The 61139-nt window shown below is 25.8% G+C and overlaps 8 protein-coding genes across 11 annotated transcripts in view; 5 read left to right on the top strand and 3 right to left on the bottom strand.

Moving 5' to 3' along the window:
• Positions 1–5956, top strand: part of crc (bZIP transcription factor crc) — a 12947-nt gene extending 6991 nt beyond the window's left edge. Inside the window, exon 3 of the mRNA XM_089219381.1 lies at positions 4321–5956. Within this exon, the coding sequence (XP_089075507.1) occupies positions 4321–4982 (662 nt within the window). The 3' untranslated portion in view covers positions 4983–5956. The remainder of the gene's footprint in view (positions 1–4320) is intronic.
• A 5594-nt stretch (positions 5957–11550) lies between these two features.
• EMC10 (ER membrane protein complex subunit 10) lies at positions 11551–13351 on the top strand. Its single transcript, XM_015508409.2, has 6 exons — positions 11551–11800; positions 12008–12087; positions 12151–12309; positions 12369–12637; positions 12732–12828; positions 13095–13351. The coding sequence occupies exons 2-6, from the start codon at positions 12028–12030 to the stop codon at positions 13164–13166; spliced, it is 657 nt and encodes a 218-aa protein (XP_015363895.1). The 5' UTR covers positions 11551–11800; positions 12008–12027; the 3' UTR covers positions 13167–13351.
• Positions 13178–16643, bottom strand: LOC107161806 (N-acetylglucosamine-6-phosphate deacetylase). Its single transcript, XM_089219981.1, has 6 exons — positions 16372–16643; positions 14882–15012; positions 14002–14349; positions 13630–13948; positions 13342–13563; positions 13178–13255 (listed from the first exon to the last, which is right to left on the bottom strand). Exons 1-5 carry the CDS (start codon positions 16565–16567, stop codon positions 13352–13354), a joined length of 1206 nt encoding a protein of 401 aa, XP_089076107.1. The 5' UTR covers positions 16568–16643; the 3' UTR covers positions 13178–13255; positions 13342–13351.
• A 1059-nt stretch (positions 16644–17702) lies between these two features.
• On the bottom strand, positions 17703–27878 carry mei-P26 (E3 ubiquitin-protein ligase meiotic P26). The gene is made up of 14 exons (XM_089219978.1): positions 27520–27878; positions 24531–24707; positions 23755–23890; positions 23483–23665; positions 23254–23400; positions 22692–22925; positions 22531–22631; positions 22249–22453; positions 21851–22181; positions 21674–21784; positions 21388–21605; positions 20969–21332; positions 20668–20900; positions 17703–18181 (listed from the first exon to the last, which is right to left on the bottom strand). Exons 2-14 carry the CDS (start codon positions 24614–24616, stop codon positions 18083–18085), a joined length of 2448 nt encoding a protein of 815 aa, XP_089076104.1. The 5' UTR covers positions 24617–24707; positions 27520–27878; the 3' UTR covers positions 17703–18082.
• Positions 27879–28104: 226 nt separating this feature from the next.
• mio (GATOR complex protein mio) lies at positions 28105–38696 on the top strand. Its single transcript, XM_089219976.1, has 17 exons — positions 28105–28432; positions 28539–28678; positions 28758–28958; positions 29021–29296; positions 29814–30006; positions 30171–30361; positions 30431–30615; positions 30682–30815; positions 31647–31742; positions 32086–32309; positions 33078–33208; positions 33272–33410; positions 35242–35383; positions 35890–36112; positions 36550–36782; positions 36859–36951; positions 38458–38696. Exons 1-16 carry the CDS (start codon positions 28419–28421, stop codon positions 36938–36940), a joined length of 2604 nt encoding a protein of 867 aa, XP_089076102.1. The 5' UTR covers positions 28105–28418; the 3' UTR covers positions 36941–36951; positions 38458–38696.
• Positions 37012–46162, bottom strand: LOC107171994 (E3 ubiquitin-protein ligase HECW2-like). Of its 3 annotated transcripts, XM_089219975.1 has the most exons (14): positions 45742–46162; positions 45624–45665; positions 42169–42282; positions 41454–42101; positions 41253–41388; positions 40995–41163; positions 40749–40934; positions 40320–40675; positions 39396–39590; positions 38964–39332; positions 38706–38901; positions 38429–38627; positions 37700–37898; positions 37012–37506 (listed from the first exon to the last, which is right to left on the bottom strand). In XM_089219975.1, the coding sequence occupies exons 3-14, from the start codon at positions 42266–42268 to the stop codon at positions 37395–37397; spliced, it is 2865 nt and encodes a 954-aa protein (XP_089076101.1). In that variant the 5' UTR covers positions 42269–42282; positions 45624–45665; positions 45742–46162; the 3' UTR covers positions 37012–37394. The 3 variants fall into 3 exon arrangements, with proteins under 3 accessions (XP_089076101.1, XP_089076099.1, XP_089076100.1); XM_089219973.1 differs by having other exon boundaries at positions 45624–46162; XM_089219974.1 differs by lacking the exons at positions 45624–45665; positions 45742–46162 and adding an exon at positions 44939–45158.
• Positions 46163–47020: 858 nt separating this feature from the next.
• LOC107171993 (putative methyltransferase-like protein 25) lies at positions 47021–50504 on the top strand. 2 transcript variants are annotated; one of them, XM_089219979.1, is made up of 5 exons: positions 47021–47728; positions 47790–48311; positions 48368–48541; positions 48621–48767; positions 50390–50504. In XM_089219979.1, exons 1-5 carry the CDS (start codon positions 47168–47170, stop codon positions 50474–50476), a joined length of 1491 nt encoding a protein of 496 aa, XP_089076105.1. In that variant the 5' UTR covers positions 47021–47167; the 3' UTR covers positions 50477–50504. The 2 variants fall into 2 exon arrangements, with proteins under 2 accessions (XP_089076105.1, XP_089076106.1); XM_089219980.1 differs by lacking the exon at positions 50390–50504 and adding an exon at positions 49436–49897.
• A 4133-nt stretch (positions 50505–54637) lies between these two features.
• Positions 54638–60585, top strand: LOC107161809 (DNA replication factor Cdt1-like). The gene is made up of 9 exons (XM_089218436.1): positions 54638–54825; positions 56453–56605; positions 58565–59055; positions 59366–59487; positions 59559–59659; positions 59726–59888; positions 59947–60116; positions 60172–60373; positions 60431–60585. Exons 1-9 carry the CDS (start codon positions 54655–54657, stop codon positions 60583–60585), a joined length of 1728 nt encoding a protein of 575 aa, XP_089074562.1. The 5' UTR covers positions 54638–54654.
• The last annotated feature ends 554 nt before the right edge of the window (positions 60586–61139 follow it).

Genomic DNA, 61139 nt, shown 5'->3' with positions numbered 1-61139 from the left:
ATTTAAAAATTCTTTTGAATTCTTCTTTGTACACTATAAGTTACACAACTAGATAAAATTTATCAGTGAAAATCACCCTCAATATAGAAGAGGAAACTGCTTTTTCTGCTTCTAAATTTAATGGCTAACACAAAAACGCAGCATTATTATGGAACGTTGTGTCGTCGGTCGATCGAATGAAACGAGAACAATAATTTTAACCATTTTTACCTCTGAAAGTGGATGTGCACACCCCCTCCCCCATATTTTTTTTGCTCAGGTGACCCTGAATACTACTATTTCTACCATACTATTGCTATCGCGAGTTTTACTATACCTCATTTCAATTTTTCCTTCAATGATACTAGGTACTAAACTGGTACTTACTGGACTCCTACTATTTTTGTTACCTACCACTACTACTACTAGTACTATATTTTGATATTCGCGGTTACCAACTAGTAAGAATTTATCCAGCTTTAGATTAACATACATAATAATAGCGGTTTACCTTGTTATACTTGCGCGTGTGAATATATGCGTATAATTATTAATATATTATATACCATATTAAACATAATATTATACTCAAATTATGTGTTATCTGTACAAAAAATGAAGAAAAACTTGTGAATAAATTGTCAGGCGCACGCATATTGAGGTACGCGTAAACATGTTGTAAGGAGTGAAGGAACAATAATAATAACAACAATGTTAATGATACTAATTGAAAATGTAGGAGGAAAAGGTGGGAGATTTTTTGTCGGGAGTCTTTGTGCGAGATAGAGGAATCAGAGCGGTGGCATGTCTGTCCGTCCCGCAGTGTTCAGCCAACTTCTCGCGCAGCACAACCAGTTGTTCGTTAAAAGTTTATACACTTTGTATAATAGATGTATTTTCGTTCACATGGTAGGTCGCGACATATCACATAGTTGTGTGATTATGAAGTTCATCTATCATTACACCTGGAGCAGGCAAATTATTTTCAACTCGCAAAAATTGGTAAAAAGAAGGTGAACGGTAAAAAGCAAAATATTGCACGACTTACAAGAGAAACCAAATATCGAAATTTACCATTATTATTTTCTTTTAATTGCCATTACCTAAGTTCCATTTAAAATTTAGATAGCTATACATGATATAAGTCTTCAATTGTTTAATTTTTGTTTCGATTATTTTTTGAACTATATTATATAAACATATTGTATTAGTATTTTACCACAGAACTACTTTGTATATTATATTATATTCTGCTGTCTAGTATTTACACAAATTTCGCAATAGCTAGATATTTGGTTTCGTGTCAAAACACGCCAAGGCTGATGATAACACAGCACATGGCTGCCGGAATGATTTCATCTCATTGGTGCTCCTCTGGTACGTTGATACATCAAAATTTTTTTTTCAACAATTATTTCATTTTCATAGGGTACATATGTAATTTGGTATTCCATGCGGCCATGCCGACTAAAACGTATTTTAATTCACGGATATCAAAATTTGCTCGATATTACATAGTTCATATATTTTATATTAACTATGTGCTCAGAATTAACGAATTAAGATAATAATATATACAGTATTATTTAATTTTTCTAATATTATTATGTTACAAATGTTCAGTTAAGTTAATTGATACAAAATTTTAAGAATCAATACAAGTGTATTTAAATGTAAGATATGCAGGGCATGAATGTGTATAAAAATATGATTGAGTCTTGAAATGTGTTTATGACTTGTTGAAAATGTAACTAGATAAAGTACAACTTTTTTTGCCGGTTAAATTGGCGAAATTCCCGTTCAATCGAATTTCGTATTTTTTAAACATTTTGTATAAGTACCTGTTTTATATATTTATTTCATTATCTTACAAAACAAAATTGTCACGTATTTCTAAATTCGATTACATATTTATTGAAGATGTATATCGTCATATAATATAATTAATTTAACATTTTATTAGGTATGGATTTAATATTTTTTTTTATTTAATTGTTTCCTTATTTTCGAGAAATTCCACTATCGAACATTCATAGAAATACTTATATTTATTTAACCTTGTCTTTAATTCAATTATTATATAATTATTATTATTTTTATATACGACGATTTTTTTTAAAAATTTAGTCTAAAATCTTCTGTTTCGAAAAATAATTCATTTAACATACTTAACTAGCCTTGAAACAATAAGAAATCTGCCTTAGCTTTAAATTATCTTACTCTACACAATGTTTCGTTTTGATAAAATTATTAATGTACAATATTATTCCTATTTCTTATCATATGTTTTTTGTTATCTATTTAAAAAACATTTAGAGTATACCTAGGTCATAGGGTGTTATTGCAAAATGTATATATTAATATTATCCAAATTGTAGAAAATGCAGGCCTATAGTGTATTGGGAATTGTATGATTTCTAAAACAAGTGTGGGAAAGTCAACTCAAAAAATAGAAAATTATTATCTTGTTGAATAAAAATTAAAAAACTTTTTACTTAATAATAAAAACAATTTTGTTCTTACAAGATTTAGATGATTTATGTCTTGTCTGTTACAATAATACTTGTGTGTATTCTTTTGATTTTAAATTTAGTATATTTCAATTTATTATAACTAATATTTATCTTAGTTATGCCTACTGCCTATGATTTCCATACTAAAAACATATGATAATTATAGTTTTTATCAAATTAACTAATTGCTAATGCTTATAATAACATTAACATTTAGCAACAGTCATCATTTATATTAAATAATTAAAAATTAAAACTTAACTTTAAAAATAAATATCCAATAATAATATTTAGACAATTTCTTATTCTATTAAATTATTGTGTGTAACATTTTAAGTCCAAGTTTCAGTATTTTGAGTGGTCATAACTTTTTTTGTATTTTTTTTTTTTTTGCATCTAAAAATCAATTTTATGTAATAAATCAATATTATTTTTCTCATTCATTTATATACAAATAAATACAAACACTTATATTAAGAAAATAAATATGGTATTTTAGACTTTAGAGTTGTATAACATAAGAAGCTATATATAATTATATATAAATATGGTAATAATTAGTAGAATAAATCATACAATTGGATATGTATTTTTGTCTTTTACTTGAAAATTTCCTTGACTTATTGACTGTGTCTAGCGATATGAATAATGAAAATATAATAATCAAATTATAATATGATGATAAAGTATACTGTCCTTTGTTACTTTTAAAATTCGTTGTATTTTTACTGTAAGCAAATACATTAATAATGTATAAATAATATTCTACTACTCAAGGGACTTATAAAATAATTAAAATAATTACAGTTTATCGCATGACTCTTTTCAGTTAATGTTTGATTGACATCCAAAGATATTTTTTCTGATATTACTATACACAAATATTTAATTACGGCTATTATAAGTTGAGTTGACTATTTAGATAAGCAGACGAGCAGTAGTTTTCTTAATGTCCTATGCGTCTATTTGGGTCACTTCATCAAAGGTCAATACTTATCATAGGATAAATATGCTGGTACACTTTTATATTGTGTATTGTCAGTGATGGTTTTGATCAATCTATTTTTTAACATATAGTTTTGTGATTTACCCAGAATTATATCAAAACTAATCATAATTGTTAATATAAATCATGTATACATGTAGAAAAATAATATTTTATCAAATCAAATCATTAGTATTAGTATTAATTTTCAACGGTTTAATGTATTTAAAAGGATGAAATATTTTAATTTGTATTCTTATATAAGAATATGCACTATAGCATTATCAATAGTTATGTTGTAACTTGATTAATTATTAGAGATGATCCCAATTTATAGATGAAAACATAATATTACTTTTACTGCTTAGTATAAATCTCCGTTGTAGTTTTTTTTTTTTTTTTATATATTCATATTTTAACAAGTATTTTAAGAAAAGTTAAATAAAATTGGTTAAGTTTTGTGTGTGTTTTTCAACAATTAAAATAAGTACCATTTTTAAAATTAAAATACTAAAATAAACCACCCAGATATTTTAGGTAAAATTTACTCTAATAGTTATATTATGGTAAGTCAATAACGCCTGTGACAAATTTATAAAAACAAATACTATTTGACAATTCTAATTTTTAAATCATCTTAAGCTTAAATAATTTAAATTATTGTATTAGATAATAAAGTTATATGCGATTATGCAAGCATGAAATAAACTATTATTTCTTAAAGACTATGTTTAAGTAAAACTGATCTGTAGTTTATGCTATACTCGCATGATTAATTCAACTAAATGTGAGCAAAGATTTAAAAATACAAATTGTTAACAAATTTTATTTTTTTATTTTCAGAATCTGAAACTATCACAGATTGGTTAAATGAAGAAAAATTCATTGACCTTCCAATATTTGATGATTTCATGACGAATACTTCTCCAAACAACATTGAAATGAAACCAATGGAATATCAAAAATTTGTCCCTTCCAACAAAGCTATCCAGTACCAACCCTATCCAACCCAACAATATGCACCACCTATGTACTGCCATGAAACGTCCATTCAGCCAAAATTCAACTATGTTCCACCAGCTTCATTGACACCGCCAGAAAGTCCTAAAGATACCGATGTCCTAATGTCTATGCTAGATGATATGCAACCAGAAGAACTCAATCAATTGGTTGTTGACGAAGACACATTGTCAGACTTTATGTCATCAGACGCTAGTAGCCACACCGATTCATACAGTGATATAACAACTAAACGAGGCAAACCATATTCTCCAAAGGCACCCAATGAAGAAAAGCGATTACGTAAAAAAGAACAAAACAAAAATGCAGCAACAAGGTACAGGATGAAGAAAAAAGCTGAAATCAAGGAATCTGTAGTAGAAGAAAAACAACTTTTGCAAAGAAATGATACACTCAAAGACGAAGCCAAAGAACTAGCTAGAGAAATTAAGTATTTGAAATCGTTGTTGAGAGATGTTTACAAAGCCAAGGGACTATTGAATTGAAATACATTTAAAATTCTTGATCTGATTATTTAACTTTTATGGCATATGTTTGATTAATATAAAATAGAATTTTTTTAAATTGTCATGTAGGTTTTGTTGGTGGGTTTTCTCGCATATGCAGTTTTTTGTATCCTTAAGTATAATTACAGTATTAGAATATTTGGAAATCTACTTATAACACCAGTGCAGCCATTATCTCCTTGTAAATATATTCTTATTCTTTTTTTACTAGTGTTGTTTTTAAATATTTTGTATTCATTATTGGCTTGTTAGAACTAACCAAGGAAACTTGTATAATTTTCAAACATACAACTGATCTTTGTAATATATTAAAAATATACCATTACTTTTGATGTGTTTGTAACACTTTAACTGTTAACTAAACAATTATACAATTGTCTTGATATTTGGTGAAGCATTTTTAATTACTTATTAATTTGGTTTTGTATAATATATGAAATCTCCCAAGTTATGTATGCTTGATTGTTATATTAAATTCCTTGGCTTAGTTTAAGATAAATAATTTATTTAGCATTCTTATTATTAGATTATGAAAAAAAATAATACATAAAATAGCCTAACCTATTATACATTTTTTTAATTCAAAACCTTATATTATTTTTAAAAATTACATTATTGTAGTGCTTATAATTTAAATTTTGAATTCAATTACAATCTTTAGTTTTATAGTTTTACTTATAATTGACATGTGTGTTTCTTAATAAGGTTGTTATGATATTTGTCTGAATGATATTGTTGTTTCAACTTGGTGATAAAGTAAAGTTCATTTATTTTTCATAAAACATGAACTAACTGTTTTACAAGTGAAACAATTAGGTGTTGGATGATTTTTATCTCAATTTTTATTTTTAACGGGATAAAAACTGTATTTTAATTTTATTTTATTTTAAAATATATATTAAGATGACTGTTTTATTTTTTAATAATTAATAAAAATAATTCTAAAAACAAAATGTACCAAAAATTGGTTGTATTTGATTTTATTAACTTTTTAAGCTGTTTTAAAGAGAACGTTGGGCAATGTTTGTTTTATATCTGATCTATTGACAACATAATAAAACACATTAACTCAAAATAGTTTTTTTGTGATTTTTAAATTTTCTTATGGTAATATTGCTTATTTTGACAATTATAGGCAATTATATATTTGAAGGTTTGACATATTATTTTCTCTGAATAATATCTCAAAAAAATTATATTTAAAAAAATATACATTTAAATTTACAAAACAAAACCAGAATGTAACCCTTATAAGTAGGGCTCAGATTTATATTAATATGAATAGTTATTTTTTATATGATTTAAAAAAAAAATTGTGTACCTATATTATATATTAATAATTATAATATTAGCTATTATTAAAGTGTACACTATTAATGGCGTATTATAGAACGGTGATGAAATGTGAATAGATTCATGGTATACATAGCTTGAAATTAATCTAAGCAGTTTGAATAAAAAAAATATAGTCATAAAAGTAGGTTAAATTGCAAACAAATAATATTTTTTTAAGTAGAACATTATAACTTGATATCCAATAAATTTAACTTGAACTCGAAATTAAATTATTAATTTTTTGATTTATTTGTGTAGGTATGCACCAGAAGGAACAATTAAAAATATTGTGTTTCCAAATGTACTTAAATAAATATTAAATAGCATTCAATTGAAACTCGAATATTTATACTTTTCTCAATAAAAACGAAAACAAATACAAATACTTAATATGGTCCAAAATAAATTGAAAATTATTGAAACGATATTAGGACAATTTTATCGTTATTTCGGATGATTTACACTTATAAAAGGCTTAGCTTCTACAACGAATAACATCCAAAAGGAGTTGAATACTCACAATCTGCTTATAGAGAAACGTGTAAAATAAAGCATATTACCTAGGTATCTATTTAGTGGGCAACGAAGTGCACGGGACCAATTAATAATATATACCTTAAAAAAAATCAGACAAGTCTATGACTTCAAATAAAACATTCACTTATAGTTAATTTAGTTTTTTGTTTTTTGAAATGCATTTACCTGTAGAAACCCACAATTCCTATACCGGCATACCGCTATACCTTCTTAGTTCTTTAAGTAATTTGGAATCTAATAATATATAATAGACTTTATATAGGGTTAAATTATCAAAAATATAGGAAAATATATAATTGTTAAGTATGTTATACGTTTCATCTAGATTTAATATAGACTACGTTAAAAATCGTCTTTAATATGATAATATTAAATATATAAATAAATTGTTTTATGTAGGTAATTAGTACAAACATACAATGCCAATTGTTATCAGGCGTATTTTATAGGTAAAATAGCCACATTAAACGCATAACATGCGTAAATAATTACATTTTAACTCATTGAAAGTATATAAGCACAATAAGAATAATCACAATCGTGACAAATTATAGCCATCTTATTTATATATTTAAGTTAAATTTACAATGTATACAACGGAACTTTTTAAAATATTATATTTAATTTAATGAGATAGGTAACTGGTTAAAGTTTAAATCGATACAGTATATAAAAGTTAACTATAATTTAATAAATTAAAAAATGGTGATCCCTTCCATTTTTTTAATCGCATGGCAATCGTTTTCAAATGCGTTTGAAAAAATAAATAACAAATAGATTAATGAACAAACTTAGCAACGATTGCATAGTTTAAAAAAAAAAATGGGAAGAGCAGAACCTAGGGGTACCTACAAATAAATCAATTTTAAGAAGCAAAAACAGTCACATAAAAATGATATAGGAAGTAAAATATGCTGGAAACTGCACGACCGTGGCTGATATCAAATTCCAATAACAATTATATTATTGTATTATTTCAAAAATGAATAATTATTCAAACATCTAAGGACCTGAGATGGCCGACCAAAGTTTAAATAACGATACAAAAATTCAACTCATACATAGTTCAGATAAAATTTAATGTCATATGTAAAAACGATGAAATTTCCAGTCTACACTCTACATCAGGGGTCACCAACTGCAGCCGACGGCGAACACTTTTTTAGTTTTAGTGTTTCGTATAAAATTTATATTATAATAGAATAATTTAAGTTATGGGAAATAATCTGTATTAATATATTCATAATTGGAGATGACAATGTCGGGATGTTAAAATTGTAAATTAGATAATGTGTCTTAAAAGTCAATAAAACTGTCAAGGACCACGGCCAGTTTGATAAGTTTCAAAATGGACCTCCATAGAAATTGGTTAGTGACCCCAGGGGTGGATTTAGGTATTTGGCGACCCCTTGGTAGAATGCATTATAGTTGCCCCTTACACATAAATAAGAAAATATATTTTTTTACTTGATAAATAACATTTATTATCATAATTATTAGTATACTACTATAGTAGTAACAATTTAACTACTTATTTAATTATAAATAATTATGAATACAATCAAATCAAGTATAAGTAATATTAGATGTAAGTAATTAAACAAAAAAAATAATAATATCAGGTAATTAAAATTAAATGCCTGGAACTTTTTTTAATTTCATTTGTACAAACTTATTAATAACGTTTCGAAAATCAACACCGATTACGGATGGCATAAAAACCTATCTTATCTAGATTCTTAAACACCATTCATTGTAAACAAATGCGAATACATCTATTATTATTTATTATAGTTAGTAAAATTAAATTTTTTATATGTCCAAATAATGTTCAATATTATTTAATTACATATGTGTAAATATAAGTATTTAATATATAAATAAAATATTTTTTCTGTATCCTAATTTAAATATCATAACATTGGTGGGGCCCTGAATTTGTGGTGGCCCCTGGGCTGCAGCCTACTCAGCTCCTAAATCCGGCCCTGAGTGACCCTACATCCTCCTAATTTTGAAATTCAAAATGTAATCGACTGTAATAAGTTAGGGTTTACCAGATGGCCAAAGTTCAATAAATACTACAATATAATAAAATAATCGTATTTAATTTCTTCCAATTTTTAACGGTTATTCGTATTTTAAATACAAACAAAAATAAAGATAAATCGTTCCATAATAAATTATTTGATTATGAGTAAACAATACCCAACAACGTCGAAAAAAGTTGAACATTAAATGCTTATGAAAAATTAATTCATCTTTTAAGCAAACCTTTGTTTCGTTTAAAGTAGAAAAACTTACAAATGAAGAATCGAGTATTAAATTTTAAAAACATAGATCTAAAAACAACAAACATTTTAAAAATTTTCGTGATTTTAACAAATTTTGTCAAAATTTTAACTTCGGAAGCTCATAAATTTCTCATTTCAATACACGACATTCGTATTTTGTTAATTATAAATAAACATTGCTGGTAGGCAGAGGTTAATGTGGGAAAAAATTCCAGAAGGGACTAATGTTTCCAAAAAGTTTTAAGCGTTCCATATATAATTTTATGTATAATGTCTAATGTATAAAATCCTAATTTGTTAAAGGGGACGCTTTTTAACCGCCGTCAGAGGTAAGGGGACTGAGTCCTCCTGCGCCCCCCCCACTTTAACCCCTGCTGGTAGGTAGAGATGTTACGAACTGTTCGATTTTCGAACCGAACTGGAAATTCCAAATAATCGAACCGAACCAAATATCTAATAGTTCCGTTCGATAATCGAACCAGATAAATAAAAATAAAAGTCGATAAAGTAACGGCTAAAATTATAAATTATTATTAAATAATTAATAATTAATATTTATTATTTATAAGTTATTACTATTGACTATTGTTATTGTTAATTGCGTGTTTCAACCGGCCGCCGCACACCTTTCCTACCATCCATAGCCAATGACCATTCAGCGCATTATCCGAGCCTGTCAAGATAGTAGATACTCTGTGCGGTGGGGAAGGGGGACTTCGTTATGAAAACCCTCGATACAAAAATAGATTGTTATTAGTTGTTTAATGTTTGCTGATATTGATGTTTTCGCTTTTTCTTATCAGTTATCATCATATTAATAATTAAAAATTAAAAATCTCATGCATAATTTTTAACTATTAAAATATTTAAAGTATTTAAGTAAATAGTAGTAAAATCTTTATTCAATAATTCTGAGGTATGGTGGCTAAATGATAAATAAATAAATATTAAATATTAAATAAAATAATACCCAATTTAACTTTTAATGTTCGGTTCGAGTTCGATAAAATATTTGAAGAGTTCGGTTCGGTTCGGGTTCGATTAAAAGTGTGTAGGTTCGGATCTGTTCGAGTTCGTTAATTTAAAGAAAAGTTCGGTTCGACCTTAAATATTATGGTTCGTAACATCTCTACTGGTACAAATAGTATCAGGGGCGCCGAAGTGTTTAAAATATACTATGACATCGTACATCAAGGGGGGCCCATCATACCTCCTATTTTTATAATTTCACCATCAGTCATCTGATGTAAATCAAATCGTCTATAAATAAGAAGTGTAACTTTAACCGTATATTTTTATGTTTAAACAATTAAACGTATATTATGTAATCTGTATGCAGTACACGGCAGTTTCTCGTCGTGACCCCCCCCCCATCAGAAAAATCTACTATGACATATGTCATATATAAATTGGGTGATTTGCGTTACTGAATAGTACAATTTACAATAATAGGTACACAAAATTACAAAATACTGTGATATTTATTATTTACATAAATACGTAATATACTCCATAGGCGTGTAAATTTATAGAATAGACCGGATGTATTCAAACTGTGCGTCGCGGCTCCCATGGACGTCGCGAGAGTTTGCCAAGGGAGCCACGCGTCAAAGCACCGAAAACCAATATCATACCTATAGGTCTTGTATAATTATTATAAATATTATTTGCAATCGTTATGGAAATTAAAACGACACACCTTGCGATTCGACCATTTGAAGTCTTATTTCTAGTCACTGTTATTATTACCCATATAGCATATTTCCCATATTGTATCCGTGTTTTGTTTTAATTTTTTCATAATAATTTGGGAGCCGTAAAAATATTGTGAACACCCAAAGGAGCCGCGTGCTGAAAAAGTTTGAATACCTCTGGAATAGACTATTCTATAATCAATACTATCACAGAACATTAAATAGATTAATAGTAAAAAAAATAAATAATAAATAAAATAAATATATATTATTATTAAATAATAAATAATTTGTGACGCTACTAAGCAGTAAGCACTAAGCGTTTAAGCACGACTGGACGACTGACTGTGTACACGAGATTACTTGACACTTGTCCATGGCACAATATACCTATTATATTTCAAATATTGTACACGAAAAATATAGACCAATAAAAATAGTCCCCTACAACCATAGACCTTATACTCAGTATAAGGACAGGTCTATGCCTCACGATTTAAGATAGTACTATCTTAAATCGTGCTATGCCTACAACTTTACTCTCTGATAAGCCTAGAAATTATTGATAACTGATAAAATAGTCATAGCGCATGCGTGATAAGCATTTCAGTCCGCTATCGTACCATATCAACGTATCATAGTACCTATCATAAACACACAAAACACAATATCCTCTATAATATAATTCTGTGGTTTGAGATAATATTAACATTATTAACTAATAACTATTAAGATTTTTAATTAAAAATTAAATTAATTACACATTTAGACATAATTAATTAAGATTGAAAATTGGAAACCTAGACCCTACTACAATATTAAAAATTAAACAGTAACTATTAGAATATGTTTATGATGGAAACTAAAGTTACACATTAGATCTTATAGATCCACCTTGAGTAATAGTATTGTATAGTGATAACTGACTATATAGTGACTAGTGAGTAATCTACTTATTGTTATAAATTATTTTATCCATTATGAATATGAGTTTTTTAAATTGTAGTCTGTTAACATATTGTTAAATACAATACTTTCTATGTCAACTACATAATTTAGTTTATATTATAGTATTTGTTACTGGTGCAAAGCAAATGTTTTTTTTTTTAAATTTTAATCTCTTATGTATTATTTTTTTATTTTAAAGGATAAAGGAAAAACGTCAACATGATGCATTATAAACTAATCTTCTTATTTTATTCAGTGTTTAGTGGTATTTACTGTTCTGTAAGTAAAGAGTATTGAAAATAAACTGTGTCAAATAATTATAATTTGTCAATTTATTTTCAGGATTCAAGTTATGATTCAATAACTGACATTTATTTAGAACATGAATTGATTCCCAATGCTGGTTTCACAAAACGCAGTTCTATTCTTGTGAATTTGGAGTCTAGGAATGATGTTGTATCTACTACATCTATTAATGATTCAGACATACAGTTATTAAAAGTAATAATTTAATAAATATTCAATTAACTATTTTTGTATTTAAATTCATTTATTTATAGCAATTAGCATCTAAAAATGAATTATACAGATTAAAAGTGACTGTCAAAACATTGTCTGGCAAAGAAATACATTTTCTCACTTTTACTAGAGCATGTCTTATCGTTGGATCTAAATTAAATGATATACTGACCCTACATTTGGATCATTTAGACTCTCCGTTTGCAGTTAACTTAGCTACTACATCTAACAACTGCAACAGTTTTAATGAATTGAACACTAGTGACTATACAACTACAGTATTTTTCAGAAGACCAGAAAGCAGTCCAGTGTTTGTATTTTGATTTTGTTACATTAAAATGTTGTATTATTTATATAGATTAGGTTAACATATATATTTATTTAACTTTTTTGGTTATTTATAGACCTGATACTGCAACTTATATTCAGAAAATGGAACGTGAACGTGACGCTAGGGAAAAAGGAAAATCAAGCAATAATAAATCAATGCTTGGAAAATATGTAAGTAAAAATATATTTAAAATTAATAAATACATTGAAAAAGTACAAAAAAACAAATCAGGTTAACATAACACACTATATTATTTTCTTTTAAGATGTCCATTTAATAAAATATATTTATTTTTATATATATTATATACTTATTTTACAATTTGTGTAAATTACATTAATAATCTATTTACAATTAATAAACCAATCAAAAGTATGGCTTGTTCAATTATAAATTATATGAAATAGTTAGGTCACTAATAAACATATTATTTCAGTGGATGTATATATTACCATTAGTCATATTTATGATGATTGCTGGGGCATCAAATCCAGAAGCAAGACAGTAAATTGAAAAACGTACTTCTAAGTTGTATTTATTTTATTACATTCTTTAATCAATTAATGGGACTATCCCATTAGTGTCTTTATATTCAATCTAAGTTTCATAATATGTACATTAAGTGATATTATTGATTAAATTATAATATTGGTTCAAAAATTAATAAATTGTGAAGTAATTACTAAAAAATAATTATGTAGTTTTTTTCACGATATAACCAGGTCCACTATTATGTTCAAACACACATTGTCCATTGATCCAAGTCGATTGAACATTCAATTCACGCCCCAAAAAAACAAAATCAGCATCAGCTCCATAGTTAAGTGTGCCTTTAAATTGTTGAATACCTAAAACTTGAGCTGGATGTAAGGTTATTGTCTCAATTGCTTCAGCAACACTACAATCTTTAAATATATTTTTTATTCATAAACAATTATATCAATTATTAAACTCACAAGTTATAAACTTACTTGTTGATTTAATAAAATATCTCATACATTCATCTAAAGAAGTCACACTACCACATAATGTATTTGTATTTGCTATGTATGCTTTTGAATTCTTTACTTCAATCTGCTTATCACCCAAGTGATGAATTCCATCTGGCAGTCCAATGGCTGACAATGCATCTGTTACTAATACAAGTCCTTTTGGGTTGACTTTATGGACTATTTTTAATGTTGCTGGATGTGTATGAGTACCATCAGCTATAATACCAAAAAATAATGGCTTCTCAACATTAGGTGGACATGCTATTAGTCCAATCAATCCTGGATCTCTATGATGAAACTATAAACACAATTTGTTCAAACAATTGTTGTTATGTAATAAAGTATACCTACAGAAAGCATTGCATTAAATAAATGTGTAATAAATGTAGCTCCATTTTTTACTGCTTGTATACTAGTTTCCATATCTGATGATGTATGTCCTAATGATACTACAATCCCGTTGTTAGATAATAGTTTTATTATCTCCATTGAACCATTAAGTTCAGGAGCTAGAGTAACTATTACTATATTATCTAAGCTACCATAAGTATCTGTTAAATTAGAATTTTCAAAGGTTTTTATATTAGAAATACTATGTGCCCCATGTTTTAGACTATTAATGAATGGACCTTCAACATGTGCCCCTAAAACGGCAGCTCCTTGTTCATTACCATGACAACGTTTGAACTTTGGTAATATCTGAAAATAAAATATAAATGAAAATTATGGTATACCTAACTAAATTATAAAATCTAATAATAACTATGAAAATAATTTATATAAATAATTAATTTCTTAATAACATTTTTTGTATGTTTTCATTATAATAATAATATATGGTATACAGTTACAGTTAGTAACAGAAAGAGATGACAGAATGTCATATCTCTTATATGTTTCATTTGCCATATCTTTCTGTTACACCCTATATATACTAGTGATGTAGTTTTAATTTTCATAACTCAAGAATTAGTTTATCAACAATTACACACAACCAGTGGCGTAGCCAGGGGGCTGCAGCCCCCCCCCCCGAAATGTTAATAAAATTTAAAAATTATTGTAATGATCTACTAATATTCAATCAAAAAGTCTTAAATTGTATTTTACAAATTTTAAAAATTGATCAGCCCCCCCCCCCCCACGAAAAAAAATCCTGGCTACGCCGCTGCACACAACCAAAACTAATAGTAAGTACCAAAATAATTTAAAAGTATTTTAATATTATACTTGCTTCATGGTAATTTGAACTGGTTGTTGAGACAATAGTAGGACAAAATCCAGTTACACCGTATTGTAATAATCCTTTTCTAACTCTATCAAGCCCATCTCCACTATGGTGAGTAAAATCCACTCCAAAAGCTCCTATAGGTACATACGTTACATTTTTTTACTTAAATGCTGGATTGCTTAAACAATCATTTAACATTTAATAAATTAATGGTGAGTAAATGGTATTTTAAATGATTAAGTTGATAGGTCTATTTAATTTTAGTAAACTAAATTAATACATTTTTTATGAGCCTGATGTAAAGCCTTTTCTTATACTTAATTTACTTGTTTTGATCGTTTAAGAATAGTTAAATATTTATTTTTTATTTTTAAATTGGAGTTACAGTGACATTAGCAATTTACGTCAATAGGCAAATAGCTTACTGGTGACGGTAATCAATAGATGTATTCTAAAAATATATACATTTAAAAAACATAATTATTGTTTTTGAATTAATTACAAAAGATTTTTCTCGGTTATTTAGTCATTTAGAAAATCATCAAATATTAAATCCTATTTTGGATAAAACATTTTTGTTTTGCAATATGTGATAAAAATTCAATGTGCTCGAATGGTCGATTAATGAGTCAATAAAATTTTCTCTATGATTTATAAATTTATCAAAGTTTATTCAAATTTATATAAGCTTTTCATTTATTAATATACAAATAGTGATCTCTAGTTTTATATCTCTCAATCACTCATAATTATGGGTATAAGGGTTTTTTATCTCATTTTTTTTTTACTAACTCTTTGTGTTGCCAATTTAATATGTCAATAACCTTAATTGTTTTACAGTAGGTTCAAACACATAACGATTAACACAAGTGCACTACAAATTGTAGATGGTAAAAAATTAGACACCGTTATCAAATATTGAATGAATAACAATGGTTTCATTTGTTGTTAAAATATAAAATTAACCTAATATTGAATAAGTTATATACATAAATAGAAAATAAGGCATTTATCTTGGCAATACTTGTTTTAAAATTGTATAAAGGTATAATATAAAATAAATATGTAATGAAACAATAAGGTATTTAATAAGATTCTATATAAACATTGTAATCCTAGTCTTATCTGTTTTTATTTTTTAAATAGATAAATAATTATACATTGATCTTACACAGCCTGCTTATATGATGTTATGTCAATTTATAGTTGAATAGTATGATATTATGGTAACAGCATGTAATCTATAATAACAACTTACAAGGTCATAAAGATAATGTAATATAATTTACATTTTATTTTATTTTTTAAATGGGGAACCTTTATTATTAAAGTATTGTATTTAAACAAATATTGAATATAATCACTACATTTTCTGGAATTTTAAGAGCATCTATAACAATTGTCAAATTAGGGAATAAGAATGACTTGAACATAGTTAGTTATTCAAGCTTATGATAGGAGTAAAATAAAATATCGTACAACTATATACTGACCGTTAATTTGCAAATCTATAAATCCAGGTGTTATTAAAGATCCTAGGCAATCAACTTCAATATCTGGTATTTTTTTATTATCGTAAAATATAGTTTCTGGATTTGCTATTTGACCATCCACAACCCACAGGTCGTGTGCAAGAATTTTTCCATCTTTTAAAATATTGCAGTTAAAAAACTTGGTGACAATATTCATATCTGTTGGATCTAGATAGAAAGAACTAAAACTGCAGCTAATTGAAAGATAACTGAACAGTAAGTATTTGTTATTTAATTTACCACACGTGCCATATGACTTATTAGGAATCAACAAGGTCATATATATATATTCATTACATATTATTTTGTTGCATGTAATTTTTATCATTGTTTTCATATATAATTATCAGTTTATGTAGAGTAAACAATTTGTTTTATTGCAACTTAAAATAGAACGTAATAATAACATAGAATAGATATAAATAATTCGGTAAATAAAACAATTTCCTTAGTTCTTAAAAATAAAAGAAAAAAAATAACAAAAATATCACTTAATATTTTTAGCGATTCAGTCTTCTTAAATATTTACAACAAAATCAAATATTTAAAATATAATTATGATAAATATGTTTTGACAAGGAAGAATTTTAACATTTTTATATTTACAAAATAAATAAATAAGTTTGTTAAAAACAAGAGCAGATATCTTATCATGTACGATTAGTGAAAAATATTTAGTTCTTGGTCCTAATAATAATAATTATTTCAAATAAAATTAATTTTTAATTCAGTATTTATAACATGAAGTTTATTTTATTAATGCTTCATGCCTTATGGCCGATATAAAAAAAAAATGGCTTTAGTTTTAGATGACTAGATTTTATATTAATTCCATGATGTGACATAAATATAGAACCAAGAAAGTAATAATTAATAAATGTATCGTAATATTTATTTTAAATTAGCTTAACATGTGTTTAATAATTACGGAACGTTTAAGTTTGAGCGAATAAGAAACACTTGATTTTAAATCAAAGTAAAAAAAAAAAATAGTAATAACAAATAACATTATAATTGGTACTAATTAGTAACCAGAATAACAACAAAAATAATATCTTAATATTGCAATTAGGTATGAGAACACCAACAACAAGTTAACTAACAATTAAACAACATGCATTTTATAAAATAATGATAATAATGTGTGTGTATATATATGTAAAATATAATTAAAATTCCAAAAAAAATCTATCTAGATTAATTTGACTAAAAAGTTCACTAGATTGTTTAAACGAGGTAAACGTCCATTATTTACAAAAAAAAAAAAAAAATAATAATAATATAATAATATATATACGACGTATATAATAAATGACTTACAATATATATCTTAATACAAGAAATTAATAAAATGAGACTTTAAAATAAAAACAAAAACAGCTCATACATTTTTTACCTTTTAATAAATAGGAACTAAAATTACTTTTCTTGTTGAGGAAATAAATTAATTTAATAATAATAATAATAATAATGATATAAAAGAAAAGAAAGTCAGTAAAATGTCAGTGTTCTTAAAAATAAATTTGCTAAATCTAAAAAAAACAAAAAAAATGCACTTCGAGCAGTCTCAAAAATTAATTAACTATTTATATAATAAAAATTGAAGAATAACAGGAAAAAAAAGTTAACAAATACATTTTTAGGGGTTTTTCTGATTTTTTTTTTGAATAACTTACATAGTTGCATTCAAGACAAGAACATGGTGATTATTTTTTGCTAAAGTAACAATATGACCACCACTAGTGATTTTCAACCCGCAACAACGAGACACCTAAAACAAATTTTATTATTTTAATTAAAATATAAAAATTAATGAATAGGTTACTCCTTTTCTCTGATGGATTTGAATGCAAATTGCATTAATTTTATAAATGTTTATTCAATTATTTTCCAAGCACAAAGTTAACTTGATACATCAAGCAATTAAAAAATGTAATTTGTATTTACATTTTTAAGATTTTAAGTTATTTTAATATAATAATGCATACAATTTGATAACAATTTAGTGAGAATTCATTCTAAAAGAATAAAATAAATAATATTTATTTTATTTTTAATGTTTTTGATAAAATTTTTAGAGTAAAAAGAATAATAAAACTATACAAATAATTAATAAGAATAAAAATGTATGACAAAAAAAACCAATCTTTTCAATTTCAAAAATAATATAAGGAGAATTTTTTTAAGATCTGATAAGTGAATTAAATCATATTTTTCAAAGGCATTTTTCTTGTTTTTAGAGCATTTAAACCAGTTCCCTAGTTGCTACTAAGTTTTTATAGAAATATTGTACGATAACTCAGAAGAATGTAAAGCTTAAAATAGTTTAGTTTTTATATCTTCGATTCAGTAAGCTGAATTCTACAGTTATTTATTTTACCTATATTATACATTAGAATTTCATTTCATAAATTTATCTAAAGATATCTAAAATTTTAAGGACTCTTTCAATTATAACATAAGGTTTTCCGACTTTAGTTTATGATATGAGATATTTGTTATATTTATATTTTCAATCCAAAAACTTATACAAATAAAATTAAAATAATTCTGTATAGTTAATTAATGAGTTATGAGTTATAACAATAATATGATGAAATGGATGAATGGGACAATTGTTAAACCTTTTTAAGAAAAAAATTGATTTTATCGATTTTATATCATAAATAGTATTACATCAATTTACAAGTATAAATATTTTAACTCTTAGATTTGGAAGAAGTAGATTTTTATGTTGGTCATCAATATATAACAGGGGTGGCCAAACCGCGGTTCGCGTCATAGACTTTTGCCGCTCGCATCTTATCGTAACATTAAAAAAAAAAATTTTTTACAATAATACAATATCATATATATGAATATATATATAACAATTATATAATAATATGATCTTTTTTTTTTTTTACATTTTGGCTCTTCCATATTTATTAATATATTTGGTGGCTCGCAAGTCTTTTCTCGCTGGTCACCCCTGATATATAATAACTGTACTTGGATATTTATTTTACTTCAACATTAAGGGTAGTTTCTGATATCATATTTGACACTGTTAGTAATATTGGGAAGCAGGGGGGGGGGGTCTTAAGTAGAAAAACCAGAAATTATATACAACAAAAATGTATTTGTCTTGATTCATGAAACATTTTAAACACATGATATGATTTTCAAAACAATTAGACATTATTAAACACAACTAATTGTTGTTGCTTGTCAGTAGTTCTTTCAGCAGAATATCTAAGGTTTGAAAATCATACATAAACAATAATATACAGTTATTATGGTATGATTGAAACTTTAAAAGTTAGTTTTTATTATTCTGTTTAATAAGCATTTGAAGTTAACACTTAAACATAATTTTTAAGTACACCTAAACCATTTAAACCTTCAAATAATTTACGAGGAAAATAAAAATGCATAGAAATTACTATTTAATAATAGAACAAATTGAAAAATTATTGTAGTTGAGATCACTACTAAAAATAATATTTCTAATATCTTCAGTAATATCATCTCTGCATAAAATTGTTTTTTTTTTTTTTTTGTATACAGTATTAAATAGTTTATTTTATAATGAAAAATAAAATAAAAAGAATACTTTAATTCTAAATTGAGTTTTTTTTTTTAGCATCTACAAAAGTGTATGAATGCATAATTCAATTAAAATATAATATTTAAAAAAAAAAAATGAACATAATCTATTAAAATTTGTTAGATAGTATTTCCTTGCCAAAAGTTTGTGATAAAGATATTCAGGTCAAGAGGTAGTCAGAGAAAAAAAATCCAGGAGTACTAAAACGAAACAACTTGTGATGGTGATTCAAAAAATTTGAATGAAATATTTTGAAAAATATATAATTTACAATGTATTTTAAATAGGTGAAAGATATTGCATTCAATACGTAAAAAAAAAAGTTTTACGTATTAAGTTTTCATTTTTTAGAATATTGATCAAACATTTAATTTACGGAATATAATATATTGTATGAGTACCAATAACCAATATCCATAGACTTCTTAATAATTCTTTAAAGAGCAGTTTTCAAAACTTTTTGTGTTATATAGTACTATAATCTTAAATTCTTAACACATTACTATAAATTATATTCACATTTTTAAGTTTACCTTTAAAAACATAATTTTAAAATAATTATAATAATACTAGTCAGGTATTGCTTTATTTTTAAGGTTGTATTTCTAGTATATCATAAAACTTAAATTTTGTTTTAGGTTAATATAAATCAGTATTATAATACTTACTTTAATATAAGGACACTCTAAATCTGTTAAATGAGTGCCATCATGAGAAAAAACTGCAACATGGAAGCGATTGCCATGAGAATCTCCAACTAATATTTCCCCATTTTCTGATATATCTATGCCATTTGGAAAACTAGTTATGTATTCACCACCAATACGTCTTAAACATACACCTTCATCATTAAAAACTACAATTGAGTGTCCTTTGAAATCACAAACATAATAATCGTCATCTAAAATTTAAAAATTTAAAAAAATGAATCAATTTATATAACATAATTACATTTTATTCTAAGATTACCTCTGACAATAATATCTGATGGTTCTTCCATATATGAATCACAATCAAACCACTTCATTATGCCGTTATCTTCATTTACATTTAAAACAAATACTGTTGGGTGTACACTATCAACCAGTGCAAGATGTCCATTGGCAGTAACAGCCACTCCAGCCACGATTTCAATAAACTGAACCTGAATCTTTTTTATAAATTTTCCAGTAGGATATTCAAATATTTGTACTCTGGATCGATCAGAACCACGATCACAAACAACTATTTGATTATGGTTTAAGAAAACAACTTTTCTAGGATAGAATAAATATCCATCCTCTTTCCCTTCTCTGCCAAATTCAGTCTTATAAGTACCATCTTTTTCAAATACCTTAAAAACATTAACTTTTAACTAAATATAAATAATTAAGTTTACAGTAAGTTACCTGAATACGGTGATTGTGCGTATCAGCAACAACAATATCTTCTGTAGGACTAAGACAAAAACCATGAGGAGAATGGAATTGTCCAATACCACTACCCATTTGACCAAATTTTGCTACTATATCCATACTAGGCCTACTAGAATGACGTTTTGGTCGAGTTGGCGGAGCTCTTCTTTCTTTGCTGTACCAAGTAGAATTAGTAGCTACTCCATAAATATCTAAAATATATTTGTAGTTCATATTTTCATTATCAAAAATGTAATCAATGTTTCAGTATAAAACGTACCAGGAGATAAAGTAGTTGTAGGAGAACTCATAGATGATACACTACCTACAGAAAATGGGTCTAAGCCAGATGGATTCAAAGCTAATGGACTCATCAGGCTTTGAAGCATACCTAAATATCCAACAAAAATTACAAAATTATTATTTATTTTTAAAATTTAAAACAAAAATATCTTACTATTATTGTTATTGTTGATATTCAAATTATCTAGTTTTGCAAGTGCCTGTAAATTATTTAAAGCAAAACTACCATCCATACTAGTTGAAGTATTTAATAAATCACCTAATGAATCAGGAGATGACATTGAAGATAAAATAGGATTATCATCAACATTTAATGAACATAAGCGAGCCAAGTTTAAATCAAATATCTGTGATTCAACCATTGGAGACAACATAGGCGGAGGAAACACACGGTCAGTTAAAAAGTTGGTTCTTGGAGTAGGTGGAGAGATAGGTGCAACCGCAACATTTATCCCTAGTTCTGTTTCAATTTTCCCAAAATATTTCTGTAAATGTAAATTAGGAAAAGATTGTAATGTATCATTGAATTAAAATTAGAAATGATTGACTTACTCGGCAATGACTTTCAAAACCACTAACATCAGGAGAATACAAAAGTTTAGTATCTACATCAACATCCGGTATTTGACCAAATAATTGAAGCATCTGAGTAAAAATTAATTTTTTTAAAGCCATAATTTCTGATTCACTTCCATTTTCTAATAAACGTGTGGCAAATTGTTGTACTCCACTAATGTTGTCAGTGATTTTCTTTACCCTTAAAAGCAAAAATTAAACATCTAATAAATATCTAACTATAAAATTAACATAATAATATAATACTAATAATATTACTCTTCAAATTTGTCCATAATCTTTAACTCTTGTTGTTTTTGGGAGGATTTAAGCTGTACCAATACCTCGTTTTTACAAGTCTCTAAAATAGCTTTAAAACTCTGAAAAAAAAATTAAGCTAAACAAAATGTATCATTAAATTATAATAATATAATTATTACATGAAAAGTTTCTTCTACATTTGATTTTACATGATCATGAGAAGTTTGTAAATTGTCCAATGCTTTTTCTAATGTAGCTGGCAAAGTTGAAACATTTTTCATGACATTCTTACTTTCGCGCACTAGATATTCTAACTCAGTTCCATATTTTTTGTAAGCATTCGAAAGACTATCATAACTATGTTGACATGTTCTCGGAGAAGGTATATTAAGACACTTAGTACAAGCCAACTCCTGCAAATAAAGTGTTAAGTTAAATATAAAATTACAAAAAATATAAGTTAATTCATATTACACTAATTTAAATTAATTAAAAAACAAAAATTATTCTTAAAATCAGTGATTACACTAACATAATTAAATAATGATTTCTATAATATACAACTTGATTCTAATTTATTCAATTTAGTACTACTCTTCCACACTTAATACAAAATTTGGTTTTACTATACTCTTAAATTAAAATTTAGAAAACAAATTCATCAGATTACATAAAATAATATGACATTAACAAATATAGACATAGATCTTATATTTTATAATTATAACTGTTATAACTTACATTACAAGTGTTGCAATAGTACACCATTTGTTCATTATTGTGTTTTTCACATAAAACCATTTTATGTAGAGCAGTTTTATCCTGAGCACTTTGAATCATTTCATCGATGGATACCATATAGTGATACTGTCCTGGGGTTACAAGCATCTAATAAAAAAATACTTATCAGTATTTAAAAAAATTATATTTTTAAGCACAAATAACTAAAATCCATCAATTGAAACAATACCTTGTGCATACTTTCACAACTTGAACACAAAAAATTGCAGCATGTAATACACTTATGAGTCGCTTCTTTGTTATCTCTACAAGATTTGCAAACTAGTCTATTAGCTTTCAACATTTCAACTTCCAGAATATCCCTTGTCACATAATCTTGGGGTAATGTCAAAGTGCCACGATTCAATTGAGTCTGTATATAAATTGTAAAATACAATACAGATAAATATCTGTATTTAAATACACAATGGTTAGTTAAAATAATACAAGTTAAATACATACAGTTGTTGGTTGACTGCATGTAGGACAAATTATATTAAGAACACTAAACATTGAGTTAACATTAACAAGTTGTAAGATGCATTTTTCACAAAATACATGCAAACAGTTGAGAACCCTTGGACACATATACTCATTTCTGTAACAACACAATTGCATTAACATATAAACATATTTAAAGTATAAAATGATTAGTTGGTAATTTGGACCCCAAATGGCCATATCTCGGTGAACTGAGTTCCAGAAAAAAAAAAGATAATAGGAAAAATTCAATTCTAGAAAAAAAATGTTGGAACATTCATCCCATTTTATGGTTCTTAATTTTACATGCAACTCTGACTGTACTCATTATACTGTTAATAGTTTGTCAACAAAATCAAAAATATTAGGATGAGGGCAGTAAAAAGAGTTAATGTAATCAAGAATGATATGATTCTCAACAAATTTGTTGTACGCATTGTGGTAGTTGCAAATTCAGACCAAATATTTGAGGGAAATATAGAATCTGGTGAGATATAAGTTTCTATTAGATAAATAATTACAAAATAACTATATTTGATTGTCATTAGGTTGTTTGGTCATTAGATGTTCTACAAAACATTTGGAAACTTCTTTGGGTCATGGAAACCGTTATATGCTTCCGACTGGAGCAGGCAGGTGCGCCTGTAGCCTAGACCTAACTTACCAACTATCTTTTTATACCTGGAATTTAACTTGTCACTTTTAAAATATAACCAAATTATCGGGGACCCAATTTACCTAACTCCAAAACAACTTACTTGCAAATGTTACAAGTGTTAACCTTCGAATTAGTTTCATCTTCAATCAAAAAGTCATTACTTGAATCTAAAGATGAAGTATCCATATTTAAGAATTTTTAATTCTATAACAGCTGACACTTGTATACTCTAGTATCAATTTTGTTATTATTGGAGTACTATTTTAAAATTATAACTCTAAAAGCAAATAAAAAAAATAACAGTTATAATTGAATGTTATTAATAGCTGCAATAAATAAGTGTCAAGAATTAATACAAAAAGATTCACTAACATTTTTTTAACATATTCCATACATTAATAGAAAAACATTTTGTCTCGTCCAAATTATTATCTATTTACTTTTGTTTTTCATAATATTTTTATCAATAATATAACTTAATATGGAAAATATATTTTTAAATTTTTTTAAATATTATACATAATTTAATTAATACAATTTCTAATGGGCGAACAAAAAAACATCAAAGATTTTATTATAGCAGTGTAATACAAAGAAATGCATCAGTAGAGTAATCGGCCAATTGGGAAAGTAAGCATTTAAAAACTAATGATTTTTTTTCATGTAAAAATAAACAATTACTTTCACTTTTACTTAATAACCATTAGTATAAACATGATAGATTGAATTTATGATGTATTAGATGGAGAAAAAAACAAATATACTTAATAATAAAAATCACTTCCAAAATAAATGTAACATTCTATAATTTTGACAATAATATAATTTTAGACACCAAACCATGGTTATTAAGCTTGTTCAAAAACCATAGATAATATAGGAAGGATAGACCTGTACCAACTATAGTCATATTAATATTTCATTATAGGTCTATGCTAGTGATTATCGACCTTTTATTGAGATAACTGATGGCTTAAGCCCCTCTTCTAACAAAACATATCATACCTTTATGTATCATTTTTAAATTGAAATAAAAACACTTAATGTTTAATAAATGCATGTTTTATTAATTGACTCTAATTTAAACTTTTCTATACAAAAATGAAGGCATAATACGATAATGTGAATTACTTGACACTGGTGTTTTTTATTTTTTCCATTATTCCGCATTTGAAAGCCCCTCTAACAAATCAAAATAACCACTAGGGGAGTTAACGCCCATGTTAAAAAAAAAAAAAAACACTGGTCTTTTAGCACAACTTTTTCACGCTATCTCCAAACTATAATATTTACATTCAAATTGGAGACAGGCTTACGTCATAAATCATGGGATAAAATTATTTTTTTATGTTATTTTACAAGATATCAATGAAATGCATATCACAGCATACAAGTAGTATATTTTGACAACAAACCATGTTATTCAGCTATGAGTATATCTAACCAACCATAGTCAAGCGCAGGGGCCCCACAAAGAGGGGGGGGGTGAAGCAGGCAGCGGGACCCATGGTATTGGGACTCGGACTTTCGAGGGGCTCGCCGTTCATGCACATAATTACTTCATTATAGACTAGCAAAATGTTCAAGGCCCAGATTTAGTTCTGTACCAGAGCCAAATAATGATAGGGTGAGGGGGACAGGTTCAAGCATTTTGACAACTCATAAAGTGAAATTTTAGTGGTAGATTCAAAATTGATATTATACAAAATGGAGAAGAAAAAAATCACTCATGGTTGAAAATAAAATTTAAACAAATTGTTTTGAATCAACTTAAATCCTTAAAAACCAATGTTATAAAGATTTTCATATTATAAGCAGCTAACCATTTGTATTAACGTTAATTATGGTACTTTGTCCAGCAAGGGAACACAGCAATTCTGCAAAGAACAGGTTTTTATCAGGTTGCTGCATGTTTAACTTGCTGAACAGGCTATAGATATTTATTTTATTATAAATTTAACAGTTTTTACCAAAATATATATATATTCTTATTTAGTAAGCCTTGCTTTAGTTTAAATCAATGTACAAAACTTATTATTTGTGTGTAACATTACATAATTATAGTACTTAGAACTATAGATATTAACGCAAATAAAAAATCATAAGTTACCATTTTGTTTTAATTATTAAGTACATTGATTGAATTTGACCAGAAATAAGTATTTTAAATAAATCATGAAAAAATAATTATCAATAGATGATCTTATACACGAAATCAAGTATGATCAGGAGTTAAAAGCTTGAAAATCTATTAGTGTACAAAGAACAACATTAAGATCATAGATACATTTTTTTTTTGATTTTGAGCTAAGCATAAGACATTTAATTAATTAATTATATTATAAAAGATATACGTGAAAAAATAATATAATATACCCTATGCTAAAACAACACAATGATAATTTTGGAGTCTTTACAACTTATTTATGAGTTCATGACATTATTAACAGATGACTGTTATGCAGTACTGTCAGTCAAATAATAATCCATAGCTGTAATAATAAATAGGTTCAATAGAAACTGACAACTTTATAGAGAAACTAATAAACACATACAATACAATCACCACAGAATACAGATAATATAACTCATTCAAAATGAGTGAAGTGTGAATAATACTGTAACCCAGATATTCCATAATAATTAGTATAATAAAGACTATTTACTTTTGGATTTTTAACAATCAGTATTAAATAATAACTTAACTAAAGCATCAGCTGAATAATAAATCTATGCTATATTAAAATTATCAAAATAAGTGTATTATTAAAGTACCTATAATATTCTATTAATAAGTAAATAATTGTTTGGTTGCATTTACCTATATTAAATTGTATTAAATTAAATGTATAGATTGATTATTAATTTAAAAATTATAAACATTGATCATTAAAGTTGAAATGAAAGAATTGTGAAGATGATTAAAATATTAAAGAGAAATTAAAATGTAAAACCTTATCACATTTCTACAATGTACACCATAAGGATAAAAATTTTGAACACTTTCCTCTAAAGGGCGATATGAACTTAGTAATTTTTACTACCTTATCGTATAATTAACACAATTTTATTTGAAATAATAATCTTACCAGTACACGTTGAATAAATATAATGTATCATGCGAAAATGCTGGTTTTGAAACAACGCAGCTGAGTCGCTGAGAAAAGTGACTAGACGAAAAACGGATTGCAACATGCAAATAACGGGTGATAGGGAAAGGGGTCGGGTCGGGTCGACGGCCATTCATGGTACACCAACGACATTCACTACAACCACGGTAACTAGTTATTCAGTTATTGTCTAGGAGTAACAATTATTTGAAAATTGGAATATTAATAGCCAATAGGTACATCGAAAAGTCACTACACTTTTATATTAATCTTTTGATGTTATTCCACATTTCCACACGATGTATACAATCATAATAATATACTTTTATAATAGATAATAGACAATAATTATTGTACTAATTTTTAAAAATTTAAATATTGTGAGAAAAATTATTAAAATTTTTGATTTGTGCATAGTCTTGGTCATAATACCTTAATACTACATAAATTAAAACGAGTTTTTCTTGGTGGGGAAATCACATTTATTATCTTTTTCTTTATCATTGATGCATGATACCATGATGAATTATCAATAAGACATAAATATTAAATATTTTGTTTTTACCCATTTGGCATTTGGCCATTTCTACTTAACCACAATAACCAGTATCACTCTGCAGTCAGCGTATTTTTCAATTTAGTATTTTAGTATTTAGTGTATTTACAGTTTTCAGTTTTCATATTGACAAATGGGAATTATTTGATGAATACACTATTAAATTTTAAATCAGATTATTAATACATTATTAATACAGAGACTAATTTTTTTTTGAAACATCGAAGGTCCTGTATAGTCTACTATTAATTTATATTATTAAATATAAGCGTTTTACTTGTAATTTGATGATAAGCATACATCGAACTGAAATCTTGTCATTATGTTTGTCTCTCGGTAATAGTGTATAATTTAAATTTGCTCAACTATATAAATACATATTTACACTATTTGTATAGTTCTTGTTTATGTGTTTTATTAAATTATCATTTTTTATGTCTAGGGGAGATATACCAAAACTGGAAGTTCAGTGGTCTCCAGTACATAAAAATAAATTTATTACTTGGGGTCCTGACATTCGAATGTACGAAGTAATAAACACCACCATTTCTGAAGGTTCTAAAAGTAGTGACACTCCAAAAGGTTTTATTAATAATGATTATACAAAATTGTTTATATTTTATATTTAAGTATACAATCTATAGTATTAAAACTTTTATAGGTTTAGTTTTGTCTTCTAATACAGCAGCTAATTTGTTAGCAACAAGTACAAACCACCGTTATGTTAAGTGCATTGATATATATCCAAAACCAGAGTCTGAAATTATGCTGGCTATTGGACATGCTAATGGCAAAGTGACTTTTTGTACATTTGGTTTAGCAACCGTGAATAATACGTTAGCTGGACTTGAATTAGGACCAAGTAAGAAAAATCAATTTAATTTAAAAATAAAATTTAATTTTTGTATTTTTATATTATTTAAGATTCACGCTTTTCTCGTCAATGTAATGCAATATCATGGAATCCAGTTAATTATAATTTATTAGCTTGTGGTTTGGATAGACACCGTTCTGATCAATGTGTTCAAATATGGGATGTAGAAAAAAGTCCTTTGATTAATGCTGAATTATCGCCAGGAAAACCATTCTTTGATTATGGAACGGGAGAAACTGCTCATTCTTTAGCTTGGTTTAATTCATCTCCTCATGTTTTAGCTGTTAGTTGCAATACTAAAAACATTCGTTGCATTGATATCAGAGGTAAATTTATTTAAAATACAGCTTAAAAATTACTAATTGGTAGCTTTAAGATTAAATTATATATATCAGCGATGGGTCAAACTGTTCAAATCTCAAACTGAACCGAATCGAGCCCTTGATGTTTGAATAAATTTGAAACAAACTATCTAGCATCTTTAACTGTTTGAAAATCAAACTCGATTTTGGGCTTAATAGCCACGGTAATTCAGAGAACAAATATTTGTATAATTCAAAAGTTATTTAAAAAAAAAATAAAAATTGATAGTGATTATTTAGAAATAATGACTATATAATCATTAATTAATGATAATATTTTGTATATACTTTGAAAATGAATAATAAATATGTTGAGGTCGACTTAAACTGATTCTAGGTTTAGTTTGGTAGAAAATATTAAAGTTCTGTTCAGTTCGGGTTTGAAAAAATTCAAAGTTAGGTTCGATTTAAAAAATCGGGATTCAACCCATCACTAGAATATATATATATATAACTAAGTTTTATAAAATTTAATTTTTAGATGCATCTAAATCAATAAATGTAACTCAAACTAGAGCAGTGTATGGTATTAATATAGCAGTGTATAACAATAACCATATTGTTTCATATTGTGATAATAGTATAGTTTTGTGGGACTCAAGGCATTTAGAAAAACCAGTTGTAACTTTAACACAGAGTAAAAGCGTTTCTAAAGTTCAATGGTGTCCGACAAGGTAAGATTTTATAAGTTTTAAACTTTTATTACTAACATTATTTTCTATTTATGTATAAATGTTTAAAAACATGTAATTTTATTTTATAAATTAGTGTTGATACATAAATGATAAATACATTTTCCTCTTGGGTATCGTTTTGTATTTTGTATTGTTTTTACTAGGCATAATTTATTAGGGTCTTTACAAAAAGACACTATGGCTATAAGCTTACATGATATGCAACAAAGCATGGATGAAGCTGAACCTTCTGCTTTAGAGAGAACTGTACATCCTGGACAAGGCAACATACATTTAGCTTCATTTTCATGGCATCCAACTCATGAAAATAGATTACTAGCTATTTCTCAAACTGGTAACATTTGTTTGGTACTTCTAATTATATTTCTTTGTAGTTTACATTTATTTTACATGACTATTTTAGGTGTTTTAAATGATTATTTTGTATTTGAGAGGATGACTTTGAATTGGTCCACTAAATCAAATATAGCTTGGACATATGGGCAGCACAACCTTAAATATATAAGTGATAAAGATTTAGTTTATTCTTCATTTGAAGATATATCAACTATTATTAAAATGCGTGCGTTTTCACAATATGGCATTAAAGTATAGATATTTTCAATTATAAAAACTTTAAATTTATTTTATCATATTTATTTCTTACTGATTTAGGACTTTGCAGAGAATGCTAAACTTGTAGATGATCCTATCATAAAAAACGTATGGAATTGGTTGGATTTAAATAGAAAAGTAACTAGGGCTGGTATTGTACCTACAACTCCAAATGTACCATTTCCAGGAATAAAGTAGGTAACTTAATAATATAAAGAAAACTATTAATATTACTTATTTGTCAAGCAACTTATATGTTTTGAGTGCTCTAATGAATGTATAGAATTTAAAATAGTGTTTTTTAGAAAATATTTCTTGTCTTATCATTTTCTTTTAAGAGGACGTTTCACCCGCATGTGTTGTCTCCGTCTTACAAGTGCGTAACATTGCAAAAACTGTTTCGCGCGGGAAAGAACCGAGAATGATACAGTTATAACTAAGAAATGAAATTTTCATCACATAAAAAGGAGAATTTTGTCTGTGCAATATCGTTTTTATTTTTTCGATATCAGAACTACAAAAAAAGTTATTCGTGCTTAAAAAACGCAAAATTAATGTATTATAAAACAATAAGAATTTTTTTTGTATAAGTGATATCGAAAAAATAAAAACGATATTGCACAGAAAAAAATCTCCTTTTTATGTGGTGAAAATTTCGTTTCTTAGTTATAACTGTATCTTTCTCGGTTCTTTCCCGCGCAAAGCAGTTTTTGCAATGTTACGCACTTGTAAGACGGAGACAACACATGCGGGTGAAACGTCCTCTTAAGGGCTGTTAAAATTCTTCAAGTTTCAGAAATTTCAGCTTAAAATATTTATGTAAATATTGGACCAAGGTTGAAGTAAATATAAAGCCCGAGTTTTGTTGATAAAAAATACATTGTACAAGATTTGAGATATTATGCTTAAAGTCAGTTTCATCTTAAAATTGTATCCTTAAAAACATAAAAATATATGAAAAATCATTCCATTGATCTACATAGATAGAATTTTAACATATTTCTAATTTGAAAAAATAATTTTAGAACTGTTCTTGGCTTAGATTCTGGATCTTCTATGCCTAAATCGGAACTAAAGCATGTTCAATGGGTTGATATCCAGGGCACAGTAAAAACTTATCGGTATGTATAAATTTTAAATTATCAAATAATCAGGAGAGGAATTTATTAACCTTGTAAGTTTTATAATTTCTTTGAGACCAAGGTTACATTTATTGATACACTTGTAGTATACCTTATATTTGGTAAGCTAGGCAATACGTCCAATGATGATTGAATTATGGTTTTCAGTTATTTTAATGTCTTCCTAGTACATTTGTTATCTAAGTATCTAGTATTGGATGTTATTTGGTTTATTGTTTGCATTTTTTTTTTTATAATCTATTTAAATGAAATCAAAATTATACTTATAATATTACTTAACATAAATTATTCATTTATTTAAATGTATTTCCTTAATTTTTAGGAGTTTAGCCAGGGATAATGCATTATTTTTATGTGACTGGGGATTTGATCGTAACAATGCATTACATATATCTGCTCTGTTAAGAAAATTAGAAAATGAAAATGCTCATACTAGAGCAGCTTCTATAGCAATTTTTAATTTAAGAATGCGTGATGCTATTGAAACATTGAATAAAGGTGCAAATCAACAACCCAATTTAAGCATGATTGCAATGGCTTTATCAGGTATAACTTTGTTTAAATGTACATTTGTTATTTAATCAAAAAGTATTTTATAATTATCTACTGAAAATTCTAAAAAATATTTCCATTGAGGATACTAATGATCAAAAGTGAAGCAAAGTCAATCACGTTTTTATTTTGGTGCAATACAATATTTTATGATTTTTAAACTAGGTGTTTAGAAATTTTAAATTAATAATAAATGGATAACTTATGTTTATATTTGAAGCATAACCAAAGAACTAAGGGGGCTCTAGCCCCCCTCCCATAGTTGAACAGTTGACTATGTCTATTTTAGTTTTATATTTTAATTTTCAAAGTAAATTGGCAATCTTTTAGAACTTCTATATAAATAATTATAATTTCCACACATCTTACGTATATTATGTTTATTGGAGTGTAATTTAAAATAAAAAAATTTGAAAAATATTATAAGGACTTGAAATAGTCATACTTTAATACATCTATAGTCAGTTATAAGTTAAAATTTATAACTGTCAATAACTGTATATTATTTTGACTATTATATAAAAACCTATTTGATTCCAAACAACTATATTCATAACTTAAACCTAATAAAACTACCTACTTCAGATTGTTCAAGTATTATAAATCATAATGGACAATTGAACTCTTATTTAAACATATTTTAATCTGCACGATAATCGACCAGCTGTCTAAATAACTTTTTCATAGTAAAATATTTGACCATATATTTTAATTATTAAAAACTAATTTTTCAAATTAATGAAATAAAATATATACTTTCAGGTTATAGTCCTGATAAATATAGTATGTGGCGTGAGTTATGTTCTAGAACTAGAGAAAAGTTAACCGATCCATATTTGAGAGCAGCATTTGCTTTTTTAACATCAGAAACAGAATCACATGACGCTGTTCTAGTGAATATTTAATTTCTTAAATTTAATATTTATCTTTCAGTTTGTGTATCAATATTTTTTCAGAACGAAGTTGGTATACCATTAGAAGACAGAATAGCCTTTGCTTCAATTTTTTTATCAGATATAAAATTAACTGAGTATATTAACACAATTACCGATAAATTGTTGGATCAAGGAAATTTAACAGCAATTTTTTTAACAGGTAAAATTTCAAAATTATTTTAAATGGAAAAAACACTAAATAGTAATCATCGAGTACCTCATAATTATGTAAGGGACTATTAGTATATTGTATGTATTAAAATTGATTAACAAGAAAAATAATTGTATATGATTAATGTCTATGATCAAGGCGTTCTGTCAGCCTAATGCCTATATTACTAAGTTTATTTCACTAAATTTAGTTTAAAATAATTTATTTTATGGTTAGTTGATTTAATTTTTCCCAAAAATATTATATTTAAATAGTATAAAATTTTTATAATAATGTTATACACTTATACATAATATACCTTACCATAAAACAATGTGAATAAGTTCATAATAAGCTTAATAGTTAAAATAAATCTAGATATTTTGAAAATATCATTAGGGCTCGATATGTAATGCACATAAAAAGTACTAAATATGCATGCACTTATGCGTTTAAAAAAGTAGAAATATGCACTTTTATTTTATTTTTTCTACAAAATGTTAATTTGCACAAAATTTTCGTAAAATTATAAATATAAAAAAGGAAAGTAATATATACCATATTCAAATAGAAAACTATTTAAACGATTTGTCGCAGATTGTTTGGTTTTCGACATAATGAAATAAAAAAAAATATAGGTTGAAGCAAGAATAATGAAGTTTAAAACTACAGCTAGGGCAGTAGGTCTATTTATGACATAAAAAATAATCATTGAATTATTTTACTAGAAAAGTATTTATAGAAAATCGTTGTATTTTGACATCAGTTGTTCCTATTTTAGATATTTTGTGTATTATTCTATTTCAGATAAATCTAGTTATAATTATAATATATTAATCTATCTACATTATATTAATCTAAAGGGAAAATATTGTTTTTAATGTCAAATGGAAATTTGAGAAATATGATACAAGAATATATAGTTACTACTAGTAAATTCTCTCAATATATAAATGTATTAATTTTTTTTATTTAGGAATTTTTACTCTGAATCTTCATAATGATTAAATGTTCTAAAAAAATTGCAAAATTAAGATATAAGCTCTAAAATCTAAAAATCACTTAAATATGCTCTGTAAACATTTGATATGATTTTCAAAGTGTCTCACAATACATTTCTATCTCACTTAGCAATAATTCTGTTTCAAAAAAAATATGCAAATGCAACGACTCTCGAGCCCTAGTGTGTAACAGTTCCAGGTCCCCAAGATATATTTTAATTACAAAAAAATAACTAAAATTGTTCATCTTTATTTAAATATTTAAATTTGTATACAAAAAAGGGGCAAATAGTTACTCTTTTGTGGAGTATGGATCGAGTATACCTAGTCAGGGAAAATTTGATTTTACCATAGATGTAGAAATTTTGAATTCAATGATAAATCTCAGCGTAAGCAAAAACAGTGTCTGAGAGTTGTTGGTCTGTCAGTGTCGGCCTATTGCTATTAAATATTATACTAATTTATTTATTTGGTATAAACTATAAATAGGTGACAATAGTATGCAATAACAACTGTAATGTATATAAACATACAATTTTGATTACCTTTGTACTTCAGATAGAGGACAATGTAAAAATGAATTTTCTATTTTTTGGCGATATTATGAACTACTCATTACATTTTTTATCCTAGATAGTATTATCTTAAATTTTGAGCCTTAACTATGCAATACACATTGAATTACTCTACATTTTAAATTATTCACAATTATAAAGAAAAGTATTCAGAAGTTATTGATATTTATTGATTTAGCATTCTAAGAAAAGAAATATAAATATTGGTAAAATAAATACAATTATTCATAATTTAAAATGATTTTTTTTTTTTTGCATTATTAGGTTCTTCTCCAGATGTAGTTCCATTATTACAAAGATATTTAGATAGTACAGGAGATATTCAGACTGTTAGTATATTAGTATTAAAAACAATCCCTAGTGAAATTGTTCATGAAAATGCAGTAATGATGAGTTGGATCAATAGGTATGAAATAATATTTAGATTTAAGAGGACGTGATACCCGCATATGTTGTCTCCGTCTTACAAATGCGTAACATGGTACATTTTTCGCTCAGCAGAACACGTGTAGCTCTGTTATACTTAAAAATTAGAGTGAATTCACCTCTTATAAAATTTAAAGATAATATTATTATCTAGACAACCTCATATGCTTTTTATTTTATATTAAATTTAAAGCGAGTTATGAGTATTTTAAAATTGTAAATTTTTTGTGCATCTTAAAATACTCATAACTTCCTTTAAAATTTAAATAAAATAAAAAGCATATGAGGTTGTCTAGATAACAATCATACCTTTAAATTTTATAAGAGGTCAATTCACTCTAATTTTTAAGCAAACGGAGCTACACGTGTTCTGCTGAACGTAAAATTTACTATATAATGCACTTGTAAGACAGAGGCAACACATGCGGGTATCACGTCCTCTTAATATTTGTTGTATTTAATTATGTTGTTTAAATTTATCATTAGTTACCGAGATATGTTAAACCAATGGAGAATGTGGCACATACGAGCCAAATTTGATATAGCCCTTAAAGCAGTAAAACCTCCACCCCAAAATGTTTTTTTATCTTGCAATTACTGTGGAAAAAATATCTGTCCAGCAGCTGATGAAAAGGAGAAAGAAAGTGAAAAGGAAACAAAAGTTCTAAGAGTAAAAGAACAAACAGAGAACGGATCAAATAATTTCAAAGTATGTTGTCATTTTACCCAAAAATTATTTATTAGTTTGAATTATTTTATATTTATATTGAATAGATTTATATTCAATATTAAAGTTTTTATTTTATTGAAGCCCAAAAAAATTATTAATCTTAATTAAATCACCAAAATCAAAATCAGAAATAAAAAACCAGAGGTTTTGATATATACAAGTAACTTGAAGTTAAATAAATAGATCACAGATTTTTACTATTGTCAGCTAACTTATTGTCTTATCCACAGAAATAATGTCCATTACTCATCAAATATCAAATCCATAAATTATTTATACATATCTTTTTTATCTGCTTACAGTATAGTGGAATGTAGTTTATATATGTTTATCCTATATAAAAAATAATGTAACCAGCATTTTGCATACCTCAACATAAAATATATATTTTTAATTAATAAGAAACTATTTTTCAGTTTACATCATGCCCCAATTGTCAAAGTCCGCTGCCTCGGTGTGCGTTATGTCTTGCACATTTAGGCACTGCCAGTGCCAAAGTACCATTAAGAAAAACATCTGGCAAACAATTAACATCTAACAATGCATATGTGATGACTGGGCAAAGTGCTAATAGTTTTTCATATTGGTTTTCATGGTGTCCTACATGTAATCACGGAGGTCATTCTAATCATATCAGTGACTGGTTTAAGTAATTATTTTAATAGTTATACACTTCAATATATGATATACATAAAATTTATTTATTTGTTATCATTTTTTCTAAGGAATCACTTGGAATGTCCAGTCGCTGATTGTGTTTGTCGATGTTATTCTTTGGATTCAACAAGTCGCTATTGCTCTGTATAGCGCCGCCAGAGGTCAGTTAAAAATGAATAGCAAATTTAAGGAAAAGCAATATTACAAATAAAATAAAAATATTAACAGTAATAACAAATGAGTTTTTCTTTTCTTAAACATCAAGATGTGAGAAATATTAGTCGATTTTTAACAGAATAACAAGAAAGTAAATAAAAAATAAGTAAGGGAATCATAACCATCTCCTGTCATTACTAGGCTATTTGTTACAGGATGTAGTGGTAATAACTATATTAAAACATTTTTGAACATAATAATAAATAAATTTTGTTTAAATATTAAATTTACAATGATAATATAATTATTTTCACTCTAAAGGTTTTTTATATATAAAATAACAAAAAAAAATCTTAAAAATGTTCAATAATAATTAATTTCTGGTCTATAAATCGTAATTTCTACGCTTTTTAGCCTGAATTTAGCTATAAAAAAATATAAAAAGACTTTACTCCATTCCAAACGTATTACTTTCATCTATAGCTAACAAAAGTTTTTCACAAAGTATGTTTTGAGTAGTGTATGGTGGTAAATCTAGACGATTGAAACATGTATGTGCCCTAAAAAATAAATACATAAATATAAATAAATTATTTTTCATATACTAACAGTAATCTCTACATGAACATGGATTAAAAATGGACTATTAATACCATATCGTTCCAAACTGTTTTTGTTATAATGTAGGTAAAATCATTTATTTTAGAAAATATAATCAAGTCTGATAAAAAAATTATAACAATTAAATATTACCTGGGTAAACTGTTGGCTTTGCCCCACTTTTCAATACAAAACTTTCTGGGACTATTTGAACCACGAAGAGCAGAGAATCCTTCGTAAGGTATACTAGATGTGCCAGTTACAAACTGAAGTAGTCTTAATCTTTGCTCATTAGTAAACTGTTCTATTGAAGACCAAAACCATCTAATAACTTGGTGTCCATCATGGTAACCTTAAATTAATTTTGATATTATTAGAATAATACATTTTAATAACATGCATAATATATAGAATTTAGTTAATATTATAATATAAATGCCAAATTGCATGAAACATGTCTTAATTTAACGGAACAATCATGGACCACTAAATCTTAAAAGGTCAGTTAGTTCATCATTGACAAAAATTAATTTTCTTAATTAACAACCAAGCCATGTGAATAAATTTAAATTTACGATCATATTATAAATTGTATTAATAAAAAGGAAGCAAGGAAATGTAATTTAAAAAAAAAATTGTTGAAAAGGGTTTAAAATTTCAGTGACAAAGAGTATGAATTTAAAATAAATATAATTATTGAGTTTGGTAAATTAAATAAAAAATAATGCACTAATTGTATTTACAATAACAAAAAAAAAAATGCATTTGTTTTAACAAAATCTTTAAATGTTTTTAGTTACTAAGATCGCATGTTGGTTAAGTTTACTTTTAAAAAACAACTGAAATTTAAGTGTTAAAAAAATGTACTCCATTATATGTTACCTGATCTATATTCTGTGTTATTTCTCCAGTCAGATAAATCTATTTCAACAGTTCCGGCAATGACTAGTTCTAATTCTTGAGCGTCAAAGACTGATACTAATCGTGGATCAACTACATCATAAAATCCTTGAACCAGAGCTCCAGTTTGTTCGGTAACACCACGTTCCAATCGCCATTTTACTATTTTATCTATATATTCCTGTGGAAAAATCAATTTTATTATTAAATATATGATGTCTATATAAATATAAAAAAATGAGATTTATTATATATTAACCTTTTTATTTTTATCAGTAACAAAAATTCGTTGACCTCCAGGTTTTAACTCCTTTTCAACTGTTTGACCAAATACTTCTTCAGTGACTGAAAATGTTAAGTCCAACATTTCTCCTGATATATCTCTTTCTTGTACCCAACATAAGGATTGATGGAATTCTCGATCAACAGATTCTAAGTCGCTCAAACTCATAGGTCTAAAATTTAAGTTTGAAAATATTATTTAAATTTATAAAATCAATCACAATTTTATACTCACAGCTTTAATAGAGTTTTGTAAAATGGCCGAGTGAAAAAAGCATCCAATAGATATTGGTGGACTAATGCTAAACCTAAAACTCGTCCGCTAAATCTAAACCAGTCTTCTTTATTATTTACAAATGCCGCCGACATAGGTGATATTTGAACAGTATAAGTATCATTAGCCGAATATTCAAAAAGGCCGTAATAGGGATTGAACAATTCTCTGGATATCAAAAAGAAGAACTCTCTTGATGGTCCACCATAATCAAGTCCTTCTTCGTTATCAAACTGTGCAGATAGTTTACATTTTTGTAAATCTTTTTTAGGCATGCTCATTATTTTATTGTATGCATCTTGAAGTAGATGATCTCGCCGTACATCAATTCTAAAGAATTTATAACAATTTTTTATTCTTATAATTCTTAACATTTTATAATCTTAACATTACTTAAGTTTTCCTGGTCCTTGTCCATATCCTTTAGTTTCCAATTTTTTGTAAAAGTTCCTAAGTTTTGCTTCAAAATCTCTTTTGAATGGAGGAACTGTTCTATTTGCCCTATTCATTATAGGCGATTGTTGAGGAGATACTCTTGTGTCTCTGACTCTTACTGGTACATAACTCATTATCTCATTCTCAAATAGACTAAAATATAATAAGTTTAATATTATTGTAAATCATCTACGCGAGCAGTTATAAAACAAAATCACTTAGAAATGTATGTAGCATATGCGGTGCACAAAGTTAATAGTTTTAAAAATAATCAGATAATATAATATTGAGATTGATAGAAAATATTTAACTAATAAGGGAATGATAATAACTTAACCAAAAACAATTTAATATAATAATAATAATTAACACAATTCACAACTGTTATTAGTTAGTAATAAATAATAGCAAAAGTATTTTGCTTGCTTGTAACTGTTTTTGATATTTTATTTGAAATGGTAAATAAACATTATTAACATGTAAGTGGTACTGATCTATTGATTTAACCTTTAATTAAGTCCAGTTGTTTAAGATATATAAAAAACAATAACTTAATATTCAACAAAATAATATAAAATTGCTAAAAAAATTAAATATTATTAATAAAAGCTATATTATTTGAGACACTAAATTAGTTATATTCTTCTAATTTTATACACATTAACAGCAACTAAGAGTATTAATATTATATTTGTAATTAAATTATTAGATTACACACAGTGTTTATATATTAAAAAAATAAATAGCTAAGTCAAAAATATGGTAAAAAATTAAAATCAAATATTGTGTTCACCACTTTGTTGTATGAGCCAAATGTATAGCCAATATAGTAATTCCCACATATGAAATATAATAACTAATCATGATATAAATAGTATTTACCTTAACAAAATATTGAGTTCTAGTTCATTCCCAAATGTATCTAGAGATGGAATACCATCAATTCTAATTTGGTTTATTTTATCTTTTAGATTTTGGTCAGTAGATAATTGTGGATACCGTTCAGCTAAAATTTCCAATATATTTGGTTGTCTTATAAAAGCGACCACTTTTTCATTATAGGCAGTTGGTATATCCACTGTATCACAAAGCATGCTATCAATATGAGTAATAGTTGGGCGAGGAGGAGGTATTGGAGGTTCTTGAGATGTAGATGGCAATGGCACAGAAAGATCATTTAATGGTAAACGTGGGTCAATAAAAGTAGTCATTTTTGTGGTATGGTCCATAAAAAATACCTATAACATTTAAAAAGTTGAATACATATTTTATTTTGTTATATAAATTTCATTTTGTTCTACTGCCTCTGACCTTTCCAGCAGCATCAGTTTTTGATGTCCATCCTCTAGGTAGTGTAATCCTTGTATTGGCAAACAAATTTAAAAGGCTAACCAAATCACTATGACTTTGATACCGTTGAAATAATGATGGATGATTTCGAATTTTAGGCACAATATATTTAAGCGATGATGAGCTATTATAAAGTGCTAAAGCTCTCTATAAAAAATGTTAAAAATTAATTCATATACTAAGGAAAAAAAAAATACTTGATCATACTTGATTTTGCTGCAATAAAGTTGGAAATTCTTTTTTACTAATAAACTGTAATGCTACACATGCATTATCTCTAAATTTAGTTTTAGACGAATCTAATCTTAATGAATCGGTTCTAGATAATGTATTACATTCTGGTTCTTGTGAAATAGTTCTACGTATACTTTGGTACCTAAAATTTTATTACCATAGATATATTATTATTCACAGTTAAAACAGAAGCATAATATAAGTAAATTATTATTGGATAGGTGAAATGACCTTCTGTCTAATTGTTGCCTTTGTTGATAATAATGCATATCACAATTTTGCCGAGAAGGACGATGCCAAGTAGTTGTCCGATTAAGATGGTCTATATAAAATATTCTACCATGACTATCCATACGAGCTTCCCAATCTAATTAAATAACAAGAATATAGGTTATTAGTTATACATATTATAAAATAATTAAAATCTAGTACCTGGAGGAAGTGTGGTATCTCTTCTACTTTCTGATCTTCTTGGCTTTCTATTTTCATCAGTTAACATCATAAATCTTGAATGTTCTCTTGTATCATTTGATAATGTTTTTTGAACAGAACACTTCATGTTAACATGATCTCCAGCTCGACTAGAAGCTCTAGTTAAAGGCCTATGAGTTTTAGACTCAACAATAGGAGACACATTGGTAAAATCAGAACTATCCATTAGACCTTTAGGTTTTAACTGACGTAAGGCATCTAACGGAATATTAGAAGTTGGTGGCATCGCCCAAGTTCTCTCTAAAGGTTTATGTTTATAGGTTCGTGGAGGCAGAGGTGGAGGAGGGGAATCTGGAACAGGAGTATCTGACCAGATTTTAAGGTAATCATTGTTTTCAGCAACTGGTAGTTTTTTATCAACATGTTGAACATGAACATCAACTTTAGTTTCAATAATTTTAGTTCCAGATTGTGTTAATTTGTCTGAATTTTCACATGTTTCTGTACAGTTTTCACACACTTTGGACTGTTTAGCATTCTCGTTACTGTCTGCTGCTAACTTATACACAGAGTCAAGGTCAATCGGCTGTGATTCAGCCAGACAAGACAAGCCGCTGCAGTAACGGAAGCAAAAGAATTTCCCATATCCTAAGAATATATTTTTGATATTATAAAAGAAAATGCAAAAATAAATGTTCATAATAAATAATTGTACCTTCATTCATGGATGAGCAGTGTGGAAAATCAACTAACCACATTGCACTTCTTTTTGACGTGCCATTGACTGGTTGTGTATATCGAGCTATACAGGTCATAACATTTTTCTCATCTAGAAAAATATAAAGATTACTCAGCCACTTAAAATTTAAATCTTGAAAAATGTATGTTTCTATAAATGTTAAAAATTAAATTTTTTGTATACTTAATAGTAAGTACAGTCATAGATGTTGAATAATACATTAATCATACTTTTATCTATAAATCATTTGATGATATCTAGTATACTTTTTTCATTTTATTTGATTTATTAATAAAAATACCTTATGAACATCTATTAATTTAAATTGTGAAAATACACTTTTATTAATAACCTTTGTACTTTTATTAATTAGAAATAAGTAAGAGAAAAATGTATGATACATCGAAACTATGTTAAATATGTTGATATTGATGTTTGGTATGGAGATAGCATGAACATCAAGAAAAAACACAGGCCACATTTTTTTCAAATTAAATCTAAAGGATACGACACTAAATAACCACTATAATGTGATGATATTTCACGTCAAATAATAGATCAGTCACAATCCCAAAGAATCTTAGACACTAAACATCAGAATATCTTAAGGCTAAGATGCTAAAAGTTCCACAGCAACAATGGTATCAATTAAATGCTGAACAACAAAGAAGTCATGATTTAAATGTAAGATATGGATTGCCACATTTAATTATGACAAAATAAATGTACTGTATTTATCATTGAAGAAGAATGGATAAAATTTATAATTTTTATGTGTTTAGTTGAAAGAAGAAACCAAGAAATAGTAAGTATATGTTGATATGGTGACAAAACCTCACATTACTAGATGAAGCAAGCGGAACCCTTAAATACTCTACTTCTAAACAAATATAATAAATGTAATGAAAAGTGATTTTTTTTTAAGAATTGGAAAATATAATTTATCCTTTCTGATGACTTAATTTGATGTAAATACTGAAGTCATAATATGCCTAACTTACCAACTCACCATAAAAAAACTACTTATATTTGAGCAAAGGTCGTATCTAGTATAATACTATTACAGTGAAACCTCCTTTAACGGACAACTCTCAATAGTGAACACTTCCAAATAACAGACGGAATTATAATAGCGGACGATGTTTGACCGAGAGTGTCCGGTATTTAGAGGTTTCACTGTATACATAAATAAGAATTATTTTCATAATATAAATATCATATTGGAACATACATCAATTTTTAATTTAATTTTCTAAGTATTTCAATAAAAATTTGCTTTAGACAGTCAGTTAAACTATAGGTTATATTTTTTTTATAAAAAATGGCATCCACTATGATTACTTAAAATATTAAGTATATTGATTAGTTTAAAAATAGAAATTGTAAAATACGTATCTTAATTAAATAAAAATAATTTTGCATATATATATCCACAGTACAGATTTTAATATTATTTATAATTTTACAATTATTTGAAACATGATTGAAACCTATGGTATGTAGGCAGTAATGTACTAATGTGTTGTCAACGTATAATCACTCGATACTAGATCACTTGAAATGATACGACATCAAATTGTTTTCTGATTTTCTGAGCACATCTAATAGCAATATGCTAACAATAGTATTTGTATATAGTATATATAAAAAAATAAAATATATATATAGTATTTTATGTTAATTTATATTTTTTAATATTATATAGAACACAAATAATAATTTAGATCAAATTGGTTTTCAATATCTCCTAATTTTCATAAAAATATATATGAACAGCGTACATTTTATAAACTATATAAGAAATGTTAACAGGATATTTTATTTTATTTATAACTTTAATCGTTAATATATTTGGTAACTTATCGGTATAGTATGGATAATAATAACTTCTTTCAGTTTTGAATTTTTAATTATTGGAGTTATAAACTAAAATATTCATAAACTATTTACAGCAATTTTCCAAAACTTAAAATTGTAAATCTATTGAATTATAGATTAATAAGATGAAATAAGTAAAAATTTAATTTGTTAATGTAAGAGTTTCTAAAGCAAATGAATAAAGAATATCTAGGAACGTTGAAAAAATAATTTTAATAGTTCCACTACCAACAATTTCCATTATGTAAATTTTAGATGTTAAAATAAAACATTATGTGTACAACACTATTATTTTTAAATAATAAATAGATAGGTACCAATATTAAGTAGGAATCCCAAATTTTCAATTGAAATAAAATAGAAACGTGTTACTGTTTATTACATAGGTAATAAACTTTTCTTAGTTAGAATAATTTTGAAAATATTTTTATAAAAATAGGTACCTATATTTAGTAAATTTATTTTTAAATAATTATACATTTAATCAATAAGTAAATCAAATTATCAATTTTTAATTTTTAATTACATTAGTTCTTAACAACTTAAAAAGAACAAAACAAGATACTATTATATTATTTTGCTAATTATACTAGATATATCAATATAATGCACCTACTACCTAACTACAATTATAAGTATAATCGGGATGACCAATGTTAAGAATATGTTTTATCAAATAGGAATATAATATTGCGTTAAACAGCATAGATATTAGATGATATTAATGTACAAGATTTGGTCATGTTGAATGAAATATTCTTGCGCAATATAAAATCAACAATGCTAAACACATTGAAGGCCTTATGTGATCGTATATTATACATATGTACATATCTAACATATTATAAAGCATAGTTTCAAAACTTACCTTTTAAGAAGCATCGAAGGGTTTGCAATAATTACTTGAGCAACACTAAATTATATAAAATTAAACGCGAAAAACACCAACCGGAAGTGAATAACAGATACTAAGTCCGTAGAATACCATTTAACAGGATTTTAAAAACACACGCTCACAGAGAGAGAGAAAAATAATACTCATATAAAAAGCAGTGCCATGCCCTTAGAACGGATATATATGACCATTTGCCAATGAATGAAGTGAATAGATGAATGAAACGGAAACCCCCCGCCCGCCGACCCCACTCTCACTTCCGGTACATAACCCAAAATTACTATGGGCCACGAAAACATGAATGAACACAATGCTACCAACTTAAACAAGCATCATTTTACAGAAATTGATTTCTATTTTTTTTGCCAACATTACAGTTTTTGATGAAAAAAAATTAAATATATTATTTATTATAATTATAGTAACTACATAAAATATAAACAATAAATATAAATTACTAGATTTGATAAAAATAAACACTTCATCAAATTTGTATACCATTAAAATTAATGAACATACAGTAACACCTCATTATATAGAAAATTAATAACAAATTGTGACCATGTCTAAATTGATATTAACTAAAGTTTTTCGATGTTATTAAAATAAAATACTATAAAGTTTTAGTAGTTTTACTAATTAAATTTAATATACTAACCTAATTTGTAACATCCAATCCAGTCTTCAGTTTGTCGATCATCTTTAACAATGTTCCATAATATCTTTATAGATAATCGTAAACCATCTTCAGATAAATGAACTTTATTTATAAATACTTTTAGATATGTGTTGTCCACATCTGAATTAACATAGACTGGTTCGTTTTTGTTATTTTTGAGAATACTATTGTTAACCGATGTTGACAAGTTTTCAATTGAATCATCATTAGTATTTGGGTTAATCCTTACTTCCAATATATTTACAACAGATTCTTCTGAAATGGTCTCTTCTTGCAAAATTCCATCGGCACTTTGTAAGATTTCTGCAGCCAGGTTGAGATTTAAAAATGGAACAATATGTAAAAATTATTTAATCAAGTATTTTTCAAGGTTTTTAAAATCTATCATAACATTGAAAAATAAATAATTAGCTTTAAAGTAAAAATATTCTACAAAATTCAAAATTGCTGAATGAGACCGAACTCTAAAGTTAAACTGAACATTTAAGTATTTAATATTCATTTGGATTTGATACAAACTTGAAACTAAAAATTTTCCTAAATTTTAGTATGATAATATCATTCATTGTTAAGGACCTTGAATACCGTGGTAACCATGAACCAAAATCGTGATACTGGTAACCTAATAATATGTTAACTTGGTGGTAACCATTAATATTATCATTTGGGGGATAAGAAAAATCAAAAAATTTCTTTTGTAATATCATATCATTCATATCGTACTATCGTAGTTAATAACATACTAAACATTGTATGCTTGTCTAATGTCTATGGTTAATAAGAAAAAGCATGAATTAACGTGTTAATAGTAATATTTTATTTAAGTTAAGAACCATAATTGCTTTTAACTATTTAGAAGTTCATTTCTGACGCTGGGTTCTACCTATATAGTTTTTTTTTATTATAATATTTAAAAAAAATTTTCTTAGTTCTTATTTATATGTATCTAATTTGAATACTAACAATGATAAATCTTTTAAATTAAATAGGTAAATATACTACATAAATTAATTTAATTTAATTTTTGTATTTTATCCAGGGTAAATGTTTTTTTGTTTTTAAATAAAATAAATTTTTTTATTAAAGTTTAATATTTTTCAGATTATGATGAATGCCAGTACATGTTTTGATTATGATAAAAAAATTGATGAACTTCTGATGAGCGAAAATTATACAGCTGAAAAATATTATATTGAAGGGACTGAGAATTCTTCAAAAAATGCTTACAAGGAAGGTTTTTCAATAGGTTATCAAAAAGGTTGTGACATTGGATTAGAAATTGGTTTTTATGCTGGTATTTTAATTGCCATAAAAAAGTTACTCCAATCAAAAATAATTATACTTTCTGAAAAGGAACTTAATATTTTACAAAAGCTTTTAGACTTAATTGAATTATTTCCTCAGATAAATGATAAAAATCTTGACATCATTGATCAGTATAATGAGCTAAAAGGATTATACAAAAAATTTTGTTTTAATTTAAAAATTACAAATTTAGACAAAAGGATTCTCAATTTTTCAAAATGGAACAATTAAGATTGAAATTAGAAGAAGTTATGATTTATTTAAAACCATATTTACCTATTGCTAATAGCCATGTAGTTAATTTTATTACTCATAACTTCTGGGATACAATTATACCTAGTGACATACGAGAAGAATTCAATTTAAAAGGTACAGAGTTGGTGTTTTCAAATTTTTGGTCGGAAAATCAAATTCCTGATTCTCTCACACGTTTTGTTACTTCTGCAAAATGTAATTATCTCAATTCTTATCCAAGTAGTTGTTATATGAAATTAGATGATGCATATAATGTACTCCAATCTTGGGGTTATAAACCTATAGATAAATCTCTTAATTTAAAAGAATTTATGGGTGCTAAGAAAATGCATGAAGTAGTAGTTATGGCAAAATTAGTAGCAGATTTTTCTAAGTATGCTGGTACGGAAATTATAGTTGATATTGGCGGTGGAAAAGGATATTTAAGTTCTCTTTTAGCTTTAGCTTACAATTTCAATGTGCTTGGTATTGATTCACAATCAATCAATTCTGAAGGTGCTAGAAATCGAACACTAAAATTTGAGGTTATTATTTAACATATACTAGGTGATGACTTTTATTAATATAATGCTCTGTTTTTTTCAGAAATATTGGCAAACTATTAAAAAAAAATCAAACAACTTTCCCGAAGAAAAAATAACGCTTCCTATAGTAAAAGAAAAATTGGATACCTATGAAGAATATTATGAAAAATACAGCAGAAAATCGGCTGTGCTGGATAGTACTTATAAACAAATTACAGAATATGTTACTGAAAATACCAACATTGCACATTTAGCTCAAACTGAGTTTAAAGTAAATAACAAAGAAGAATTTACTTTAGTTGGACTACATACTTGTGGTTCGTTAGGTACTACATGTTTAAAGTTATTTACTGAACCTAAAAATAATCTAAAACTATTGGTCAATGTTGGTTGTTGTTATCATTTAATTGAGGAAGAATTCACCAATGATCCATTTTGGGGTGATATTGAAATTGCATTAAATAAAAATGAATCTTATGGTTTTCCTGTGAGTAATTATCTGAGAGAAAAAAAATTTAAACTTGGACGTGATGCTAGAATGTGTGCATCTCAATCACCAGATAAATTTTTTAACTCTGGAGATGTAAGTAAGTAAATTATGGCTGTGATTACAGATTATTAATTAATTAATCTTCATAGATAATCAATGCAACAAAACCACTATTCTACAGAGCCTTATTACAAGTTTATTTGGTACAAGAACTTGGGCATGAAAATATTAGTAGATGTCATGTTGGACGATTAGCACATAAATGTTTGACATTTAATGAATATGTGCATAAAGCTGTTAAACGATTGCAATTAAATATTAAGGTACAATCAGCTATATACGTCATTCTGAATTATAAATATCAAAGTAAAAATTATTTATTAAAAGTTTTTTTTTTTTAAGGTTGATGATGAAAAAATAAATGCGTTTTATAGTAAATATCTGATTGAATATGAACGGTTAAAAGTATTTTTTCTTTTAAAACAAGCATTAGCTCAAGTTATTGAAGGACTTATAATAATGGATAGATTACTCTACCTTTATGAACAGGTAAAGAATAAATTTTAGTGTTTTAAATTTCTATTAGACTATTGGTTTTTGTTTTGTTTTTTTTTTTTTTTATCACAGCCATCTTAAATTTATTTTTATTCTTAATATATAATCATATATCATCATATGATAACACACTTAAAATTATAATACATGGATTTTTGAAAAATCCTTAAATTATGGGCATGTTTTATTTTTTATTAAAATACAATTTTATTTTATTTACTTCATTAAAAATTTTGAAAAAAAATAATAATAATAATAATTGAGGACTCACTGTTTGAAAATCAAAGTATGACATCATTCCTATTTATTTATCTTTTAATTAATATTTTTCATTTCATATTAGTCCTATATTAAAGAAATACATTTTAATGAATTAATGAATCTATTATTGTTTCAAACTTTGGTATACAAAAATGAATGCTGTATTTATAAACTAAAAACTTAAAATTGTTGTACCTTAAAGGACCAAGATTAAAATTATGTTAATTAATATTTAAATACCACATTTATACAATCATTCATTAAAGTTTTAAGTTATATATGTTACCAGAAATATCAACAATTTAAAAAATGATAATAATGCCTTATAATAAAAGGAAATGATTTCTGTAGTTTACACATCACTTTCGTACTCAAAAGCATTGGCGATTATCATGTTACAGGTCATGGGAGACCAGCTTTACAATGTAACTGTTAGAATGATAACTAACAAGTGACAGTGACATTCTTAAAACCATGATCGTCACCCCTCTCCCCCCCCTCAAGTTTGGCGACAACTATTAATATCCGCATTCTAAAAGAATCAGGTGGTAAAATATTGATTAAATGATTGAGTGTAAAATGTCACGGCTATCACATATGTATCATATTTGCAATTCTAAATATCACGGAAGTTTGCAATGTGAAAACAAAAAAATGAATAACTGTTTTGAAAATATAAAAATGCTTAATTACGCAAATCAAATTCATAAAAAAAATGTTTAATAAACTGCTTGATTGTTTATTTGTTAGGATAATAGCAGAGAAATTAATAATCATGATTGATAAAAGTAATATTTAAATTAGACAGATTAAATTTTAATTTTAAAACAAAAAAAAATGTTATGTGTTAGGAAAAATATGGCATCTTTGTCAGATATTGCTAGGATAACATAAACTACGCAATAATATAATTTCATTTTTTTATAAGGAATTATCATTTTGTTGGAACTGTTGTCATTTCCTGATTGTCAACATTTCTGGTAACATATACTTCTAAAATTAAATTTAAGAATATGTTACGCAATTTGTCAATCTCCAAATTTCTTTATATGTACTCATTGTACATATCATTGATTTTTGTGTTTTTATCAAACCTTTAATGAAAATTATTATAAAACTTTAAATAATGTCAATCAATCTTTTTGTTAAATTTTGTTCTATAAGTTATAACTAAGAATTTGTCAAAATGTTCACCATATTTATACCAATATTATAGAAACTAAAATCTAAAATTTTTAAATACTAATGAGTCTTTAAATGTATATATATATAATAATTTAAGAAATGTGATCATGCATATATATTGTAAATTTTATATTAACCTTAAAATTAATAACCACAAATTTTTGTTTCAGGGAATCAACGAAGCTTTTGTTGCCAAACTTTTTGATCCACTGTTGTCTCCTAGAAATCATGCTATTATTGCACTAAAAAAAAATTAAACTTGAATAAAAAAAACTTTATATTTTACATTGATGCTTATTTTTTTATAGACATCTCAATAACACATATTCAGTATCTTACCTATTTAATAAATCTAATAAATGATTGTTGGTAGCAAGGATGGAAGCCAGAATAATTTTTAGAAAATTATCGTTATTTTTATTGATTATTTATGAATTAATATCAAATGCAATTATATGATTTTAATATTGATTAATGGCTGCATTAAAACTGTTTCATGAATCATGAGTATAATTTGAAACCTAATGTAAATCCTACTACTGTTTACAAGATTATTGCTCTTTTTAATTTTTACTGTAGAAAATATGTTCCAAATTTCAACTTTAATATCTTTGCTGAAAGTTAATCTATTTGATACTTTAGGGAGAATGCGTAACTCTTGAATGTGTTAAATTTGAATTCAGTGATATAAGAAAATAAGAAAATTATTCTAAGCGAAGATGGTCTATTTATTTCTATTAGCCTATGCCAGGGATAGTAAATCCATGACATACAAAAAGATATTGAGAGCACGCAGAAAATTAAAATAATTTTATTCCATAAAAATTGACAGCAGACATACCAGAAATCGACCAACTGATAAATGCATTGCTGCACGTCCTTTATTAAAAGTTACTAATTCTACACCAGATATTAACGAATTGGGATTTAGTATTCAACAAAAGAAGTCACATTAAAAAAATAAATAATTTACTAACAACTTTATATTATTATATTGTGTACGTACCTAAACGGCTGAGCTATTCTTTTATGTTAATACATTAACTATACAATAAAATTACAATAATATTTTTCATGGTACGCCCAAAAAAAAAAGAAAAAATGTTTGGCATGTAATGTTCAAAAAAATGTGCCACTCCTGGTCTATGCCTTATAAATAAACTTAAGTTAATTTCATGATATATTTTTTGATTTTGATATCAAATGTGTCATATTTTACTATTAACACTACTGAAGGTTGGTATAATTTTTTCAAAAACCTAGCTTGTATTTATTATATAATTGTTACTCACTTTTAAATCAATACCACCTTACCGTAGAACAATGTAATTATATTCATGTTATAAATACTCAACAGTTTTAAGTACTTTCAATTAAAAATTAATACAATTTTTGAATTATAAAAAAATAACTAACACGGTAATTATTCGTCCAAATAACTGATAAATCCAAATTGGAATTTTAAATGTTTATGGAAAAAAAATAATATTTATATTAAATTTTAAATTTTTAGTGACAATATTATACATATACTCATATTATCATATTATATTATCTACCTATTTATATTTTATAAGATAATTTATTTTCAATTTTTATCCATAAAAACTAATTATTTTATACATTTTCAATAACAAAATAAATTGCAAATTTTCATGATGTTGACTAATTATGCTAAAATGAATTTTTTAAATATTTTTTTATGCATAATAGATTTAAGAATAATTTGTCTGGGATCTTGAATAAGTTTATAAGAGGACATATTATTGTTGTATCCATCTGACCGTCTTAAGATGTATAGCATAGCAAAATTACATTCTCAGATATCGTTTAGCTGTTAGTTTAAAAATAAGAGTAAATTGATCTATCATGAAACTTGATGTTAAGAACATTATCTAAGTTTGCAAGTGGGTATTTTACAATAATTTAGTTTTTAAATTAATTTTAATGGCATATTTAATTTACGTTGGATTATATTATGTAATAAACTTATTAAAAAATTAAAGTATTGTAAGACCCTATTACATATAATGTAATAATAGTAATAGCTATGATACCTAAAAAAATATTTGAACAGTAAACATTATAAATATTGAATATAATATAAATTGTATTTAATCGTAACAACGGTATAACTCAAGTTAAAATGTATAATCAATTTACAATTTCAAAATACTCATAACTCGCTTTTAAATTAAAATAAAATAATTGACTAGATAATAATCTTACATTTGAATTTTATTAGAGTTCAATTCACTCTAAATTCTAAGCTAACAGAGCTATGGAACTAAACGTGTTCTAATGAGCTTAAAATGTTGCCATGTTGGATATCGCATCCTCTTAAGCATAATTATTGGCCCAGACTTTCACAGCATTAAAAAAAAATCTTAAAAATATGAAGTACAATACTCTATACATTTTATTTAGCATTGTATAGGTACCTATATTATTGCTTAATCTAAAAAATTTTTTAGCTGTTTACGGCCATTTTCAATCTTGAATAATGTAATATCTGTAAATGTCATATTTATAATAGGTAGCATTTGAGAAATATTAAAATTCTATATCCACGATTTTTTTAAAACATTAAAAGTTAATTCTTAATTTTTTTTCGTAGCTCAAAGATTATAAAATTTTCAATTTTTACCAGAAGAGAAATCTAGGAGTTTAATTACTTTTTAATAAAATGATATTCAAAATTCAACCAATAAAAGTTTCTAACATTTTAATAGACCTTAGGAAACCATTTCCGCCAAGGAGTCAACTATTTTTATTTTTTATTTATTCCCCGTTGTTACATGCTGATCAAAAATAAACTTTTTAGACCAAATATACTTATATCCTAAGATTGCGTAGTTGTATTCTCAATGCAGACAATAACACGTCTTGTTGATCTTCTGATACCTGCAAAATTCCCAGAATGTTAAAAATATATAATTATAAGAATTATAATTATTTTCTTCTATTTTTGTATTAGAATACATAAAACATAGGTACTTATTGAGTATTAAATATTTACTAGTTATACCGTATCCGCTCAGAACCGATTTTTGCATGAAATAATTTATATTATTGAATTCAGGTATTAAATGATAATTTAAATTTTTGAAATAAACTTTCCTAATTGGAAATAAGTTGATATCAAAAAAAAAAAAAACTTAAGAATTTTGTTATATTTTTCTATAGTTAAATTTAACAAAATAGGTATAGTCCAGACTTGTAAAGATAAAGAATACTATTGGTTTTTAAAGTAGGTTTCTAACTAACTTAAATATTATTGATACATAGTATAGGCTTATGATCATTTTTATTTTATTTATTTAATACATTTTTATTAAAATTTAGAAACATGTTTCAAAAATTCAGCATTAAGGTTAGAATTACTCATATTAAAACTTTGAGTGGATAATTAATCTTTATTTATGAAATTACTTCACTGGATTTTAACACTGTAAAATCTTAAAAGCACACTTTCAACAGACAGACTCATTGTACACATTTACAAACTACTCAACTACTAACTACTGTCCAGTGTCCACTACATATTACACAAGTCATTAAATAGCTAATAACTTAATACGCTATATAGTAGAACAATATATATATATTATTCCCGTAATCCTACATAACCATGAAGATTGAGCATTGTATCTGTTATTATCAACAGTTATACCTATGAATAATACAAAACGAAATATTGTTATTGAACATATATTTTTAGAAACCTTCTGCCTTCGGCTAACATAGAAACACAGAATATTAAATAAAACTATTATTCAATTATTGTAATTGGTACTTGGCAGTAATATTTTTCCAACCAAATATTTAGAATAAAAATTAATTAATTTAAAAAAAAATCAAAGTGTTCAATACAAATAAGTATTTAATACAAAAAAATATTTAAAATTCCACTCAAAATACTTTATGCTGAAAGTATTTAAAAAGTTATTCAATACTTAAAAAAGTATTAAAATTCTTTTACTCAAATACTTTATAGGACTGAAGTATACCTTGTAATTTGTACCTACCTTTCTTTTTTCTATCAAAGTATTAATATTTTTTTGTGGGGATATAAATAAATTTTAGCATTGCAGTAGACTCATTGTTGTAAAATTATTTGCCACACCACTGCTTACAGTTATGTCTAATGATCAGTGTTGATTTCCATTGACATTGTTACTAAACAGTTGTAATTGATCAGTCATCTAGTACAGGTAGGTACCTACTTCCTACTTATTTTAGTATAGCATTTACGTGTTTCTCCATTTCTATGTAGATATAGTGTAGCACATACTTATACAATACATTTTTATAACCAGGTAATTGTAATTAAAATTTTTATATAAATGTGCAAGTTAAATTATTTTTACTTTTATTAATATAATCAATTATTTTACATTATAGACATTTTGAAATAATTTTCTTTTTTTCAAATATGGACACTGAACAAAAAACATTAGATAATTTCATCAAGAACAGAAAACGGCTTATCAACGATCATGGCTTATGTAAAAAAAGACTGTTGAATAATACGGTCAGAATTGACAAACTTGGTATAAAATTATCATCTGATGGTTCTGTACTCCAAAGCATTAAAAAGCAAAAGGTTAGTTGAAAACAATATTTAAAGATATATTAAGTAAATTGGCTATTTATATCAAATTTTTTTCTGCTATTAAATGTTTAAAACTGAATATTTTTTATCCAATACCTGCATAATAAAAATCACTCATGTGTAACAAAATATCTAAGAAAACATATTTCTTACCTTTCCATATAAATAAAATTTAAACTAAGTATCAAATTTTAAGTAATTATAATAGAACACACTGTAAACATTTAATCATTATATGAGTTATTAGTTGTAACTTTATAATACTTAAATCATTCATGGTTAGATAGGTAGTTATTTAAAATGTTTTATTTCTAAATTTGATTCATGCAAAGTCATCTATGATATCTTCATGATCTAATGATGACGTTACCTATGTCACATTCTAATGTTAACATTGACAGTGAATTTTTTTTTTAATGAACAATTGTTCATTCTTTAAGGAAAATAAATTCTTTCTTAGAATTTGATGAGACTGAGTAAAAGTCATTCATTTTCTGATTATAAATTACCTTTAGTAGTAAGATTGGTTGAGTGGTATAATTTTCTTTTCATTTACATATATTGTTATTTAGTGGAAACAAAAAATTAAGTACCAACCTAGTTTACTTAAAAATTAATTATTTTCTAAGGCTTTTTCGTAGACACAACATACTTAATTTGCATTCATCATTATTTCAGAGTCTAAGTTTAGTTTAAATTTAAATTTGCGTAATTTAGTAAGAAAATCAAAGAGCTTACCTACAGAATATTTCATACACTTTTCAACAACTTATTTATTAATTAGACAGGGATGTATAGATACTTATAGGGCCATATACGAATTTACGATATACGTGAATAAATAGTGTACTGCAAATAAGTATTAATGTATATCCTAAATCCTAATATATTATAACTTATTAAGCTTTAAGTAAAAAACAATACATATTTAAATTGTAAAATTAAATTAAATACTTTATTTTTCCTATAAAAAAAGAAAAACAATACTTTAGTAAAAAAAGGCAGTCAGGTGTCCTCTAATTCCGTCATTAAAAATGTACATGTCTTAAATTAAAATTTTACTACTTGTATGATACAAATATTTTAGTGACTCGTTTATTACTAAATATAAGCCTCGACAAGACATGTTTATAACAAATGAAAAGTTTTATTATTTTGTGAAACATAAAACAATGTGAGTAAAGTGCTAAAGTAGAACTTCAATTATCCAAACTAATTGGGATGGCACATAGTTCAGAAACTTGTAAGTTTAGATATAGAGAATTTGTTTAATACTATATAATATAAAAATGCATATTATATTTATATTTATAATTTATTATTATTATTTAGAATATTTAATTCTTAAAAATATTAATTTATCATACATAAATACATGATTACTTATACAAGCGCTATAATACTTAATGACATTAGGATAACAGTATTCACATAAAAAAATATAACAATTGATATTTGTTAGGATATTAGAGGGTTCATAAAATCAAGGCTCTTCTGTACACTGTATGTTTAAGTCTTATTTGTACAACAAAAAATTATTTATAACGTATGGGAAGATAACAGAAACATTAAATAGATGGATATTATTTCATAAATATTTTTTTATTATTATTTTTAGGTTGAAAATGATGTAAAAATTAAACATACAATGCATATTTCTAATGCAGCTACTAATAATATTTTAGGCGAAAAAGAAAAAAAAAATGATATTAACCAAGAGAGAGCTATAACTCCTGAACAATCGCCATCTACTAAGGCCCAATTAAGACAAGTATGTATATTACTACGCATTTCTGTCAATATATAAATGTTTTAAAATGAATTTATTATAAATTAAAATTATCAATATTTTATTACATAATGCATTAATTTCACCTAAAATTAATGTTAGATACAGTTATAAATAAGGAAAGCATCTAAATAAATATGTACACTATATATGATAATTATAATTTGTTGAAAGCGTAATTTAGTAAATAATTAAAGTCTTTAACAACAAAAAATGCTAACAGTACATATTTTTTTTTAATTAAGTATAACGAATAGAACGCAAAGTTATTATTGTTTACAAAAGTGTATGGCGGAAAAAGAAATTGTATACAAGATAAGTGCCAAAACAATAATCTCTGCTAAATATTATTATATTTCTTGTTTGTAATCATATTGTTATTTAACATTTCTTAACCTGTATTTAATTATTATTTACAATTATACAATGTTTGGACATTATGTTACATTTTCTACAATGATAATCAAAATTTGGCCCTGCTAATTAGACTGTGCCAACGTAAATACCTCTCAATAAATTTTTATTTTATATTGTTATATCTATTACAAATATATAGGTACATTTATTTTCTAAAGGTCAAAAGTTTTAAGAATTTTATTTCCTAAAGAAGCCATAATATGTTGTTTTTCAATGAAAAAATGTTTATAAATTCTATCACAAACAAGTAATATATTATTTTTTGAAATTGCTTTAGATTGAGTTGGCTGGTTTTAGTCTTTTTTTGACATTTTAACATTGATATAGTATATAAGTAATAAGTATTCAGTATTAGTGAGAGTTTATAGGATGAAACATATTGATTTTTTTTAAACCAAGATAGAATAAAGGAGATAATAACAACACTGAGTACCTAAGTATGGGTTAATATTAATTTGATATTTGATTACCATTATATTTAATGTCTATTTATCTTAAGAAATTAAGTTTGGAAAAGGAAAGTGGACAGTTTTTATATAATGAATTTTTTCTTATTTTATTAAAGTAAGTCTACAAAATATAAAATTTTTTATAATGAGTAGGTTTGATATGTTATAAAAGTAATAGCTAACAATGTACCTAAAATTAAGGAGGTTACCCAATGGTAACACCCCACAAACAAATAAAAGTAACCAAATAATATAATTTAAAAATTATAAGTAATTAATATGTTGTTTTATTACACTTAAAAATTTTGAAAATTTTATAAATATTTTGATGATATTATTTAATTATTTGTGCATATAAAAAGTACGGTACCGCGAAAAAATAACCACGGAAAAATAACCCCGGAAATTTAGACCCCGAAAAAAAACCCCCGAAAAAATAACCACGCGAAAAAATAACGACGGAAAAAATAACCCCATAATATAAGTTAATATAAGTTTTCAAATTAATCTCAAATCTAAATGTATAACATACCTATTACCTACGTACAATATTGTTATGTTCCCACAAATAATATTAATTTTGGATTTAATGATAAATTATTGTATACCTACGATAAAAACGATTAAAAGCACGGTCTGTCTGTCATATCGATCAGATATACCTACAATAGCTAGGTACAGTGACATATTATAACGGATAAGGAAGGTACTACTAACACTTAACAGTACTAACTTTATCTTAAATTTAATGTAATGTGGTAATTCGGTAATTTAAAACCAAATTATTATATTATATAAATTGACAAATTGATAAATTGTATTGTATTCCACGTTTATAATGAGAATTTTTTATTTATATATTCTTGACATTGTTTTACAAATTTATACTTTATTACTTACAAATCATTTTTATTATAGGGTTATTTTTTCCGTGGTTATTTTTTCGCGTGGTTATTTTTTCGGGGTTATTTTTTCCGGGGATATTTTTTCCGGGGTTATTTATTAGGCAAATCAAAAAGTACTTTGGTTTGTTAGTTATTTGATTAACTATAGTAAATATTATTTAACTTTTTAGATTTTGGATTTGGGTGAATTTCATAAAATTATTTGTTGTAAGCGAAACATTACAAAACTTCAAGAAAAGCTTAACTTAGTAAGACAATGTCATAAAGATCTTAAATCTACTAAGTCTAAAGTTGAAACAACTAAATATAATTGTTTATCTTTGTCTGAATCAGATGATTTCAAGATAAGCACAATTCTACTAAAATATTCTCAATTAAAACCTACATCATTATTTCCTAATCCTAGAAGAGTAATGATGGACCTTCAACCAAAAATGACTAAAATATTACAAAATAACGTTAAATCTGTTATGACTGTTTCACCATTTAAACAGTATCCTGCATTGGCCGCAGAGTCTAAACCATTACCTTTACCATTGAAATTTCGAATTTTGAATACATTTTTTAAAGTTATGGAAACCGTGTTATCTGTGACATTTTCAAGAAAAGAAAAAATAACATTTTATAAACTCAAACAAAATATTCAGCATATAACTAGAAAGTAATAAACATTGTTCAACTATATGAACCTAACTTAGCTGGACTGATATCCTACATTCTAATGTCTTATAAATCAATAAAGGTATATAATAATCTTTTGTTAGAAAATATAATATGCAATTTGTCATGATATTATTTATTTTAAATTCTAAAATTAACTCTCTAGGTTTATATTCAAAAAAAAAATTTTTTTTGTAACTATACTTTTATAACAACGTCAAATATATTGGTTTATGGGATCAGTCCAGTTATTTTAAAATATTGTCAGTAAGTACTAAGTAACTAATAATTAATTTAATATTATTTTCAAGGAATTTTACTGAATTACATTTGGCTCAAATTAAAACCATTGTTCCTGACTTCTTCCAGTTTTCCTTAGTGAAATCAACAACAGATAAATTTAGTATTGATTTAATAATAGCTCCAATTTATGGTAGTTACTAAAGTAGTTAATTATTTATTATGTATACCTTATGAATATTGAACAACTTTTATATTGATTAGGTTTAGCACACGAAAATAACATTGACGTATTACAACTGAAAATTCAGAGAAAAAATATATTTTTTAATGCGTTAATAGACATTATGAAAGTTCACCATGCAGTAAGTAAAATATTAAATTAATATGGTAATAGTTTAATTTAATAAAACTGTTTTTCATTTTTAAAGGAATATTTGAATAAATTAAATCCTCCTATCTTACTTGATAAAGATAAAATTATCAGATGGCATCCTGAGTTTGATGTTGAATCTGTGCCAAACATTAATCCATCACCATTGCCCAAGATTGAAATTGACAAATCAAAAATACCAACTGCAAAAGATATGTTGGGTAATAAAAAAAATAAATATTGTGTACCTCTTTTTATTGAATTCAACTATTTTTTTAGACAAAATGCATGCATTGTTTATTTACAATCATTGTTTAAATAATCAAACCCCTACTGCAAAAATGAATGAAAACCATAACAATTTAATTGAAATAAAATTACCTACAGATGATGAAAAAAAAACTTTAAAGAGGCCACTTATTGGTGTTCCTAAACTAATTTTAATTAAGGTAAAGTGATTTTTTTTTTTATCTACATTAAATATGTCAAAGTATTTATGTTTAGATCCAATCCAAAAAAATTGAAAAACAAAGTGGATTAATGATGAAATCAGTTAGTCAATTAAATAAAGATAAAATGATGATCAGATTACCAGACATTGCTCGGAAAATGCGTACTTACTTTGTACAACTTCAAAGAAATGTTATGCCACTGGAAAAAGTTATTGATCAATTAAAGCAAAGTTATCCTGAAGCTATGACAGATTGTAATTAAATTTTATTTATTTATTAATATTTTATATAGTTATTCATTTTTATTCCAGATAATTGGGAAGCTCACTTAATTCTTCTTCAAGAACAAGTACCCCATTGGGTTGTATCAAAAATAATAGATGGAACTAAGTACATCCGAGTTGATAAAATAATTAATTTTGAAGAGTGTGTTATTAAAAAACTAAAAAATAATATTGAATTATGAGTTATATTATAATTTATTTATTGGATTTAATATATTATAATTAATATATTTTAATTAATATTTATCTACAATTAACCTTAGATTTAATTTTATAATATATATTTTTAATCATTCTATTTTTGTTAAATATAACATTTTTATTTTTTGTTGAAACATATTTAAGATTCCAGTAAAAATAAGTTTATATAAGATCAATTTTACTATGTCTACTTAATTTATTATATTAATATATAATTTTAAGTTTCCAAACAATTTTTGTTTTTTTTTTTTTTAATTTTTATTTTATGTCATATATTTTTCTCATTTAAGATACCTATTTTGTCTTATAAAAAAAATTTAAAAAATTTAAGTTTTGAGTTTTTGACTGTTACATTAAAAGAACCCAAGATCAGAAAGTTATAAGTTAACAATTAACTAATAATAAATTATATCATAAATGTATAACTATATATAACTCGATACCGACGTATGTACCGGTGTACCGTCAATTGCGCGTGATAATTTCAGCGCACGTTAATTGGGCGTGGAAATTATAGCGCATGACAATTAAGCGC

The sequence above is a fragment of the Diuraphis noxia genome, unplaced genomic scaffold, assembly GCF_037042655.1.
Source record: "Diuraphis noxia isolate RWA-SAM2 unplaced genomic scaffold, SU_Dnox_SAM2 contig0002, whole genome shotgun sequence".
Lineage (NCBI taxonomy): Eukaryota > Metazoa > Arthropoda > Insecta > Hemiptera > Aphididae > Diuraphis > Diuraphis noxia.
This window is presented reverse-complemented; position numbering and strand designations above follow the sequence as displayed.

Bases quoted from the DNA above. Each gene is read 5' to 3' on its own strand.
- mei-P26 (XM_089219978.1), bottom strand. From the start codon at position 24,616: ATGGATACTTCATCTTTAGATTCAAGTAATGACTTTTTGATTGAAGAT. The intron at 23,666-23,754 runs GTATGTATTTAA...ATTTATATACAG, and splicing joins CATGCAGTCAACCAACAACT to ACTCAATTGAATCGTGGCAC. The intron at 21,333-21,387 runs GTAACTTACTGT...AATGTTTTTAAG, and splicing joins CGCACAATCACCGTATTCAG to GTATTTGAAAAAGATGGTAC.
- EMC10 (XM_015508409.2), top strand. From the start codon at position 12,028: ATGATGCATTATAAACTAATCTTCTTATTTTATTCAGTGTTTAGTGGT. The intron at 12,088-12,150 runs GTAAGTAAAGAG...ATTTATTTTCAG, and splicing joins TTAGTGGTATTTACTGTTCT to GATTCAAGTTATGATTCAAT. The intron at 12,310-12,368 runs GTAATAATTTAA...ATTTATTTATAG, and splicing joins CAGACATACAGTTATTAAAA to CAATTAGCATCTAAAAATGA.
- LOC107161806 (XM_089219981.1), bottom strand. From the start codon at position 16,567: ATGAATATTGTCACCAAGTTTTTTAACTGCAATATTTTAAAAGATGGA. The intron at 13,949-14,001 runs GTAGGTATACTT...TTGTGTTTATAG, and splicing joins TATTTAATGCAATGCTTTCT to TTTCATCATAGAGATCCAGG. The intron at 13,564-13,629 runs GTAAGTTTATAA...ATATATTTAAAG, and splicing joins ATATTTTATTAAATCAACAA to ATTGTAGTGTTGCTGAAGCA.
- mio (XM_089219976.1), top strand. The intron at 33,209-33,271 runs GTGAATATTTAA...ATATTTTTTCAG, and splicing joins AATCACATGACGCTGTTCTA to AACGAAGTTGGTATACCATT. The intron at 36,783-36,858 runs GTAATTATTTTA...ATTTTTTCTAAG, and splicing joins CATATCAGTGACTGGTTTAA to GAATCACTTGGAATGTCCAG.
- LOC107171994 (XM_089219973.1), bottom strand. From the start codon at position 42,268: ATGACCTGTATAGCTCGATATACACAACCAGTCAATGGCACGTCAAAA. The intron at 40,676-40,748 runs GTCAGAGGCAGT...TAAATGTTATAG, and splicing joins AAACTGATGCTGCTGGAAAG to GTATTTTTTATGGACCATAC. The intron at 38,902-38,963 runs GTGAGTATAAAA...CTTAAATTTTAG, and splicing joins TACAAAACTCTATTAAAGCT to ACCTATGAGTTTGAGCGACT.
- LOC107161809 (XM_089218436.1), top strand. From the start codon at position 54,655: ATGGACACTGAACAAAAAACATTAGATAATTTCATCAAGAACAGAAAA. The intron at 56,606-58,564 runs GTATGTATATTA...TTAACTTTTTAG, and splicing joins CTAAGGCCCAATTAAGACAA to ATTTTGGATTTGGGTGAATT. The intron at 59,660-59,725 runs GTAAGTAAAATA...TCATTTTTAAAG, and splicing joins TTATGAAAGTTCACCATGCA to GAATATTTGAATAAATTAAA.
- LOC107171993 (XM_089219979.1), top strand. From the start codon at position 47,168: ATGGAACAATTAAGATTGAAATTAGAAGAAGTTATGATTTATTTAAAA. The intron at 48,312-48,367 runs GTAAGTAAGTAA...TAATCTTCATAG, and splicing joins AATTTTTTAACTCTGGAGAT to ATAATCAATGCAACAAAACC. The intron at 48,768-50,389 runs GTAAAGAATAAA...TTTTTGTTTCAG, and splicing joins TACTCTACCTTTATGAACAG to GGAATCAACGAAGCTTTTGT.